At 35.8% G+C, this 72,089-nt stretch overlaps 4 protein-coding genes across 10 annotated transcripts in view; 1 reads left to right on the forward strand and 3 right to left on the reverse strand.

The window, feature by feature from the left end:
• Window positions 1-10,479: 10,479 nt before the first annotated feature.
• Window positions 10,480-15,340, reverse strand: LOC121992523. Of its 2 annotated transcripts, none has more exons than XM_042546972.1 (7): window positions 14,379-15,340; window positions 12,955-13,096; window positions 12,822-12,875; window positions 12,639-12,730; window positions 11,417-11,652; window positions 11,028-11,192; window positions 10,480-10,946 (listed from the first exon to the last, which is right to left on the reverse strand). In XM_042546972.1, exons 1-7 carry the CDS (start codon window positions 15,284-15,286, stop codon window positions 10,846-10,848), a joined length of 1,698 nt encoding a protein of 565 aa, XP_042402906.1. In that variant the 5' UTR covers window positions 15,287-15,340; the 3' UTR covers window positions 10,480-10,845. The 2 variants fall into 2 exon arrangements, with proteins under 2 accessions (XP_042402906.1, XP_042402905.1); XM_042546971.1 differs by having other exon boundaries at window positions 11,028-11,201.
• A 28,724-nt stretch (window positions 15,341-44,064) lies between these two features.
• On the reverse strand, window positions 44,065-46,059 carry LOC121992525 (WRKY transcription factor 6-like). 3 transcript variants are annotated; one of them, XM_042546977.1, is made up of 6 exons: window positions 45,810-46,059; window positions 45,629-45,697; window positions 45,370-45,531; window positions 45,045-45,293; window positions 44,819-44,932; window positions 44,065-44,726 (listed from the first exon to the last, which is right to left on the reverse strand). In XM_042546977.1, the coding sequence occupies exons 1-6, from the start codon at window positions 45,999-46,001 to the stop codon at window positions 44,211-44,213; spliced, it is 1,302 nt and encodes a 433-aa protein (XP_042402911.1). In that variant the 5' UTR covers window positions 46,002-46,059; the 3' UTR covers window positions 44,065-44,210. The 3 variants fall into 3 exon arrangements, with proteins under 3 accessions (XP_042402911.1, XP_042402910.1, XP_042402909.1); XM_042546976.1 differs by having other exon boundaries at window positions 45,045-45,272; window positions 45,780-46,059; XM_042546975.1 differs by having other exon boundaries at window positions 45,780-46,059.
• A 3,844-nt stretch (window positions 46,060-49,903) lies between these two features.
• Window positions 49,904-57,651, reverse strand: LOC121992524 (protein MEI2-like 2). Its single transcript, XM_042546974.1, has 13 exons — window positions 57,380-57,651; window positions 56,617-56,660; window positions 56,384-56,524; window positions 55,837-56,309; window positions 53,782-53,940; window positions 53,576-53,692; window positions 53,302-53,453; window positions 52,273-52,364; window positions 51,204-52,170; window positions 51,039-51,123; window positions 50,888-50,956; window positions 50,548-50,727; window positions 49,904-50,465 (listed from the first exon to the last, which is right to left on the reverse strand). The coding sequence occupies exons 2-13, from the start codon at window positions 56,648-56,650 to the stop codon at window positions 50,331-50,333; spliced, it is 2,604 nt and encodes an 867-aa protein (XP_042402908.1). The 5' UTR covers window positions 56,651-56,660; window positions 57,380-57,651; the 3' UTR covers window positions 49,904-50,330.
• Window positions 57,652-68,304: 10,653 nt separating this feature from the next.
• LOC121992526 (imidazoleglycerol-phosphate dehydratase 1, chloroplastic-like) overlaps window positions 68,305-72,089 on the forward strand; it is a 3,992-nt gene continuing 207 nt past the window's right edge. Inside the window, exons 1-8 of one of the 4 annotated variants that reach the window (XM_042546978.1) lie at window positions 68,306-68,590; window positions 68,695-68,819; window positions 69,224-69,328; window positions 69,429-69,521; window positions 70,417-70,491; window positions 71,406-71,468; window positions 71,732-71,841; window positions 72,052-72,089. The exon at window positions 72,052-72,089 is cut by the window's right edge and continues 207 nt beyond it. In XM_042546978.1, coding sequence (XP_042402912.1) covers window positions 68,371-68,590; window positions 68,695-68,819; window positions 69,224-69,328; window positions 69,429-69,521; window positions 70,417-70,491; window positions 71,406-71,468; window positions 71,732-71,841; window positions 72,052-72,079 — 819 coding nt within the window. In that variant the 5' untranslated portion in view covers window positions 68,306-68,370 and the 3' untranslated portion in view covers window positions 72,080-72,089. Of the gene's footprint in view, window positions 68,591-68,694; window positions 68,820-69,223; window positions 69,329-69,428; window positions 69,522-70,416; window positions 70,492-71,335; window positions 71,469-71,731; window positions 71,842-72,051 lie in introns of those variants that run through there. The other 3 variants (XM_042546979.1, XM_042546981.1, XM_042546980.1) reach the window with 3 other exon arrangements.

Raw genomic sequence — 72,089 nt, forward strand, 5'->3', positions numbered from 1 at the left:
TTCCATGGTTCTCTCTTTTTGTTGCTTGATCTTCCATGTTATGTGCAATGCTAATGTCCGGTTTAATATTGAAACTGCACAAGTATGTTTATTTTTATTGGTAGAATTGAATTATTTTTTTATATATCCTTTATGTTACGTAGTTTTACTGATTAATGTGTGTTCTTTTTTGTTTTCATGATTGGCAGGACATTGTTATGTCTTTTTTGGTGGACACGTTCAATGCATGGACAAATGACTTTTGGGAGATTAATGAAGTCAACCACATATTGTCATTTGTTGACTTTTTGTAAATGTATATATATAGTTGCCTTTTTTTGGGGATTCATGAAGGTATTAATTGTTTACTTTTGTATATTGCTTTAGTTGGCTATACACTTTTAGATGTAACTTTTGTAAAATTCTTAATTAGAATATAGTGTGGTACAACTTTTGCAATATAATAATCATATTTTGAATAATATATTTTGTACAAATGTGTTTAATTGGATAATAAAATTATATTATCAATACTATATGGGTGAAAAAATAAGTGTTACTATTAATGGGCAAAAGTGTTACATTTTAAAATAAAATACAAATCTAAGTGTTGCGTATGAATCAATAAGTGATGTGTTTAAGAGGTGAAAAATTTAATAAAAAGTGATGCATTTAATGGAAAAAGTGTTGCATTATTAGGTTAAAAAATTATAAAAAATGTTGCTATTAATAGTAAAAAGTGTTGCAATTGTTTAAGAGTAATAAAAAAAAAAGTGTTGCGTTGGAAAAAAAAAGTGTTGCATATAAAGAAGTGTTGCCTTTGTTATATATCACGACAGTTTGAGAAAGTGTTGCATAAAATGACAAAAGCGTTGCATTATATCTAACATGACAGGACTTGATAAGATATAATGAAAAGCGTTACCTTAGGTATAATGCAACATTTATATGGTCAGAAACAACACTTTAGGGGTGATGTCTTAGCCTCACTTTGTTGTAGTCACTTTGACATAGGGATTAAATAGAAACAAAACCTAACCTAACTTAGTTGATCACACCAAAAATAACCTTGGAGATCTAATAATCTCCCTCTTTTTTTGATGTGAGCAACCCAAGTTAAGTTAGGTAAAACAATAATAAAGTAAAGAAATATAATTGCAATACTAAGTAAAGTTGCAATTATGCAATAAGGTGCAAAGATTTCAAAATTTAAAATTTTGAACTATTTCCCCTAGACTTAATCTTACCTTCTCCCCCTTTGATCACACAAAAATTGGGGTACTCAATAAAATCTAAGGGTAAAAAAAAATAGTTTTAACAGGAGAATTATTTTTTAAATGAAACTTATAAAAAAACATTCTAAGTGAAATTTGAAAAAAAATTCTAAGTGAAGTTAGCAAGTTAAGTAAAAAAATATTTTAATAACTGTTGAATTATTGACAAAAATTGAAAGCATTTAATTTAATTAACTATTTTATGCTTATCAGTTTGTCAATTAAAAATTCAATTCAGAAATTGGCTTCCAAGCTGTGGCGAGGCACTAGGCCTTATTGGTTATTGGATCAACAACCACTTCTAGACAAAGCCACTTAATGAATTTACACATTTAATCTACTATCTGAAAGCTTAACGGAAATTTTAATTCAAATATTCTTTATGAACCCAATATAGGTTCCTTCCTACTGGGTTAATTAGAAATTTACGAGGTACATAACTTTTAGGAATTTTTCTAATTTAACCTCTATGAAATCTAAGATATCAGTTCAGATTTCTATATTTCCTAATATTTTCATTGTATGAACATGCACGATTTTTCAAATTTTCTATCTCTGTTTTCAATTTGTCATTTTCTATTTTTAGATTATCATATAAATCTAGTGGGCATGCTTTAGACAATTGTATTTTTAAATCTATATTTTATTTTTCTAACTTGCAACATTCTTTAGTTAATAATTTTACAAATTTAAGCAATTTGTCAGGTGGGACAGATCGTACCTTACTTACCCTATCGATCTCGTTGTCCGCAGCTCCCCCTGAATTGCTACCTTCTTCTGTTGATGCTCCCCCTTCATCGATGCTCTTGATGCTCATTTCAGACGAGCTTGCTTCGTGTTCGTCTTCTTGGTAACTTGTCATCAACGCAAGTCCGGAGAAAGCTTCGACCTCTGATTCAGACGACGTTTCGTCCCACGTCGCCTTTATGGTCTTGTGTTTGTTTGTTTGGACAGGCTTCTTGTCTTTGCCTTTGTCATTCTTCTTCAATTTAGGGCAGTTGTCTTTTACATGCCCTTCTTCAGCACAGTGGTAGAATTTTATTTTCCTTCTTCTACCTTGCATTTGGTTAAATTGTTTAGATTTAAATAATTTTTTAAATTTACGTACCATCAGCGTTGTTTCATCATCATTGAAGGAGGATTCTGACTCTTGTTCGTCCTTTTTTGCTTTAAGAGCAATATTGTGCTTTGGCTCCTTCTTTGAATCTGCACATCTTATTTCATGAACTTCAAAAGTAGAGAATAATTCATCTAAAGTAACAAATTCAAGGTCCTTAGAGATATAATAGACATCCACTAATGATGCCCATTTTTTATTTCTAGGGAAAGCATTAAGTGTGTACCTTATCGAATCTCGATTACTTACCTTTTCTCCGAGATTTGAAAGGAAAGTCCGGTGATTAGCTCCTTGATTCTCCAGTGAAGATGTGCTACAGTCTCGTCTTCTTCTAATCGAAGGTTGCTGATCTGGTTGCGAAGTAAGTCCCGTTTCGTAAGTTTTGCCTCCGAGGTTCCTTCGTGAAATTCCAGGAATTTTTCCCATAACTCCTTGGCGGACTCGTAAGCTCCGATTCGGTTGACTTCTTGTGGCGGTAGAACGCTCAACAGATGAAATTCTGCTTTGTCATTTGCCACAAAGTCGACTTGTTCCTTCTTTGTCCAGTGGAATTTATCTTTACCTTCGGGTGCTAAAAAATCAACCTCTATTATCAAAAATAAATCAAAATCAGTCTTGAAAAATACCTCCATCTTTTTTTTCCAGTTGGCGAAGTCTCCCTCAAACTTTGGTGGGTGAATGCTTGATCCGGTCATCTCGTGTGCTTCGTTCAATGGTTATTCCTCTTGAAGCGTCCTTGGCTCTGATACCAATTGTAGGTCCGGGTAAGCCGGCTAGAAGGGGAGTTGAATAGCCTGAAAAATAAATCAAGACCTTTCTCGAACTTTGGACTCAGGTTAGCAGCAATACTATAATAAAAATAAACAATAAAAGAACTGAAAGAAGAGACTCAGAATTTTACTTAGTTACAACTGGGGTGGTTGTTAATCCAAGACAATGATAACACTAGAAAAACTCCTTCGTGTAGGCGGAGAAGCCTCCTATAATCTTTGAACGCTCAGACTATTGCTAGGAAGTTGGTACAAGAGTTGATTGATTATTTCCTAGCTCCAGGGGTCTTTTTATAGCTCCTAAAAATTCTATCTACAGCTTGAGGGCTCCTCCAGCGAGGCGACATGGATAAAACTTTATCCGCTACAAACGACCACTTTGGCCAGGTCGAGGGTGCCCTCAAGGCTATGGAGGGCGCCCTCAATGCTATAGAGGGTGCCCTTTATATCAAATGGCGCCCTCTACATCATGGAGGGCGCCCTCTATATCATTGAGGGTGCCATTTACTTGCAGTGTATAAATAGCTCCAATTTTCCTTTGGATCTTCCGCTGCTCTGTTTACTTGGGTGATTGCGGCCAACTGAAATAGGGCTCACCCGAACCCAATTTCTAGTCTTCTCCTCGAGCAGGCTTCTGCTCCGACTTCTCGTCGCTCGAATGTCGTGTATGTTCTTCTCGTCCACCGGTGTACTCTTCCGCGACACCTCGCCCCTCAGACGCACCGAGCCCGTCGGCTCTCTCCCGTGTCGTCCTTCTCGCTAGCCGCATTTTCTGCTCAACTTCCTGTGCTCCTAAGTTCCTGCACACTTAGACATAGAGATTAAATCAAAATAGGACTTAACCTAACTTAGTTGATCACACCAAAAACAACTTTGGGGATCCAATAAGTCTACATGTTCTATTTTCTTGGCCTTCAGCAACATAACCTTCTAGTTATACCATATAGATTTCTTCGTCAAGATTACTATTAAGGAAAGTCATTTTTACATCCATCTGATGTAATTCCATGTCAAATTGTGCTACTATAGCTAGGATGACACATATTGACACAAACTATACAACTGGGGAGAATGTCTCTTCAAAGTCAATACCCTCCATTTGGGTATATCCTTTTGCAACTAATCGAGCTTTGTATCGATTAATCGATCCATCTTCTTTCCTCTTTATTTTGAGAATCCACTTATTCCCAATAGCCCTTCGGCCCTGAGGAAGATCGACTAAATCTCAAACTTGATTCTTTCTCATTGACTCCATTTTCTCATCCATTGTAATTTTCTATTTTTCTCTTACTGAGCATCTCAAAGCTTCCTCAACTGTTCGAGGTTTCTCATCATCAACTGGAAGAATCATCAATGTCTCATTCACAAGATCAAACCTTCTCCGAGGAATAATCTAACGACTACTTCTTCGTAAGTTAGACTATTGAGAAACTGACTCATTCAGTGGCAAATTACTCCCACTAGGTTAATTAGATTCAGGCATCTCCTGATTTGTTGATAAAGAAATATTATCCTCCTCCTCTATCTCATATAGAGAATTGTCTTATCAACTTTACCTCGTGTTGGAAACTCAGTTTCAAGAAAAGTAACATCTGTTGACTCTATTTCAGAGATGCTTTCATCTTGTCACTCACTAATAAAAACATAACCTTTAGAAGTCTCAGAATTCCTTATAAAGATACACTTCTTACCTCTGAATCCTAATTTTCCATGTTCGTGAGTCTTATCATGAACGAAGGTAGCTGACCCCTAAGGTCTCAGATTACTTAAATCCGACTTTCTGCCTATCCAACATTCATGTGGAGTAGATAAAACTGACTTTGAAGGCACTTTATTAAGTATATAGGTCGCAACTAATAATGCATCTCCCTAATAGGAGATTGGCAAATTAGCCTGTGTCATCATAGACCTAACCATTTCAAGAAGAGTCATATTTCTTCTTTCAGCAACCCCATTTTGCTATGGAGTTCCAGGGATAGTTAGCTGTCTAATAATCTCTTTCTTATTACATATTATCTTAAACTGATCAGACAAATATTCACCTCCACAGTCAGTGCGCAAGGTGTTAACCTTACATTCCAATTGATTCTCAACTTCGTTCAAGTAAGGAATAAAGTAATCTAATACTTCAGATTTGTGAAAATCAAATACATATGATCAAAACGTGTGAAGTCATCAATAAATGTAATGAAATAAGAACTCCCATTTCTAGCCTTTATATTCATTGGACCATAAATATCCGAATGAATTAATTACAATGGTGATTCAGCCCTAATAGCCCTATCAAATGGTTTCCTAGTCGTCTTTCAAGCAAGACAATGCTCACATATAGACAAGTTAATCTTAGCATGACTGCCTAAAAGACTCTCCTTAGCTAATCTATTCATTCGTTCTTGTCCTATATGTCCTAATCTAGCATGCCAAATTTCATCATTAACATCAGCATTACTAGTAAGAGCAATGTTTGAAAAACAACCATCATTATTATTTGGTTCTACATCAAGAACCATAAAACCATTTGTTACATAACCATGTCTAATTAACACGGAGTTAATTCGAAATTTCACACAACGACTATAAAAATTTATACAATAACCTAAATCAAGAAGACAAATGACGAAAACCAGATTCCGTCAAATCTCAGGAGCATACAGGATATCATGTAGAAATAGGGTGCGCCCACCACGTAGGTTAAGCTTGCAAGTGCCAGTTCCTTTGACTTCAATTCTTGCATTGTTTCCAACATATATCCATTTGTTGCCAGCTAGTACCCGACAGTACTCCACATATGTAGCTCGATCACATGCTACGTGGTTCGTTGCTCCTGAATCTATAATCCACAAAGGATACGAATCAGCTAACAATACTGTACTTGCAACATAATGCTCATGGAAAGAAGATAGAGATGGATCTACCTTTTTAGGCTCAGTACAATCCCAAGCAAAATGACCCTTCTTGCCACAGTTGAAGCAGGTCAACTTGCTCCAAGGTTTTTGTCCATATTTTTTTCCTTTCTTCTTGATTTGATTTTTAACAGCAACAGTACTAGCCTCCTTTCCTTTTCCCTTTCCTTTCTTAAACCATCTTTTCTTATTCTTGGAACCAGAACCTTCAGCTACAAAAGCTTGACCAGAAATCCTTGCGGATTTAATCCTCTCCGCCTCAAGTTCAACATGGCGTGAGACATCAGTGAAAGTCTTGATACTTTCACTATGAATCAGATTCTGTTTCATCATTTCCCAAGAATCAGGAAGGGAACAGATAACTGCTTGAATCTGTTGTTCATCGGTCAACACATGACCAGCAGTATTAAGCTCTCGAATCATGTTACCCATCTCCCTAAGATGTTGAGCTATGGTAACATTCGAGCGTTTTTATAGCTATCAAATTTAATTGTTAGCCGACAGAGCTTAATGAGACTTACTCCACTGTACTTTTCTCTAAGGGCTACCCAGACAGCATGAGTCGATGGTAATGGCTCATACTTAAATATCATGTCATCCACCATTGAACTAATCAATATTCCTTTAGCAATGAAGTTCTTCCTTTTCCATGCCTTATAGGCATCAAGGTCACGTCTGTATTGTGCTATAGAACCATCAGTTGGTTATTCCATGAATTGATTTACAGCCTCTAGAACTTCTTGTTTCTCAAGAAAATATTGTATCTTGAGGTGCCAGATTTTGTAGTTATCCCCATATAATTTCTCTCCCTTATTGAGTTCAGCTATGATATTTTTAGTTGTCATGATCTACATAAATAAACACATTATTTATTATTTCAGTATAATTCATATGTATGCAATTAATTATTGACTCAATGTAAATTAGAATTAGTTTATAAAATCAAGTGATAACTTTTTTTCCACTCATCATTTGTATGTTCTAATATAATCAACATTGATCAATTATATTACACACATCTCATCTAATGAACGAATCATTATTAAAATGAACTAATCATTTTTCATATGAACTAATCATATGAATATATGAACTAATCATGAGCAAGTTAGTTAACACATAACATAATTGTTTATTTATCATAACTCTGTTCGTACATAACAACAGAAATTATTATATGACTCAAAAACTAAATGAGCTAACACTGTTCGTACATAACGACTGTAAACAGAATACTAATAAATTAGATAGGCCAATACCGCACACACTAGGACAAATACTAATGTAGCGGCCAACATTATCCCTATTAACCTGGACTCATTTGGGATAATCTCAGATGGGGTAGCTTCAAGATTCTTCATCAAATCCATTTATGGATCTTCCTCGAACATTTCCTGGTCCTCTTTAGGCTCTTCTTCACCCATATAGTGAAGTAGTTCCTCACACAGTTCTGAATATGTGGCGCGTCCTTCATGACATTCTCATACATAGTCTGCTATTACCCTAGGATACTCTGCCAATGAATGCATCAATGCCCAGATCCTATAACTGTCCAGGACTGGAAACTCTTCTTGCTCAAGTTTCAAGAATAGTCTATCAAGCCTTCTAACATGTCCGTCGACTCCATAAACAGACTTATACTCTATCTCCTGAATCTCCTCCTGGAGCTGGTTTCACCGCACTTCGCGATGAGTCAATGTCGTAATCGTCCGTGCCATATGAAAAATTGAATTTAAATAAGTCAGTACAAAACTGACTAACTAGTACAAAACTAGTTTAATTCAATTTATACAGATATAGAACCATCATTATAAATCAAGAAAAACAAACCTTCTTGATTTTTAGGAGTTTAAGTCGACTAACCGATTGGACCGGTCGATCAAGAATCCGGATCCTAAGCTTAGTTTATTGTCCTCATTAAAACTGATCCAATTTGATAGGGATTTCTAACCTATGTTCTGTTATTGTTTAAGCTCATTTGAGTCAATTCAGACTTATTGATCAAATTCAGGTCCATTTGATCAATCCAATGTCCATTGGATTAAGTCCGATCCATTAGAACAGATCTAATCTTTTTGATCAATTCTGACATAATAGAACTAATCTGGTCATATTTGATTAGTCCAACTTATGTAATAAAAACGACCCCAATTAATTCAATAATAAACCGAACTGATTTAAACCAACAAATAATTTGAACCAGATCTAGGTATTATTGAATCAATCTGATCTGCTTAAATTAACTAATAATTTAAGTCAGACCTGAGTTTGATTGAACAAGTTAGTCTCGTTCAATTTTCAACTAATTGAACCTTAAATTAATTAAATATGTATTTATTAATTAATAAATATATTTAATTAAAATTTAAACCACTATTCATGCATGTTAAAAAAAACAAAGCAACAAATAGGTTTTTTTTCTTCACTATGTTTCATCAAAATACTATTCATCGCATTTTTAATCGATTAAGATATCATTCAATCGATTCAAAATACTGTTCATCGCATTTTTAATTGATTAAGATATCATTCAATCAATTCAAAACACTGTTCATCTCGTGTTTTTGTTTCTTTTAAATCGATTGATTAATCGATTAAAACTAATTCAATCGATTGATGAATCGATTAAGACTCACTGTTACGTTCATCTTCTTCTCGCGACAAACACGAGCTTTTTCTTGACAAACGTGAGGTATCCCGCGGCTGACTTTCACCGGTATTTAAACACAGTTGTCGGCGCTCCTTTGACACGACTTTATGCCGCCGAGGACTATACGATTCCCATGTAGCCGGGTGGAAATCGTGATTCGGGATGTGATTCTGGCAGTGATCACTGAAATCGCAATGTTGTGATTTCTTCGCTTTTTTTTTAAAAAAAAAATAACTCTAATACCATTGTTGCCTATTTGACAGCATGGATCAAACATAGGAAAAAGTTGTAACCACTCACAGTGATCTCTCGAAGAAATCGAAGAAGTTGTCGGACGTCGCTGCTATCGAAATCACGATCACAGGTAACCAGAAAGTACTTCAAGGTTCACGATCCAGATCCCTAGCCTCTCAGATGTTCTCATTTGCTCGACCAACACTGATAACCGTCGCCTCTCCCCTTATCCTTCTGTCGATCCCTTCTCATGGCTTGGACGCACCATTTATAAAAAGATTGAGGAAGATGAAGAGGAAAGGACACCCCTTTTTCTCCTTGGCGTTTGCAGCAAAGAGAGACGTTTGCAGCAATGAGAGAAATGAAGGGGAAACGGTGCCCCTTCGAATTCGTCTCCTCAACATCCAACATGTATATGTAAAATTATTAATCTATTTTAAACAAATGACTTTAGATTTTTTTTTTCTAATTATTAATCATGTATCATAAAATTTTAAAAAAATTTAGTAGAATTATATTTTTCTAATTATTAATCATGTATCATAAAATTTTAAAGATTTCTAATTATTAATCATGTATCATAAAATTTTAAAGATTTTTAGTAGGATCATGTAATTCTACGATCCAATCTAATCCCGACTCCAAATCGATTGTATGATCCATCGATTGTATGTAGGATCACACATTAAGGTAAAATATCCCCGTAATTTATTTATCTATATTTTATTTTGGTATGGATAATACTAAACCGCTTGGGATAAGTAATATTACCTTCTGCTCCAATAAATGAGAGATTAGGATGAGCGGTCACATATTTGTAATACAGTAGAAAATCACTTTAAGACATTTAGAGTATAATCACTTATTAGTGACCACTTAGAAATCATAAACTTTCATATAAATCTTCATCACTTGTATAAGGCTTCATCATTTATGTATTTTTTAGTTCTTTTCCTTTATGTATCCTATCCAAATAATCAGACCCTTAAACCATTACATAATAATTTTATAAAAAAAATCATCTTCTTTCAAAAATGACAAAGTTGACAGTTTAATATGCAATTGCACATTTTCTCCTATGTAGTGCTAATGTTAGTCTTTACATCACAAACAACTATCCTTTTTATAAATAACATAAAAAAAAAACAAATGTTTATTGTGTAATATGAAATTGCACACTTTCTGCTATTCAGTGTCATTGTCTAATATTAGTCTTGTACACTACAACCAACTATCCTTCTACAAAATAACACACGTGTAAGTCTTTACATTTTAAATAACTATCCTTGTACAAATAACACACAAAAAGTCGAGTTAACAGTTTAATATAAAGTTGCACATTACAAACATCTAACCTTTTACAAATAACACTGGCATACCCACACATAATTTTCCTTTGATAACGAGAAGCAATCAAACATAAGCAATTTCATAAAAATTGTTCATTCTCACTGTAAATCCAAAGTACACATTCGATGGGGAGGCTGAGATTGGACGACAAAAGGATTTGTCCTTGGGTGGGATCAACAAAAATGAAAAGGAGTCATGTTCATTGTGCTCGAATGAAAAATTATTTAAAATTCAATTGTAGACCAATGCAAATAATACATATATGCACAAGGAATAGTGTCCCAACCTATCAACAACCCAGCAAGGTAGATCTATTCCTAGGATCTCCTTTGAAATCACTCGCGCAATGCATCCAAATAATATACAGCTACAATAAACAACAAAAACTGACATAGAAACCATCAACATGGATCACATATGAAGTGGAGCTGGTTTTGTATTCCGAAATTCGCCATAAATCAAGAATCATGGTATCCATAGACGATACCAGCTTCTACACTCGCAAAAGGCCTTGTATGCATGCAGCTCCAAGAAGTATTTCAGTTCACTACCTTGGGGAGGCAACACATTATCCGTTAATCCTCCCTGATTGGTCGATCAGTATACCTACTTGGTCTCCACAAAATGCCTTTGACAGATTGCCTGGCTCTGATAAACTAAAGAGAATAACTGCAAATGGATCCATAATGGAAGCTAAGCTGCATAGTTATACCAAAAGAAAATGAGAAAAATGGCATGTGATCCACAAACCAGGAATGTTGTTGTCTTCGCAAAAATTTAGTGCAGCTATGTCTACTGCAGTAAACCCTCTTGACATGAATTCTCCGAAGGAAACGTGCTCAAATGAACTGCCACTGCTGTTTGTTGAATGAAAATTGTAGAACTCATCTGTAGGAATGCCTTTGAGGACGGCATCTGCATGAACTGTAGTATATTACAAGTTTTAGATTCCTAGTAAGATGTCCCAAACAAACAACATAATATTGGAAAGAAAACATGGGAATTTAATGATTATATATGGTCACAACAAAAAAACAAAAGGTAAAACTATGTGGTTCTAAATCAGTCAAGGAACAAACAGAAATTCCTTTTGGGTACGAATGGTAATTTACATCAAGATTGTGATTATGCAAACATACTCTCAGAGGCCTTCAAGACAGCTGCAGTATCAGTGCTAATGAGTGGATTTCCTGTCTCAGCACCAGCTCCTCCAAAAATAACAACTTTGCCTTTTTCAAGATGACGAATAGCACGTCGTCGTATATACGGTTCGGCAATATCTTGCATCATTAAGGTAGAATGTAAGCGTGCCTCGATACCAATCTTCTCTAGAGAAGCTTGGAGCATTATAGAATTCATCAATGATGCCATCATTCTGCCATACCACACAAAATATATTCAGCAAAACAGAATGACAAAGGAATAGATAAGCAGGCAACTTCATGTATATAGAAGACATGAGGACATTGAAAATGAATCTCAAATGAGGGATCAAGAGTTCAAGACAATTCTCCCTAGAACAATACTTTAATTTTAATTTAAATGAATCACATCAAAATCTAGTAAGATAATAGTTGATAGTTGGGACTAATATGGCTTGATGATGGTAGAGAGATTGTCCAAGTGAACCTTAAAGTAGATGCCTGAATAACTCAATATTAGAACATGGAAATAACTTAGATTCAATGATTGATTCTTAGAAGACCTATAAATCGGGTAATGAACAATGATAGATAAAACAAAAGGGTTTCTCTAAAAGAAAATTCACATTCTTAGGTATAAAGGGTTTTATGAAATTGATTAACACTAGTGAAATAGACAGACATTCACCACAAGAAGTTGTATAGATATAACTGTTGTGATTATGCAACCAACTCAGGCGTTGACCAATCTTCTTAAGGTGGACTTGAACTCTAAAGAGAAAAAATAAGGAACAACTTTAAACCAGACCCATCTTCATCTTCATCTTCATCTTCATCTTCATCTTCTAGTAACATATCAACCTTTGTTTTTTTTATCTAAAGATGATGTCATTAGTTGAGAAAACTCAAAGCTCAACTAATTTATGTGCTAGTCTGAACACAATGGCTAGTCTGAACACAATGGCTTGTATTATTGCATTTATTAAATGAAATACAAATTTTCATTTCAGCAGGTAGGCCTCCAATATTTGATTTAGCATTGGATTGGTTTCCAGGAGTTTACTCATTCAGACATATTTCCGCCGAGTGGAACTTCAGAATGATGTCAAACTTTTTAATTGCACAACCTTTCATAACCAATCACCCCTTCCAATCTTATTCTGTAATGTAATTCTGTTAAAAAAGAACTGAAAAAGCTTTTTCACAAACAAAGGGATACCTTATCTGAAAAGTTGTGGCCCTATCAACTCCAGTTGCAGCCATCCAAGTATCACCACAAAAGAAATTTCGACCTCCAACAACGACGGCCACCTGATAAGTGCCACAAGTTAGCACTCACTATTACTGGTGAAAGAAGATAAGACTCAATTTCCAAGAAGATAGGATATGAATTAATTAATACCTCCAAGCCAGAACCATTAGCAATTGCGATTTCCTTGGCGATTAGCATCACTATCTGAAAAATGCATATGCAGCACGCTGACAACATTAGGATACATTGTATGCTATGCAATATTGCTTACAATAAAGTCTACCTTAGGGTCGACATTCTGAGTACCTCCAGATAATGCCATGCCACTAATCTTTAAGATAACTCTCTTCCACCGTGGGCTTGGCAATACTTTCATCTTTGAATTGTTATTTACACTCACAGGTCCAGTTACAGAAACAGGACATCTGGAAATGTGATTATCATCTTCAGTAAGCATCAAAATTTACAAGCATCCAAAATCTCCTGCTTCTATAGAGTATCAATCAGTAAGAATCCATGACAATTAAATTATAGTTAGGAGAAACTCTCTGCCAAGGAGAAAGGTCATTCTCTTTACCATTTTTGCATCAAATTTGATGTGAAAAAAGAGATTTAAATGATATGCTGTTATCTTATCAGAAGTGGAGCTGGTTTCATATATCAATAAAATCATAAAGATAATAACAATTTATGGTGTGAAGAATGGTTACTAGAAGTTAGAAGTACAAAATAGGCATTGAATAGTAAGAAACAAGGAAATACAAATGTTGATAAGCAAAAAATAAAGGCATATTTATTAGCATTGAGAAAAAAGAATATCGGAGTTCATGCTTATGATTAAAACAAAAAGAAAGCTTAGAACATTAAAGCAAGACGATTTATAATGCCACTCCCATGATAAATAATGTTGTTCAGAAAGTGACCATCTAATCAGCCAACAGCATTCTTTTGGCTCAGAACACCAACATTAAGGGCATGGATAACATTTTATATACAATTTGAAACATAAAAGGTATATTGTGACCATGAATCAGCACCAAGTAGCTATTGTACATCTTTTGCAGAGTGAGACAGGTTTGTAAATTCTCAAAGGTATTGACTAGAAGAATTTGCAAACTGAACCAATTCTAATAGTATCAGCATATAGTGACGATGGTTGAATTTACTTTCTGTGGATCTTATTGACAAAGTTAGAGGGGAAAGTATAGGGTTGATGGCAGCAATACTTGCCAACCATACCTTGCATTCATTACATTTGTTAAACTCTAGTAATGATGAGCAACATAAGTTAAGCTGATAGGAAAAGGCCCACACCATCATAAATCAAGAACAACAAGATTCACTAGCTTATCTTCTTCAATGCTATACCATATTGTTAATTCCACTCTCCATGGTTATTTTACTCCAAAGATCCATCAGAACCTTAATCAAGTTTACATCTAATACAGACAATATATCTGGAAAAAAAACTTCTAACAAATACTAAACGGGTCAAAGAACCTACACCCCTTTTGGAATTAGACATCAGTCACTCAAACTAAGAACTGCACCTGATCATTTTGTAGAACAATTTAAGAAATCCCCAAAATCAAGATGCCTAACTACTAGAAGCAAGTTCAAACAAAGAGAAATGGTTCAGTCCTTGACAAACTATTTTGACGGAGGCATTTATGAAGGATGAAGTTCGCGCAAGAAAAAAAAAGAGACCTTTTCATGGGTTTCGAGACTGTTGCAGGACCACAAAGAGAAACGGATTTATCATCGTCGATAACAGCCTTTGACGAGGATGATGAGCCAACGAGCTGCTCCATCTTTTTAAACCATGTCCAGTGGCTACCAGGGAGGCCACTGCTGCTGAGCCGCTGACACTCGACCTTGTATCGCTTCTTGAGGTTGTCAATTTTGTTCTTGCATTGCTCCACGCTCTTTGCAGCCTTCTGCCTGTTGCAACGCTCGCTAACAATAGTGGCTACGTCTTCCCAGTCCCTTCCCCGCAGGTTACCCCGGCTGAGCTGCACGAACTTCTCCGCGTAGGCGTCGAGGAGGGAGCCGATGGCCGTGTCACTCCACTCCTCTCGATCCTTCCGGTAGTCTCCCGACGATGGCATTGACTTCGACTTCTTATTCGCAGCTGCGTTGATATTGTGGCAGTAAGGCGATTCGCCGTCGCTCAAGGCGTCGCGATCCTTACGCTTGGGCAGGATATGATGTGGCATCTGCTGCTGCTGGTGTAGATTGCGGCGGGAAGCAGATATCGAAGCCCCCTTGTTTTCTGGGTTATTCTCGGCTCCTCCATCCTCGTCGCCATCGACTTCCTCCGCGGCAGGATGCTGCTGAGGGGCGAACGGGTCGGTGGCGTTGTCGGGGAAGCAGTGGTGAGAGACGTCCGTCTGGGCGAAGGCCTCGCCGTATCCCTCATGTTCGTCGACGCTAGAGCCATCGACGACCGCCTGCTTGTCTATGGGGATCGGGATGGAAGCGAGGTGGTGGTGGTGGTGGTGGTGGGTGATAACCGGTGGCTTGGAGGAGACGTAGCGGTGGGTGGCGAACGGCGGCTGTGGCTGCGACTGGGCTTCGTCACTGAGGAGGGCGAAGTCATCGTCGCAATATGCCATCGAGGAGGCGGCAGCGGCGTTAGGGTTAGGGGTGTTCAGATCCGAACGGGACGGGAGGTAAACGACGTTAGGGAGGGAAAACTTAAGCGAGTAACGTTGGGGGCCATCCCGTGACATGTTACCAACGGAACAGTAACGGCTCGTCACGGCGACGTCAACTGAGTCGGTTGGATCAAGCCGCTAGAACAAAATTATTATTATTATTATTATTATTATTATTATTTAAAAACTAAAAACATTTTATAAAAACGATTTTAGCAAAAAAAAAAAAACTAAGAATTACTAAGGGGAGATTTTACTCAAAGTACATTTATTTCTAGAATATGTTCTTAATCTATTTTAGTTTAAATTAGAATAAAAACTAATTTTTATCTTATTTAAATCGATCTAAATCAAATCCGATCACATCAAGATAAAAACTTTCATACAAAGCCATTCATGACTTTAAAATTTTGAAATTATGTAAATTAATATTGTTCATTCTAAATAATCTTCTTAATTTATTTATTTTTTAATAAAAATAAGTTTTTTAGTTAATTAATGAATTTTAATCAAAATCATCTAATAATTTTAAAGAGCTCAATTTTTTTAAAAAATCTATATCATTAAACCCATAATAGTCAGTAAAGTTATCTGTATTTTTAGTTTTAGAGTTTTAATAAAAAATACAAAATTTAAAAATACAAACGAACGTTGATGAAAAGTAAAAAAAAAAAAAAAAAAAAAAAAAAAAGAACGTTAATAAAGTAAAAGAAAAAAATATTTTTTTTATATCTTTTTTAATAGCTAATTATAAGAGAGAGAAATTGAAACAAAACTAAAAAAAATTAAAAAAACTGCAAATATATAAAAAAAATCACTCTGGAATTACTTTTATGCTCCAAAGGTGGAAGATCAAAAAGATTTGATCTAATAGATTTTTTTTTCATTTCTCCGAGTCTATCAAAAAAACTCCTGACTTATGAAGAAATTATGTAATTTTTTTTTTTACTTTTTTACATTATTATATTCGGAGATAAACACATTTAATTCACTCTACTATAATACCAATAACTTCTTTTACGATCTTAGTCATGCTAAAATTTTAGGATTCCAAAAAAATTTCAATTTACCAAAAGTGATCTAAAAATATCATATTCAATACAAACCAAACATAATATGTTCATACCATTCTCCTGAATAAAAAAATAGCTCGATTTATAAATCTCTCATCATGCAAGGTCTAAGAGAATAATCTATTATACATAGTCTAATCTAATTTGGTTCGATTTAATTAAGTAAAATGAGTTTTTTACTTTTAAATTAGGATTGAAATAAGTGGGAAGGGTATTTTAGAAAAAAATTATGCCCCGGTGAAAAATAAGGTTTGGTGCGTCCTTTATAATTTCTCAAAAACTATGTCCGTTGGTAAAATGTCATAATCAAAATGGTCGTTGATTTGACTAGTGTATTGTGAGAAAGATATTTATTTTTCTTTCTAGTTATATTTTTGGAAAAATTGAAAGGACGTCCTTAATTATTAAAATTATCAAAAGACGTGCTATTTTTTTTAAAGGGCAGAATATTACTCTTTAATTTGAAAATATTTTTAATTTGTATAATTATTTTAATTCATATCATATATTCATTTTGGAGAGTTTGGTTCTGTCAATTGTGAAATATATAAAAATATCTTTATTTTAACGTTAATGCAGAAGTCAGAGTAATTATTACAAATTAAAGTATAAAAATTAAACAATTCAACTATATATTAAAAAAAAACCTGCATATAAACTTATTAAAATCATTTAAATTTAATCAAAATTATTATAGCAAACATTAACTAACTGCTAATAATGTAGCCTTCAAAGTGATTTTGATCTTTTTATAATAGTTTTGACATTTTAAAGATAATTTTAATCATGTAGAGTTATTCATTTTCAATTTGTTTTGTAATTATATAATTAATTCGCATTTTTCTTTTTATATATGGGACGTACTTGTTAGGATCCTTCGTATGCGGCTAGAGAGGGGGGTGTGAATAGCCGACCCCAAATTACTCGTTTCTTCCTACGATTAGGTTAGTGCAGCGGAAATACAAATAGAAACGAAAACAGGAGAAGAAATCAAACCTCAACGCAAGGATGTAACGAGGTTCGGAGATTAGGGCTCCTACTCCTCGGCGTGTCCGTAAGGTGGACGAGTCCAGTCAATCCGTCGGTGGATGAGTCCCCGGAGAACCGGCTAATACAATATACTCCTTGTGGGTGGAGAAACCTCGCCACAAACGTTTGCAACAGCAAACAAAGAGTACAAGTACAAAGAATAAGCAAGAAATACAAATAAGAATACTCAAGCACTCTACCAATCTTGCTTTCTCGTCGACTGGAGTCCGGATGAAGCAGCAGCTTCAAAAACTCTAACAGCAGCAGCTGTTCCAGTCGGGGAAGCTCACGCGAAGCTTTGGACGAGCTCAACAAGGCTCAAGCACAGCAGCACTTAGCAACAGGAAGGAGGAAGAAGTTCTCGCGCAGCAGCAGCCCTCGACCCCTTTATACCTGCGAAGAAGACAGCGAAGAAACTAGCCGTTGCGTCGCAACGGCTAGAACCCTGATCGGTCTGCAGACCGATCAGGTGTCGCGATCGAAGCCCTGATCGGTCTGTGGACCGATCAGGCAACATCCTGATCGGTCTGCAGACCAATCAGGAAAGAAGCCTATGCTTCTGTTCCGTCCCTGATCGGTCCATGGACCGATCAGGAAACCTCCTGATCGGTCCACAGACCGATCAGGGAACCTCCTGATCGGTCTACGGACCGATCAGGCTTCTTTCTCCGCTGCCACTGATCTCCTTCTGATCGGTCTCCAGACCGATCAGATAACCATCAGTAGCATACTGATCGGTCACTGATCGGTCACCAGACCGATCAGATGAGCCATGTATCATTGGATCGGTCTGCAGCCCGATCCAAACTTTTCAGCCCTAAACCTAAGGCTTCCACACCAACATCCGGTCAACCTTGACCTGTTGGTACATCATGCCTAGCATCCGGTCACTCCCTTGACCTGCTAGCACTCCCCGCTAAGTGTCCGGTCAATCCCTTTGACCCACTTAGACTTTTCAACACCAGAAGTCCGATCATCCCTGATCCATCTGGATTTTCCCTTGCCTGGTTTCACTCACCAGGACTTTCCACACTGCCTAACATCCCAGTTAGGACTTTCTCATTGCCTAACATCCCAGTTAGGACTTTTCCACTGCCTGGCTTCACTCACCAGGACTTTCCAACTGCCTAACATCCCAGTTAGGACTTTCTCACTGCCCGGCTTCACTCACCAGGACTTTTCCCGTGCCAAGTCTCCATACTTGGACTTTTCGCGTGCCAAGCTCCCTGCTTGGACTTTTCCAGTGCCAAGTCTCCATACTTGGACTTTTCCAATGCCAAGCTCCCTGCTTGGACTTTTCGCGTGCCAAGCTCCCTGCTTGGACTTTTCCAGTGCCAAGTCTCCATACTTGGACTTTTCCAATGCCAAGCTCCCTGCTTGGACTTTTCGCGTGCCAAGCTCCCTGCTTGGACTTTTCCAGTGCCAAGTCTCCATACTTGGACTTTTCCAATGCCAAGCTCCCTGCTTGGACTTTTCGCGTGCCAAGCTCCCTGCTTGGACTTTTCCCGAATCAGGTCAACCAGGTCAACCTTGACCTAAGGTTGCACCTACAATCTCCCGAACACCTATTCTTGTCAAACATCAAGAATACAACTCTCTTCTCGTCAAACATCGTCAAACATCAAAACACAACTCGAGTCAGGTCAACTCGAGTCAGGTCAACCAAGTCAACCTTGACCTAAGGTTGCACCAACAATCTCCCCCTTTTTGATGTTTGACAAAATCCAAAATCAAGTTAGGTTAACCCGATAACCTAACTTAGGTTTTCCAACCATCTTCCAATGTCCAATGTTCTTTTCTTGAACATTCTCCGGACATTCTCCCCTTAGGTTAACCCGATAACCTAACTTGGGTTCTCCAATAATTCTCCCCCTTTTTGACACACATCAAAAAGTATTCCAATGTTCTTCCTCGAACATTCCTTGACATTCTTCCCCTAGCTTAGGTTAACCCGATAACCTAACTTGGGTTCTCCAATAATTCTCCAATGAACGCTCTCCCCTTTTTGACACACATCAAAAAGAAAAGGAGGGTATCAAGGTCAAGAGTTTCTTCCTAATGAAAGTCCCATACCTTTCATTGAAACTCTTAATTTCCCCTTGATACTAAACTCAACAACCAACTTAGTGATAATCCCATATCACTAATCCTCAAGGAGTAAAAACTCCCCCTAAAAGTCAACTCCCCCTCGACCATTGCACCAACAATGTCTTGGAGAGTTTCAAACCTTTAGAAATCCCCAAAACCCAACTTCCAGCTGAAATTTCAGACCAACAGCTGAAAAATCAGAAATTCGGCACGCCCTGATCGGTCCCCAGACCGATCAGAAGCCCCCTGGATCGGTCCCCAGACCGATCCACGCTTCACCGATCGCACTGGATCGTCACTGATCGGTCACCAGACCGATCAGAACTTCCCTGGATCGGTCCGGTGACCGATCCACACTCTGAAATCAGAGATTTCTGATTTCCCTTCCCGGAAATTCAGAAACTCCTAATAAATTCCAGAAAATTCCAAAAATCGTAAAATTTTGAGGATACACTCCTCATACCATATACTATCACGGAAAAATAATTTTCTATGAAAATAGTTTCCATTTTTCAATCTTGATACAAAGTTCAAAAACTTTGAAATAGTTCAAGTTTAACTCAACTTTGTATCATAATGTTCAATGATGAATGCTATCAATAGGAAAGCTTCATCAAGGTTTTTCAAATCAATTTTAAAATGCTTTTAAAATCATTTGAATTTAGGACCATAATCTTAGGGCTAGATGTACATGACTTGTACACAAGCTTTCCCTATGATCCTCCATTTCTTGAATTAGGCTCATCTAGGTACAAGAACTATGCACCTTGATCCTAACTCATGATCCTAATATCTCACACACATCTAAGGTGTATCAAACCACATTCAAGTCAATTTGATGTGAGATATGGGTTAAGGTCAACTTAGGCTAAGTTCTCATGCATTTTCTAAACATCAATTTGATCTCAATATCAAATTATATGTTTGTCCTTAAATCAATTTTATTGATTATAATGCAAGAGATGATGACATGGCATATAATGATATCATAAGTAAAAACATGTGCCAATGTCATGATGTCATGGCATAAAGTTTGAAACTAAACTAACACATGACATATAATAACCTAAGCATTATCATGGCATTTCAAATGATCATAAATTAAATATGATGTCATGACATGGCATATGGCAAACAACCATGGTAAGTTAACACAAATAAAATACCTAGATTACCTATCTAAGTATCCTTAATCACTTAGCTAACTTAAATTCTAATCCTAGATTGCCCATATATCCCTAAGAGAAAACCAAAATCCCAATTATGGTATTTCTCTAGGTTTTCTTAAATTTTGCCAAATAAGATTAAAATCGATATTTTTCAAATATGGCACAATTTACTCTTCAAGGAGTAAACGATAATTCCTTTTCATTTTCAAAGGTTCACAAAACCTTGAAAATGCTCCTTGAGTGTCAATTTCCTCAAAGTTGGGTTAACTACCCTTCTTATTGGAGTTGACACTCTCTAACCCATCTATGGGATAGAGAAGATACTCCTAGGAACCCAATACCTACTTGAGCTCATTGGGTTCACTAAAAATTCACTAGGGATGACTTCCCTAGCAACCCTCCTAATGACCCTCTTAGGCTTTAAAGCCTTGGTCATTTGGGTCTCATCAAGGTCAACTATAGGGGTGACTCCCCTTGTGACCTTGGTAATGGTCTTCCTAGCCTTAGGTTTTGTTCCATAATCGAATGGAACATTATGATAGGTGGGCTTGACCATTTGGGACTTAGGTTTGTGACCCAAACCCTTTTTGTCCTTGGACATTGGTTTTTGACCCTTAAACCCTAGAGATGACTTCTCCAAGTTTTTAAGAGCCTTTTCCAAAGTATCAAGTCTTGACCTCAAGACTTGATTCTCCTTCTCTAATACCTCAATTTTTGATTTATCATTCTTTCTTGAGGTGTTCCTAGGCATATGTCTAGTTGTCTTGGGGTTTCTACCTAGGTTCTCCTTAGCCTTAGATGAGTTAATCCTAGGGTTGGCCTTCCTAGTATTGTTCTTATCTAAGCTAAGATGTTTAGCACCTAAGCACACATGTTGATTTCTATGATTATCATGCTTATCATTCTTGACAATTGCAATAAGACTACTAGCATGTATCTTATTAGAAGTGCAAGAATGAACCTTAGAGGATACCTTAGGGTTTGTCTTCGCTCCCCCTTTACACGTGCTTGGTCTTTTGTCCTTGTGAGATTGCCTCCCCCTTGGACATTGACTCCTATAGTGTCCCCGTTGCTTGCATTGGAAGCACACCACGTGCTCCTTGCCCTTGCGTTTTGGGACTCCGACTTCCTTGATCTTTGGCGCCGGTGGAGTCTTCTTAGTTTTCTTTGGACATTTACTCTTGTAATGTCCAAATTCCCTACACTCAAAACACATTATATGCAATTTACTTGAACTTAAAGTGTTTGAGTTACCTAGGGTTGAGGATGGATGGATGCTCTCTTCTTCATCCCTCCCGGAGGTAGAAGCTTCTTCTTCGTGCTCCGATCTTGAAGAAGAACTCTCCTCCTCTTCTTCCTTGGATGTTGAGTAGCCCTCAACTCTCAATTCGCTTCCTCCATGATGTGAGCTACTTGGCTCACTAGGCTCCTTTTCATGGAGTTTTGCCAAATTGTTCCATAATTCCTTGGCGTTGTTGTACCTATCTATCTTGCACAAAACATTATTAGGTAAAGCAAATTCAATAATTTTTGTTACCTCGTCATTGATTTCGGATTGTCGGATTTGCTCTTTCGTCCACTCCTTCTTCTTGATAGGTTTTCCTTCCTCATCCATCGGAGGGGAAAACCCTTCTTGTACACAAAACCAATTTAACATATTTGTCCTAAGAAAATACATCATCCTTACCTTCCAATATGTGAAGTTGTCGTGAGACTCGTAGAAGGGTTGAATCGTGACATCTTCTCCATAGAGATCCATTCTCTAGCTTTGCTCCCACGGGTGTTGATCCGTCGAAGAGCGGCCTCGCTCTGATACCACTTGTTAGGATCCTTCGTACGCGGCTAGAGAGGGGGGTGTGAATAGCCGACCCCAAATTACTCGTTTCTTCCTACGATTAGGTTAGTGCAGCGGAAATACAAATAGAAACGAAAACAGGAGAAGAAATCAAACCTCAACGCAAGGATGTAACGAGGTTCGGAGATTAGGGCTCCTACTCCTCGGCGTGTCCGTAAGGTGGACGAGTCCAGTCAATCCGTCGGTGGATGAGTCCCCGGAGAACCGGCTAATACAATATACTCCTTGTGGGTGGAGAAACCTCGCCACAAACGTTTGCAACAGCAAACAAAGAGTACAAGTACAAAGAATAAGCAAGAAATACAAATAAGAATACTCAAGCACTCTACCAATCTTGCTTTCTCGTCGACTGGAGTCCGGATGAAGCAGCAGCTTCAAAAACTCTAACAGCAGCAGCTGTTCCAGTCGGGGAAGCTCACGCGAAGCTTTGGACGAGCTCAACAAGGCTCAAGAGCAGCAGCCCTCGACCCCTTTATACCTGCGAAGAAGACAGCGAAGAAACTAGCCGTTGCGTCGCAACGGCTAGAACCCTGATCGGTCTGCAGACCGATCAGGTGTCGCGATCGAAGCCCTGATCGGTCTGTGGACCGATCAGGCAACATCCTGATCGGTCTGCAGACCAATCGGGAAAGAAGCCTATCATTGGTTCCCCGATCGGTCCATGGACCGATCAGAAACCTCTGATCGGTCCGCAGACCGATCAGAACCCCGATCGGTCTACGGACCGATCAGCTTCTTCTCCGCCGCCATCGATCTCCTTCGATCGGTCTCGCACCGATCGATAACCATCGATAGCATCGATCGATCACCGATCGGTCACCGCACCGATCGATGAGCTATATCATTGGATCGATCGGCCCGATCCAAACTTTTCACCCTAAACCTAAGGCTTCCACACCAACATCCGGTCAACCTTGACTGTTGGTACATCATGCCTAGCATCCGGTCACTCCTTGACCTGCTAGCACTCCCGCTAAGTGTCCGGTCAATCCTTTGACCCACTTAGACTTTTCAACACCGAAGTCCGATCATCCCCGATCCATCTGGATTTTCCTTGCCTGGTTTCACTCACCGGACTTTCCAACCGCCTAACATCCCGCTAGGACTTTCCCACCGCCTAACATCCCAGCTTAGGACTTTTCCACCGCCTGGCTTCACTCACGGGACTTTCCAACCGCCTAACATCCCGCTTAGGACTTTCCCACCGCGCTTCACTCACGACTTTCCCGTGCCAAGTCTCCATACTTGGACTTTTCGTGCCAAGCTCCTCGCTTGGACTTTTCCAAGTCTCCATACTTGGACTTTTCCAATGCCAAGCTCCTGCTTGGACTTTTCGCCAAGCTCCTCGCTTGGACTTTTCCGGCAAGTCTCCATACTTGGACTTTTCCAATGCCAAGCTCCCTGCTTGGACTTTTCGCGTGCCAAGCTCCCTGCTTGGACTTTTCCAGTGCCAAGTCTCCATACTTGGACTTTTCCAATGCCAAGCTCCCTGCTTGGACTTTTCGCGTGCCAAGCTCCCTGCTTGGACTTTTCCCGAATCAGGTCAACCAGGTCAACCTTGACCTAAGGTTGCACCTACAATCTCCCGAACACCTATTCTTGTCAAACATCAAGAATACAACTCTCTCCTCGTCAAACATCGTCAAACATCAAAACACAACTCGAGTCAGGTCAACTCGAGTCAGGTCAACCAAGTCAACCTTGACCTAAGGTTGCACCAACAGTACTCACCTTTTATTATTTTATAAAAAATAGATCCTTATTTTAACTACCTCCTAGTGTCGATCCCACTAATATAAAATAATTGACTTATTATTTAAATATTATGCACCGTACTTTTAAAATTTAGTATTTTACTAAACCACTAAAGATTTAAATTTTATTAATATTTAAATTATGCATCATACGTATATATGTATCAAATCACATAACTCTTTCCTAAAATATTCGTCTTTGTGTATCTATTTTCTTGAAATATCTCTCCTTATATACACATGCTTATCCGACCTACTTAACAAACAAAACACATTTAAAATCTCAAAAAACAAATAACATTTTATATGATTTTAAAAGTATTATTTCTTTCCTCAAAAAAACCAATTTTTTAAAACCTTGCAACATGGATGTGAAATCAAGATTATTAAGAGAGCATGTTACAATCCTGATTTAAATTGATTAGAATATGGTTAAGGACAAAAATTCATTGATGACTCATTAGTAAATTTTGATCAAAATTTACAAATGACTTTGGTATACAAATCAAAATTAACACACTTAATTATTAATAAAAATAAGGTGTATAATTCAATAAAATGTCGAATAGAACCACCACAAATTTAATTTTTTTTAAATGGTCAAACACCTTTTGACTAAAGGTACTCATCCAGAAAACTAGATGCACATATGGAAAGAAAAATGCATGTACGGTGCTGCAATATTGGAATAAAAGAAAATTGATATGCTAAAAAAAAATCACAAGTAAATATTTAAGAATAGATATATAAAATGATGGAATCCATAAAATATGAAATGATGATTATAAATTTATATATCTATCCTTGAATATTTCTTTAAAAAATTTTTTTATACATATCATTACTCCAGAAGAAAAATATACTAGCAAACAAGAGATTTACGAACATAGTCTGGGGTTTTGAAATATCCAAAAAATCTTTTGTATGAGGCTGCAACTTCACATATGTATCCTTTGGGAGGGTTGCATTCTTGACACGGACAGGATAATATCTCCCTCTTGCAGAAGTGAATTTTGCATCATGTGAAGGATACGAAGAAATGAACCATAATATGTTACACAGAGGATCATAAATCATATTCCTTAACAATTAAATAGAGAGATAAATATGCAAAAGAAATTCAAGGTCTAGCCTACCCAATATGGCATGTATATCATTCCTTCTTCTGCTATAAATTCTAGAACACTACAGTGAGAAACTCTTTCTGTTGCACCATTGTACAACTCAAATAACATCGGATAATCAATATGTAAAGAAGCTGTGAAGTACAAAATTCATCAAATGATAAAGTGAAATAAAGAAATTAATGACTATACAATAGACCAAGAAATTGAATTAATATAAGAGATTATAAATTTCAAGATAATGTTGCTATGAATGACAGTGGATATAGCTGAGAAAAATAACTATGAACTTATAGTGCAAACATTTCAACTTACCAAGACAGTCAAGAGCAGGTTGGCATTATGACTGAAAGAATAAAAGTAAATCAAGTTAAAGAGGGCTAAAATGTATATAAAATAAAACTAAAATAACAACTTAAGGATCAATGAATAACTTACTTTTATCTCCCCCCCAATCTCCAGTTGAGGCTGCATAGATAGGAGATTTTTTTTTTTTGTTAAAACAAACTTTAACAAATTAAATCAAAGCTTATTTGTTTTAAGCAAGGTCAATTAATTTTAAATGTACACTAGTATACTATGAAAAATACTAAGCTATGCAGTTAGCCGTGAGTATTTGATTGCATGATTGTTAAGATTGTAATCCTATTGTTAGGAGTTAGAATCTTATAATACAGTGGCCAAAATTGCCACTAAACAATCCAAATCACTTGGTTGGAATCTCAAGAAATTAAGATCCAATATTAATTAATTGTCCTTGATCCTCACAATTATAAACTCATGGAATATACTAACAAGCTCAAATAGAAACTTCATTATTGCTAGTCTCAAACAGAACATAAAAAAACATTATTGAAGTAAGAACTTTGCTAGTATCAAGAACAAAAATAGCATAGCCGAACTAAGAACTTTGCAATAGCATACTCTTTCATAAGGAATTGGATTGTACCTTTCCTTGTCCTTTAGAAAATGATGGATCCAGCTCAGTGCACTTCTCGGCATCTTTAAAACCTTCAAGCAAAGCACCTAACTGTGTGTAGCATGCTGGCTTAGTAGTAAACTTTTAAAAGCTTGAGTCATCAACTATAGAAATGTATGAAAAAGGCTGAGTAGGAATTAGAATTACTATTAACAAGTGGGTGTTTTTTATTGCACAAGATAATCGAGGCAAAATTACAATGAACACAAAAGGTTCTAGGCTAACAGATCATCTACTTGTTTGAGATATACAAAAAATTTCATACAATCTTTTGATTACATCAAGATAAAAATTCATCATTTGGAGAGCAGTTTCAATGCATAAAGCAACAAGGTCAGCCCCAACATAGTCATGTGCCTGCATTATATAACTCAAATTGCATAAAATCAACATGTACTGCCACATGTTTATTGAACAAGATAACAACAATTAGAAATGATCACTTACATCATTAGATAGCTTCAAGGTCAATTTAAATAAAATATAATATTTAAACATACCATTGTTTATCACCGGTGTTGTCGAAGAAGATGAGTCCATTATAATTTTTTGAGAATTCTGATTAAAAAAAATGCAAGTTGTCACAATACTCTTTATAAGTTTATAATTATAAATAAAAATATAATTATCTTTTTCTTAAAAAGAAAAACTTACCGCTTTCAAGTTTTTCCACATCTTCTAAAATTTCTTCGATGTTGAGTGGTTTCAAATTTAACCGAAGTCAATCCTGAGTACAAATAAGACTTTCTACCACCCTCGGAGTCAATAAACTCCTAAAACAATCAAGTACATGACCACTAGTATTGGATCGAAAAGCGCTAGAGGGGAGGGGGTGAATAGCGTTCGTGGCTTTCACTTTTGTTTCGGAAGACTTTCGAGTAAATGCAACGAAAAAGTAAATAATACAAACGCAAATACCAAATTACACAACTCCTAATGTAGGGAACTGTAGTGACTTCAGGTCTAAGGACTATTCATACTAATAGTCACATGAGAACATTTATGACATTCATATAATGATCCATGAAACATTCTCATGGCGGGTTATTCAGTACATATTCTCTAATATATACTCATGTGTCAACTTGATATCTCATATCCATGACTGGTGAAATAAAGTCATCCGTTGACCTACATGCTAGTCTCAACACATTAATATTATTTTTGTATATTAATGCTTGATTAGGAATAGTTAAGAGTAGTGTTCTATGTATATCTACAATATCTCACTATCAATTCAACTAATTGATATGCTGTAGATAAAAACCTACTAGCCAAGGACGTTATTATACTTATTCAATCGATATTAAACTGAAATAAATATAATAACCAACTTTGTCTTTTATTAATAATGAAATATGATACAAAAATGAGACATTTAGTACTAGGGCTATTACTAACAAGTTTAATTGTTCCTTAAGATGTTGGTTTTTCTTTAAGGAGTGAGTTATTTTGTTTTTTAGATTTTACTAATTTTTTATTCAGACATGCAATTATTCTAAAAAATTTAGTGGTTACGATAGAAGATATCTCGTTCAAACCTTCGTAAACGAGAGTGGGCTCGTGGCTTGATTCATCATCTTGTTCCGTCTAGCTTTTTGATTCCAATCCGGTCACCATCAGCGCGAGGTAGTTGTGATGCTTCCGATCTTTGACTTCCGACTCTACATCCCAAGTCACCTTATCTTCTTCTTACATTTCGATGTTAAGTAACTTATTCAGAGGTGAATTTATTATGGTTACCTTTGCATCGTTTGTTTCTTCGTGTAACTCGATGAGTTTTTTCCAAAGGTCCTTTGTATTTTCGTGCGGGTCAACTCGGTTCAGTTCTTCCTTCGTGAGTTTGCACTAGATCGTGTTCAATGCTTTTAAGTTGGTTTGTGCATTCTTTTTTATCTCTGGAGTCCAGTTTTCAAGGTCCATCGGAATCCTGGTGTTGTTGTCGATCGGAGGGTTGTATCCCTTGCAAATGTTGAACCACTGGTCAAGGTCTATCTTGAGATACACTTCCATCAGCTTCTTCCAATATGGAAAGTCGTCTCCATTGAAGAGTGGGGGATGAACGATGTTGCATCCTTGTTTTGGGCCATTTAAAGAACCTTGCATACAAAGAAGAAGAAAAAAAAAAATCCAAGACTAAGTCTTGGATTAGTAGTGTGGAAGATAATAAAAGTATAAAAACTCAATTGGTATTGCACCAATTCAGAATAGTTTGCAATAGAAAAATTTATCCAAAGAGATAATTGTACCAATTTGGATTATATTAAAAAAACTCAAAATCAAAAAAGAAATATTAAAAGTAAGTTTAAAAATCATCCCCATGCTTGATTGGTGGTTGCACCAATTCAGAGCGGTACCCGTTCTGATACCACTTGTTGGATCGTAGAGACGCTAGAGGGGGTGAATAACATTCGTCAAAAATTGCCAGTTAAAGCGAGTTACGCAGTGGGAAAAAAGAAAATAAAAAATAATGTTAACAAAGCCAAGTTTTACTTGATTCGGAGCTTGTGACAACTCCTATTCCAAGGCTTGCGATCGTTGATCGCTTTCGTTGGACAATCACTATTAGTTTAAATAATGTGTTACGAGTATTGAGTAAAATAAAATAAAATAATTGTTACTAACAAATAGAAAGGAAATTAAAATATTTCATTCTTCGAACTTTAGAGCAGTCTTTCGGTGTCGTCGGAACCTTTTCGGAGCAGTGTGCAAGAATGAAACTTGTAGCAGATAATGTTCTGAAGTTGTTGGTTGAAGGCCTTTATATAGGCCAATTCCGGGTGCTTAGAGCCCCTTTCAAGCGCCTGGACTATGCTGACATGGAGAGCTCTAGTCGAAACTTGATTCATCAAGTTTATCCACTTCCAAGTGCTTGAACCCCCTCCAGGCACCTGGACCATTGACGTGGATTCGTCCAGCAGTCGCGCTCCAACATAGGTTCTGAGTAACTTTTATGGTTCGGGTGGTTGGACCAACTTTGAGCACCCGGACCACCCAGGTGTCTGACCAGGCACCTGCAGGCTAAGCTGGTCCGGGTGCCCAGACCAACTCCAGGCGCTCGAACCCTCTTTTACAACCTTTACTTCTCTGCAAAAAAGAGATAGGTCGGGCATAAAATTTATCCTGCAAAACAAACTTAGCACATTAAAAATGTGATAGTGATAGTAATTAGATCCGGTCTCATCCAAACCAGGATCTAGTCAAGGTCTCAACTTAGGTTTTTCAAATAGACCTAAGTTAGACCGATGCCTACAGTTCCCTCAACTAGGAACGCGTCCTCACTGGATCTCTCCTCCAGTTACTTATCTCCACTTACCAACTGCAGTCGCTTGACTTTATCTTTGACCCACCAGGTCTTCCCGCCAATTGTCAGGTCCTGCTGACCTAACTAGACTTCGGCCGATTGTCAGGTCCCATGAACCCAACTAGACTTCCTGCCAGATATTAGGTCTCGCAGACATATCTGGACTTCGCACCAGCTATCGGGTCTCGCTTTCCTAGATGGATTTTAGCCTAGTGTCAGGTCCTTCAGACCTGTCAACTCTTGCACACTTAGTAAAGCAATTAAACGACAAAATACTCTAACTTGGCCTCAACCGTCGATATCATCCTCAACTCATCATCAGACATCGACATCATCTCTGATTTAGTCAAAGTCATTGTTGGTGCAGTTAGCACTAACGGTCTAACTCAGGTTTTGATGAATGACAAAGTAAGTTAAGTTAGGTTTGTTGTGATCTAACTGAGTGTGCAGGAGAAGTCCAGATAGGTCGACGAGCCGACCGGATATCTAACAAGAAATCCAGCTAGGTCGACGGGCTGACCAGATAGCTAGTACGAAGTCTAGATAGGTCGACGGGCCGACCGAATATCTGGCACGAAGTCTAGCTAGGTCAACGAGCCGACCGGATAGCTGGCACGGAGTCCAGACAGGTCGACGGGCTGACTGGATGTCTGGCAAAAGGTAAGTCACTGGAGGGGAGTGACTTGGTGAGGATGCATTCCTCGTTTGAGAGAACTATATGCGTTGATCCAACTTAGATCCATTTTGGAAATCTAAGTTGAGATCGTGACTAGATTCTGTTCTCGAGGAGACGGAATCTAATTACTACTCTGTTTATATATATATATATATATATATATATATATTTATATTTATATTTATATATTTGTGCTAACTTTTGTTTAGCAGGGTAGTATAATATTTATTGCCTCGGACTAATCTTTTTCTTGCAGGAAAAAACTTTTGCTGGAAAAAGGGGTTCGGGCGCTCGGAATGCAAAAGTTTATCTTGTCGCAATGTGGAGCGCGCTAATTGGCTAGGCCGACGTCACGCTCCAGGTGCCCGAAATGGATCCGAGCGCCCGGAGCTTCTTATATAAGGAGACCTCCACCTGGAGCAAAGTACAACAACTTCCTTCTACGATTACTCTGTTGCACACTGTTCCTATGACGCTACGAAGCTCCTCCGACAACCTGCAACTATGTTTTAATTTTCTTGTTGTCGGTAATTCAGTTTATAGTTCTTGTACTAATCTTGTAATTCTTTTTATGAACTATTAGTGGATTACCCAACGAAAGCACTCGACGAGTGCGGGCCTTGGAATAGGAGTCGACAAAGGCTCCGAACCTCAAGTAAAAAACTTGGTGTGTTAGCATTGTTCTTATTTTTCTGTTTCCGTTGTTTACTTAACTCAATTTATGATTTTCAATGATCACTATTCACCCCCCCCCCCCTCTAGTGAATTTTACAATTTAACAAGTGGTATCAGAGCAAGTACCACTTTAATTTAGTGTAACCACCAATCAGGCAAAGGGGATAAAAGTTTTTTTTTTCTTTTCTCATTTTTTGGTTTTATGTTTTTCGAAACAATCCAAATTGGTATCATTATCTCTTTAGAATTTTTTTTCATTGCAATTCAAACTGAACTTGTGCAACACCAATTCAGTCTTAAATTTTTACTTTTTCTCCCACATTGCTAAATCCAAGACCAAGTTTTGGGATCCTCTTCTTTGTTTTTTGCATGCAAGAATTATGGCTCAAATCGAGGGATTCAGCACCGTCCATCCTCCCCTGTTCAACAGTGACGACTTCCCATACTGGAAGAAACGAATGGAGGTATATATAAAGACCAACTTCCACCAGTGGTTCAGCGTCACCAGAGGCTACAAGGCTCCAATCGACAACCCCGGAAATCCAATGGACCCGGAACATTGGAATTCGGAGATGAAGAAGAAAGCCCAGATGGACTTCAAAGCCCTCAACACACTATAATGTGGGCTAACAAAGGAAAAGCTGAACCGAGTGGGCCCACATGAAAATACAAAGGAACTGTGGGACAAGCTCATCGAACTTCACGAAGGAACCAGCGATGCTAAGGTAACTAAACGAGATCTTTATTTAAATGAATTATTTAATATAAAACTGCAAGAAGGAGAATCGGTGAGTCAACTCGACGCGAGGATAAAGGACATCCTCAACGGGCTTCACACCATCTACCACCAAATGGAGAACCGCGATCTAATAAAGTATGTCTTAAACGCATTTCCTCATAATACATTGTGGGCATCCATCGTGGATGCCTACAAAATTTCAAAGAATATTTCAAAAGTAAAGTTAGATGAATTATTTTGCGAACTTGAGCTACACAAACAAACTAATGCCAGAACCGAGAAAGGTGTTGCTCTTTTTGCAGGTTCCTCTAAGGAAAAGTCAAGAACGAGCCTAAATCTGAAGGTGAGTCTAACCAAGACGAAGAACACTTGGTGAACTTGGTAAGAAAAATGTTCACCAGGAAAAAGAAGAACTTCAGCAAAAATGACCTGCAGAAGATCAGCTCCACTATTGAACCAAAGAATATGACTTGCTTCAAATGCAACAAGAAGGGTTATTACAAGAATGAGTGCACAAAGCTGAAGAATGACAAAACCAAGACAACCAAAAAGAAGGTGCTTAAAGCAACATGGGACAACTCATCTTCAGAGGAATCGGAAGCCGAAGAGTAGAAACACCGAAGCTACCTTGCGTTGATGGTCCGCAATAGAACTAAATCAACTAAACCAAAATTAAATCATAAAAATAACTATAGAACAAACTCAAACTCAAACTATCATCAAGTCTATTATAATTATAAAAGTAATCGACATAAACCCAGAACTAAAATTTAATCCAGATCAATAATTCAGGGGGAGACTCCAAACTAGTTAGCACCTTCAAAAATAACATACCCGACAGGGTAATTAGGATTAGCTTAAAAAGGAACAAAGGTTTAACTTGATCTACTGTACTGGTACAGTTTTGGATGATAGTAGGTTAGGGAAGCTCTATCTATACATGTCTAGGAAGATATGGCTTCAACCTGGTGCATTTGACTTAATGGAACTAACTAAAGCTACCCCTTATGGATTCTAACTAGTTAGACCAAGAATTTGTACTAAGTTCAGCGGATATGACTATTTGGAAAATCTCGAAACCATGATTACTCTAATGATATCCAGGTGACTCACCATAGCCCAGAAGTTTATCCAAAGAATATCTGTTTGTTGAGCTCAAAGCTAAACCTGAATCTAACAAAAATTTAAATCAAACCGTGAAATTTAACTTAACTCATCTCACAAAAATTAAAGGATTCCCTGATTGAAAATATAGATCGGGTGAGATAACTAAGGATTAAAATTCAAATTAAATTACTTTAAAATTAAATTCAAATTAAATTAATTTTAAAATTAAATCAAATTTAAATTCAAATTAAATTAGCATTAAAAATTAAATAAAATTCAAATTCAAATTAAATTAACTTTAAAATTAAATCAAATTTAAATTCAAATTAAATTAACTTTAAATTCAAATTAAATTAAATTTAAAATTAAATTAAATTTAAATTCAAATTAAATTAACTTTAAATCAAATTTAAATTCAAATTAAATTAAATTTAAAATTAAATCAAATTTAAATTTAAATTCAAATTCAAATTAAATTAACTTTAAAATTAAATCAAATTAAATTAAAATTAAATTAACTTTAAATCAAATTTAAATTCAAATTAAATTAACTTTAAAATTAAATCAAATTAAAATTCAAATTAAATTAACTTTAAAATTAAATTAAATTAAAAAGTAAACTTAAAAATTAAATTAAAAACTAAACTTAAAAATTAAACTTAAAAATTAAATTAAAAACTAAACTTAAAAATTAAATTAACAATTAAATTAAAAATTAAACTTAAAAATTAAACTTAATTTAAAATTAAAAATTAACTTAACTAAAACTTAACTTTAATGAAAACTTAACTTAAATTAAAATTAAAAATTAACTTAAATTAAATTAAAATTAAAAATTAACTTAACTAAAAATTAACTTAAAAGTTAAAATTAAACTTTAAATTAAATTAAAATTAAAATTAAAATCAAAACTAAAACTAAATTTAAAATAAATTAAAACTAAAACTAAATCAAATTAAAACTAAATTTAAAATAAGTTAATAAAATTAAAACTAAATCAAAATTCAAATTCAAATTAAATTCAAATTCAAAATAACTTAAAATTTAACTTCTAAATTAAATCAACTTAAATTAATATTAAAATTTAAAATAATAATAAAAGTCAGAAACCAGGAGTCAGAAACCAGGGTGCCCGCCCCTGGTATTCAACTCCGAGCATCCGGAACATGCTCCGGGAGCCCCGCCTCGCCACCCTACTCATGGCACCCGGACCCTGTCCGAGCGCCCGGATCGCCCTATATAAGGGGCAGCAGAGGCGCCCCTAATAGCTGCATCTTCCCCTTCTCTTTTGTAAAGGCCTTCACCAGGCTTTAACGTAAAAGAAATCAAATTTTAAATTTTCTTTTCTTCCTCCGGTTATTATGCCGCATCAGAACAACCGAGGTCATCAATTCTATTATCCTTATTAACAATGTCTCGGTAAGTTTTCATTCCTTTCTTAAATTTTGTTTATTTATTGTTTTAGTATTTTATGCTTAGTCTAGTTTTCTTTGATAAATTAGGAAACGTTCTAGACTTGGTGTTGGGCCCTCTACTACTAGTACTGACCTTAGGTTTCCTACTGAAGAACTTAGGATTAAGTCTGCTAGTACTATCTACAGACCTATATGGACTAGGTGTTTAGATAGACAGTTTTTTATGCGTTCATGCATTCCTGTAGTAGAAGTCATCGACTATTACAGCTTGCATCATCTAGTTTATTGTACCAGTTCAGTTAACATAGGTTTATGTGCTGAACTGTACACTAACCTAGTTAGAGTAGATAACCTTATATACACCACTAGGGTAGCTAGTATTGATATCACGCTATCCCCTGCTGTCATCCGTACTTTTCTAGGTTTACATCCATCTGCATGCACTTTTCAGTGTTATCCCCTAGGGATCCACCATTTGGTGATCCTTACTCACACATCACACTTGATACGATTTACTCATATTTTTTTGAGGAAGTGCGAGTACCTACAGTTATCCTATTTAGGTCAGTCTCCCTTAGAGTTCAGGACTATGTCCTTTATAGAGTTTTAGTCTCTTGCATTTTGTCGTTGACCACTCATGACATCGCGATGATGCATCCTTTTCACTCATTTTTACTATATGCCCTATGTCATAGACTAGATATAAATATTAGTTTACATATTTTTCATTGTTGGTTGCTACTCGGAAAACCTATAGGTTCCACTGTACAAAATTTTTGTACAAAGGTCTGAACCTTTTCCTAGCTACCATGTGTTCTTTTAAATTAAATTTTGGATCGCCTGCGGAACTTTACACGTTTGATCCAAAACTTAATCTATTTGTTCTTTTAGGTTTTGACTTGGATCTCCTGCGGAACTTAACACGTTTGACCCAAGTCTCCTTAAGTTATTAATTCCATTAAATATTAATTTCCATAAAAGGTTCCCAGTACTGACGTGGCGAGGCACATGGCCTTCTTGGATATGGGAGCAACCACCACCGACTAGACAAAACCTTTAATAGAAAGCTAATATTTAATTTCCTAAAATAACTTTAGGTTAACCAAAGAGAACAATCAAATCACAAGGAAAAGAAAGAAACAAGAGAACACAACTTCGAAAAACCATATTCGAAACACTAGAACGTAAGCCTCTTGTATTTGGTATTATTTCCATAAATAACTAGCATGATGCGGAAATAGAAATTACTAGTTATACCTTGTAGAAAAACCTCTTGATCTTCTACCGTATTCCTCTTCTTATCCCGGACGTCGTGTGGGCGACGATCTTCCGAGACGAGAACCACCACGCACCTTCTTCTTCTCCAAGCAAGGTTCGGCCACAAGAAGAACCACCTCCAAGGAAGAAGAACTTGATCACCACCAATACTCCAAGGGATCTTCAAGATGAGGCTTCCTCCTTTTCTTCTTCTCCTTCCTAGGTCCGGCCACCAACAAGAGCTCCAAGAGATGTATGGTTCGGCCACCAAAAGAGAAGAAGGGAGAAAGGCTAGGGCCGGCCACAAGAAGAAGAAAAGAGGGAGAGAAAAATAGAATAGATTCGTTAGCTTTGAAGCCTCCTCTACCCCCTCTTTTATAATCCTTGGTCTTGGCAAATAAGGAAAATTTAATAAAAACTTCCTTAATTCTTTTGCCATGAAAAGGAAAAAAAAAATTATTTAATAATTTTCCTTCTCCAATTTATTTGGCCGGCCACACCATAGAATTTCCAAGCAAATAAAATTTTAAACATCAATTAAAACTTCCTTATTTGCTTCCGGAAATTTATAAAAATTTCTCAATAATTTTTATCCCTTCATGATTGGTTTATAAAAAGGAAATTTAATAAATTAAAATCTTTCTTTTAAACATGTGGATAAAAAGAAAGTTATCTCTAAAAATTAAAATCTCTTTAATCTACAAATAAGGAAAGATATCAAATCTTTTCTTAATCTCTTGTAGAAACTTATAAAAGAGAATATTTAATTTTAAACTTTCTTTAAATCATGAACATGATTTAAAAGGAAAGTTTTCTTAAAATTTAAAATCCTCCTTTAATCAACAAATAAGGAAAGATTTCAAATTTTAAACTCTCTTTTAAACATGTAGATGATTTACAAATAAGGAAAGTTTTTACCAAAAATTAAAACCATCCTTTTAAACTACAAATAAGGAAAGAGATTAATCTCTTCTCTTAATCTTTTGTAGAAAGCTATAAAAGGAAATTTTTAATTTTTAAACTCTCTTTTAAAAACATGATATCCACATAAGAAATCATTTTAATAAAAATCCTTTTTAATATTCTAGTGGCCGGCCACCTAAGCTTGGGACCCAAGCTTTGGCCGGCCACCAACTTAACTCATCCACTTGGTCTTGGCCGGCCCTAGCTTGGGTTCCAAGCTAGCTTGGCCGGCCCCTTTGGATGGGTAAGAAGGTGGGTATGCGGTGGGTATAAATCTCTATATGCTAGAGGCTACGATAGGGACCGAGAGGAGGAATTGGTTTTGGTCTCCCGATAAAATTAAGCATCCCGTGTTCGCCCCGAACACATAACTTAATTTTATCAATAATAATTCATTCCACTAGAGAACTATTATTGAACTACCGCACCAATCCCAAATTACATTTTGGGCTCCTTCTTATTATGAGTGTGTTAGTCTCCCTGTGTTTAAGATAACAAATGTCCACTAATTAAGTAAGTTACTGACAACTTACTTAATTAATATCTAGCTCCAAGAGTAGTACCACTCAACTTCATCGTCATGTCGGACTAAGTCCACCTGCAGGGTTTAACATGACAATCCTTATGAGCTCCTCTTGGGGACATTCTCAACCTAGATTACTAGGACACAGTTTCCTTCTATAATCAACAACACACACTATAAGTGATATCATTTCCCAACTTATCAGGCTTATTGATTCATCGAACTAAATCTCACCCATTGATAAATTAAAGAAATAAATATCAAATATATGTGCTTGTTATTATATTAGGATTAAGAGTACATACTTCCATAATAACCGAGGTCTTTGTTTCTTTATAAAATCAGTATAAAAGAAACGACCTCAAATGGTCCTACTCAATACACTCTAAGTGTACTAGTGTAATTATACAGTCAAGATAAACAGATACCTAATTACACTACGACCTTCTAATGGTTTGTTCCTTTCCATTTTGGTCGTGAGCTACTGTTTATAATTTATAAGGTACTGATAACATGATCTTCTGTGTGTGACACCACACACCATGTTATCTACAATATAAATTAATTGAACAACTACTTTTATCATAAATGTAGTTATTTGACCAATGTGATTCTTATTTCTAGATAAATGTTTATACCAAAAGCTAGACTTTTAGTATACACTCTAACATTCATGTCATTATTTACTCAGCTGGACTCATCACCAGCAGACGGGTTCACATGCCCTATTGCCACATCTTGACCGCATACCTTGCATCCTTAGATATTGATGTCACCAGAGGTGATGTCAGAACCCTAACTGAGTTTGACATGGTAAGCTCTAGGAACTTTTCTTTAGGTGGTATACATACAGATGATGTGAGTGTCTTGTCTTGGTGGAGGGGGGGCCCATCACCAGCTTGACCCGGACGTCGAGCCACAGTCAAATACCGAGGGGGAGGAGGCAGGGGTGGATGAGTTCATGGATGCGCTTTTTAGTGATCCCCCTATCTAGCACCGCCTCCAGCTCGAGAACCACGTCCCGCCCCTCGCACTCAAGCCGATCTAGTTACCGACCTTGAGACAACTATGATTTTTGACAGAGGTCTCTGATTTTTGGCGGGGCATGCGGCAGGAGATTTCCGATCTTGAACGAGTCATGCGGCAGGATGTCTCCGATCTTCGATGGGACATATCCATCTCTCGAGAGGATGACCGGACTCATCACGCTGAGTTGATAGAGATGTTGCGATCTTTAGGTTCCGGACCACCCTCATCATCATCACAGTAGACTATGTTGCTATTATCTCCATGTATTTTGTCTTGATCGTCGTCCTTGTATATTGACTTATTTTAACTTCAGATATTGACTTGTCACGTTGTGCTTAATAGACTAGGATCTTACTTTCAAAATTAATTTCAAAAAAATTATTTAAAATTTTAGGGTAAAATTTTTTCTCTTATTTTTAGAATTTTCAAAATTACTTATAGCCTTAGTCTAGATCAAACCCTTAGAAAGAATACTCCTATAGGTCTAGAACTTGAGCATCTCACTAACACACTAGGACTACCTTGTTTGTGCATTGCTAAACTTAGAAAGGGGTGAGATACATAGGCAGATTGTCTGGACTTAAGATGTTTATATCAGTGCATCAATACAAGTCTGGGCGTTAAAAACCAAACTAACAGTAATCAGGTTATATTTTTCAACTTAGTCAAACACTAACTGGATAAATTAACTTAACCTGACTAATCAAGTGAAAACTGCTATTTTTTGATAGTTAGTAAGTAACAAATGGTTAGACAGTTAAGGATATTATTTAGTTGCTTATTTTGAATTAATGTCAGATTCAGGGGGAGGATTAATAACTTTAAGTAGTTACAATATTTTCAAAAACTACTTCATTTTTTTTGGCATTAAAAATTTTTCAAAAGTGTTTTAAAAAATAACTTGTAAAAATCAGTTTTACAACTATTTAAGTTTTGAAAATATTACTTTCATATTTTTTAAAATAACTTGGCACAGTTTTCAAAAAAATTCAAAATCTTAATTCAGTTTTACCATTCCTTATATCTTTTTCAAAATTCTATTTCTTAAAAAAGTTTTTTCAAAGTTTTCAAAAGTTATCTATTTTCAAAATATTTTTTTTACTATTTTTGTAAAAACTTTTCTTTTGGAAACCTTATTAAAGAATTAGTAGTTTTTGAAAAATAATTTTAAATCTTTTAAGTTATGTTTGTAAACATTTTTGACTTATCATATTTTTTTAAAAAAAACTAAGTAGATCTTGAAAACAATCATTTTATTAACTTAGTTTCTTCAAATTAATTAACTTTTTACCTTTGAAAGATACTTTACTTATTTTCTAAGTTAAAACTCCCCAAATAATCCTGACTATTTTCTACTGTCAAGTTTTTTTATTATTTTACTTAGTCAATTTTTCCTAACTTATCTATGCTTATTTTTCGATGAATATCAAAGGAGAGGATTAGGTGGATTAAGTTAGCAAAAAATTGTGAATTAAGTTAGCAAAAATCTAGACAAAACACAAAAAAAAAAAAAAAAAATCAAAAATCTAGGCAAAACACCAAAAATAGTCTAAACCCATATCATCTGTCTAGTTATTTTTGCATATCTTTTCACTAACTTAACCTAGATTGCCATTGCATCAAAAATGGGGAGATTGTCAGTGCGGTTAACACTAACGGTCTAACTCAGGTTTTGATGAATGACAAAGTAAATTAAGTCATGTTTATTGTGATCTAACGATCTAACTGAGTGTGTAGGAGAAGTCCAGATAAGTCGACGGACCGACCGGATATCTGGCAAAAAATCCAACTAGGTCGACGGGTTGACCGGATAGCTGGTACGAAGTCCAGATAGGTCGACGGACCGACCGGATATCTGGCACGAAGTCCAGCTAAGTCAATAGGCCGATCGGATAGTTGACACAAAGTCCAAATAGGTCGATAGGCTGACCGGATGTCTGGCAAAAGGTAAGTAACGGTAAATCACTGAAGGGGAGTGACTTGGTGAGGGCGCATTCCTCGTTTGAGGGAACTATAGGCATCGATCCAACTTAGATCCATTTTGAAAATCTAAGTTGAGATCGTGACTAGATCCATTCAGCATGAATCAATCACAAAATAAAGTTGTAACCACTCATAGTGATCTTCGTCCCCTCTTCTATTTTTTGTCTACTCCCTCCCTCAATTGTTCTTGGACGTCATTTTAAATAGGAAGTAAAACATCGGTTACTAACCGATATTTTGATGACTTTCAATGAAGAAAAATAAAGATGAATGGACACCTCTTCATTTTCCTGACGTTGCAACTGATGCAACGTCTAACAACTAGTCTCACATCTTTGAGTTTAAATGCAGTTCCTCTTCTTAAAAATTATTTTTTATTTATTTAGTTGATAATTTTAAATTACACATATTCAATTATTTTTTTATAAATTTATACACATTAGGATCATATTCATAAAATAACTTATTACCAATTTAATTACTCGTCATCCATTAAAAAAATTATTTAGTTTAGTTATCATTTATTAAATAAAATATTTATATTTTATTTAATCATCAACCCTCAAATGAAATATTTCATATTTAATTTGTCCTTCATACATAAAAAATAATACCATCATCAATTTAGTTCCTCTAATTGCATATTAGTCCTTTATCATATTTTCTGTCTCAAATAATTTATCATATTATTTTATTTTATATTTATCATTACTCGTCCATATTTAAATTAATTTGACTAGAAAAAATATTGTACCTACCACTAAATATGGGTGAGATTTATATTTTAGCAATGTGAAATATTAACAAATTATATTTGTGTGAATAATAAACTTAATAATTATAAGGGCGGTGCATTTCGTGTAAATTATTTTGTGTAAATTATTTTGTATAATATTGATTATGTGATTACTAAATAATCATTAACCAATGTTATAATGAATAAACCATAACTTTATATTGTTTGATTTAATCTTAAATAATACAATCAAAGTTTATTTATTCAAAATTTTAATGTATAACATAATTTAAATTTAATGTATTATCTTTGGTTCAATACTCCCCTTAATTATTTCTCAAAATGTTTTGATTAATCCTCAGTTAGAATGTGGACCATTATTTTCATTGCAATAAAATGTTATAATAAACAAAAGATAGTAGACCATGTGATATACTAATATATATATATATATATGTGCTAACTTTTGTTTTACACGGTAGTATAATATTTATTACCTCGGATTAATATTTTTCTTGCAGGAAAAAACTTTTGCTGGAAAAAAGGTATCCGGGCGCTCGGAAGGGATCCGAGCACACGAAATGCAAAAGTTTATCTCGTCTCAACGAGCGCGCTGATTGGCTGGGCCAACGTCACGCTCCAAGCGCCCGAAAGGGATCCGGGAGCCCGGAGCTTCCTATATAAGGAGGTCTCCACCTAGAGCAAAGTACAACAACTTCCTTCTACGATTGCTCTATTGCGCACTGTTCCTGCGACGCTATGAAGCTCCTCCGACAACCTGCGACTACGTTTTAATTTTCTTGTTGTCGGTAATTCATTTTTATAGTTCTTGTTCTAATCTTGTAATTCTTTTTATGAACTATTAGTAGATTGCCCAACGAAAGCACTCGATGAGTGCGGGCTTTGGAGTAGGAGTCAACAAAGGCTCTGAATCAAGTAGGGTTGTAACTGAACCAAGCGTTCGTGAACAAACTTGGTGTTCGGCTTGGTAAAGTTTCTTTATGTTCATTCAATATACATAAGATTAATTAAACAAACAAACTTGAATAGCACGTTAAGCTAAATAAACAAGCTTGAACACATATATGTGCAGCTCATTAACGTTCGTGAACAACGTTCGTGAACAACGTTCATGAACAATGTTCACGAATCATATTTATTAATAAAACTCTTTTCAATATGCTAAATAAACAATAAAATAAAATAAATAAATAAATTTAAATTATCAAGCTCAATAACCAATCAAACAATTAAAAGTTTCAAACAATCAAACCAGCTTGAATTGAGAGTTTAATAATATCTAAACGAACCAAGCTCGAACCAAGATCAAGTCAAGCTTGAATTGCACATCTTGGATAAATGGAAATGCACATCTTGGATAAACGATGTAACTGTCTCATTTATGCAAACTGTTTGTCCTAAAACATGTGATAAATGGAAATGCACATCTTGGATAACATGCACATTTCTAGCTCTTTAAAAGATCTTCCGCAGGAACGCGCACCCATGCTAAACTGGTCCGAGCGCCTAGACCAACTCTGGGTGCTAGGACCCCGAGAGCTCGGATCTTCTTTGGGCACTCGGACCCTCTTTTACAACCTTTACTTCTATGTAAAAAAAAGAGTTACTCCAAACATAAAATTTATCCTGCAAAACAGAGGCAGCACATTAAAAATTTCAATTTAGTAATAATTAGATCCTGTCTCATAGAGACCAGGATCTAGTCAAGGTCTCAGCTTAGGTTTTCCAAATAGACCTAAGTTGGATCGACGCCTACAATTCCCTCAATCGGGATTACGTCCTCACTGGATCTCTCCTCCAATTGCTTACCTCTACTTACCAACTGCAGTCACTTGACTTTGTTTTTGACCTACCAAGTTTTCTCGCAAATTGTCAGGTCCCGCGGATCCAACTATAGTTTGGCCGATTGTCATGTCCCGCGAACCCAACCGGACTTCTCGCCAAATATCGGGTCCCACATACTTATCTGCACTTTGCACCAGCTATCGGGTCTCACGGTCCTAGATGGATTTCAGCCTGGTGTTAGGTCCTTCAGACTTGTCAACTTTTGCACACTTGCTAAAGTAATTAGATCATAAAACACTCTAACTTTAAACCACTTATCATTTATCAAAACCTAAGTTAGATCATTAGTGCAAATTGCACCAACAACATCTATTACGACAATTGGTCTCAACCGTCGATATCATCCTCGACTCAGCATCAAACACCGACACCATCTCTGATTTAGTCAAAGTCACCGAGCTCGTCTCCGACTCAACATCAACTGTCGATATCATCCTTGACTCGGCATCAAACGCGGACCTCATCTCTAACTCGGTTAAAGTTGCTGAGCTTGTCTCTAACATAGCCTTAATCATCGATATCATTCTCAACTTGGCCTCAGACGCCAACCTCGCCCCCAACTGAGTCTCAATTGCTAACTTTGCCTCCGACTTAGTCATCGGCTTAGTCTATACTTAGGGCCACTCAACATCAACCTCCTCTCTTCATCGGTCCCTAGATTGGGCCCACATCCTATGTGGGGGGGGATATGGAAATGTACATCTCAGAGAACATGCACATTTCTAACTCTTTAAAAGATCATCTACAGGAACACACATACAAAAACCTTACTTATTCTTGGATAATTCATCCTCGTAAAAAAAAATCTAACTTGAGCGTTGAAATGACATGTTAGGATACATCCCGATGCCATTCTAATCCTCTTTTGGAATGATTTTAAGGTCCTCTGATGATCTCCAAAAAAAAAAAAAAAAATATGCACGTCAACCCATTCGTTGACCCGTAGTTACTGTCCATGGTATTTGATAGAAAGAACGACCAAAGAATGAGATCAATCCTACGAGTATGGTCCCAGTCCAATTCATTTTCTTTTAAAATAAATAATTAATTAAATCCTTTAAATATTTTTTTTTACTAAATTTTATTAGAAAATATCTGTATGAACAGTAGACAACTATAAAATTTTCATATACAAATAACGATCCACAGGCGGTACCAAACAAGATAAAACCGGTCAAGGACGCTAGTCTCAACCGCCAGGTATATTCCATTTTTGGTCGGCTCATCGAATTTTACAAGTATATCTCCCTCCACGTTTATCACGCGCGCCGACGCAAATCGCAATCCTTGACCCACAGTGCCGTGTGGAATCGAAAATTTTGGAAAAAAAAAAAAAGGGAATTAATTAAATTGACCAAAAAACCTTTAATTTCAAACAGAGAAAAGAAAAAGTAAAGAAGAGAAAAACATTATTTCCGTATGGTTTTTAATTTCGTCCATAATTTTAGTTTACGGATCGATCGACGACTCGTCGTGTACAACATTCAAAACAATAAATGAAAAAAAAAAAAAAAGTAATCAACACGTAATTGTATTGATTAATGATTGTCGTCGGCGATCTTGGTACCGCCGGTGATGATGGACTTGATGGCGGCGTTCAGCACGGCGGCGAAGTTAGGGTCCGCCGTGATCGCCGCGGTGGCGGCCGTCACCTCTTCCGGAGACATTTGGAGCCCCGAGAACATCGTCCGGTTACCGAACACCGACGGCGGAGGCTGAGGCAGAGCGGCGGAGTAGGCCGCCGAAGGGAATTGGACGGGCGGTAAATTCACCCCCGGCTGCCGGTGAGGATTCTTCGGCGGCTGAGTGAGGTCCAACGTGATGGTGGGGAACGGGGCCGACGCCGAGATGGTGGCCAGACTCGACGAGCAGTGGAGCATTGTCGAGGGGCCGCCGCCGACGGATGCAGGGGACGTCGTCGGGCCGGAGAGGAGCATGGAGGCGGCGGCGGAGGTGGTCGACGCCATGGCGGCCGCCGCCGCCGGTAGGGGGTGGTTGTGGATGCCTTCGTAGGTGGTTATCAAAATCGAACGGTCCTCAGCGCACCTTTGCACCTAGTTAATTAATACATCAAACAAATTAATTAATTGATTAATTATCATGATTAGTTAAAAGAGTAGAAGTTTAAGTAGCTAATTAAAATTACTTGTTTGCGGACCGGACAACCGGCTGCCATGGTGCACCGGTAGTAAGCTCGAGGGCAAGGGTTGCCCTTCGCCATCTTCTGACCGTACTTCCTCCATTGGCATCCATCGGAGATCTAAAATAATTCGTTAGTTAACTTAAACCCTACAAATAATATATATATAAACAATTAATGTGATAATCATATGCAATTAATGAGTTTCTTCATGGAACTTAATTAAACTCACCATGGGCGCTTCCGACCGAGCTCGTACGGAGACCCTAGTTTTCCTCATCGTGGCTTCCCGCTCATCCCTGATGGTGGCCGCCTTCAAAGCAAGCCCTTTGTCGGGGTTTCTTCTCGTGTCGTCGTCGTCGCTAGTTTGTAGACGGTAACCCGTCCACCCTACTCCAGCATTCTCCGACGGCAAAGACGACCGTTCAAGATCACTCCCCGACGACGACGAGGAGTTTGACTGTGGGTCGACAGTAATTACCTGAGTTAATTAATCTAATTAATTGTTTTTTCTTCTAATTAATCTGTTTTAGTTAATTAATTAATTAATTAATTACCTGCCGAGGTTGTGGGGAATGAGCAGTACTGTAATTTCTCTGCATGAGGGTGGTGAGATGAAGCTGGAGAGCTTCGTAGTCTTTTTCCACTTGGCTTATGATGCCTCTCAATCTCGCGTTCTCATCCTTCATTCCCGCCAACTCCATTTGGATTGCCGCCAGCTGATTAATAAATTCGATTAGTTCGATCAATAATTAATCATTTATTTTTTTTGTAAATAAAAAAAAATAAACTAATATTGATTCATAGATCTGAAACCTCGGTTTTTCCTCTGCCATCATCGACCACCGAGAGATCACTCCCCGTTTTGCCAAGATTCAACTCAGTCTATTTTTTTTTTTCAAAATTAAGAAAAAACACATAAATAAGTAAATATTCAGATTGAATTAATTAATTGATGAATAATAACCTGAATTATAAGATCTTGTTCCTTCTTCACCTCTGGAGAATTTGTGGCCTTTTTCTCGTTGGCGAAGAAATCGAGCTCGCTCGGCGTCGAGAACTCTGCCGCCGCCGGCAGTTTGCGCTTCAAAACCCCCCGGGCGTGGCCCGGAGGAGGAGGAACGGCGAGGACGAGAGGGGCCGAGGTGTCGAGAGTGAGCACTCCGGCGCAGCTTCTTGTTTGGTCCATAAAATCACCGAACCACCGCGCTCGACCGGCTCGCCGGAGAGAACGACGACGAATTGTTGAAACTGTTAATGTGAAATGGAGCCGGGGAATAAATAGAAGAAATCGATGGTGACGTCAGATGCTGCGTCAGCAGGGGAAAGGATGGGAGAGCGGTGGAGAGGAAGAAAAACGGGTCATCGGTACCCGTTTTCCCATTGGACGATGGTGACTTTGGGAGGCTTTAGGGGTTGACGACGTGGGTTCGGAGATGGCTGTAGAGTCAACGCTCGATCTGACCGCATTATTTGATAGAGTCGGTAGGTTCCACGTGGGAGACAGAATTAAAGATCTCACTTGCCGTCGTCAACTCTTTGACTTTGACTCGCATAAATATCTCCCGATTCTGTGTCAACGTCGAGACAGGGAACACTTTTTCACACCATTTAGAGTTGCGGAACACGTGTTCAATAACTTTCGCATAAGGGCAAATACTAGATGGGAATATAACAAAGAAAAATAATTATATAAACTCCCACACATTAGTGGATTTTTTTAGAATTATTATTAATATATAATTGTAAAATGAGTAATTAAGTTATGAAACGATAAGTGTATTAAATAATTTAATTTAAAGTTTGTCAAAAAATACTCCTATTTTAATTAACATTAGTAATATTGCATAACTCTAATTATAAAGATATCAATAACAAATTAATTACAAATTTCAAATATCAAAAGGTCTTATTAATTAAGCTAAACAATTAAGGCTAAATTTAAATATATATGTAAATCAGCAATTTCTATATGATATTTAAAAAAAATAAACAAAATACACTCACATATATAATTGCATTGATCTACAAGATAGCACAAAATGAAGAAGTAACGTGAGGATAGTGTGAGCAATAAATAAATGATGTCCATATGTTATAATTATTTATATTATCACCTTCATGAATGATACAAATCAGCATTAAATATATTCCTTAATATATTTTTTTAGGAAAAACTCAAGAAACGATGCAAAATTCAATTTCTTTTCCTTGAAGCTAACTAGCAAATCATCAAAAGTCAACTTTTAATTAAAATTGAGTTGACTACCATTTCCTTGACCCCTTATTTTCTTTTGCTTTCTCTACACTTTTCTCCATGTTTTCAAACTCCCCCCTTCTCAATTCAAATAAAGTTGGGTTTCTCCACATCCACTTGAAACACTTTTCATACTTGTATTCAATGTACCAAAACTTGATTATTAATTATATAATAATTCATTTGACTTTAAGATTAATTATTTTTTGAGTACCTTTCAAGGTTTTTAAACCATCAAAAGGTATTTCTAAACAAGAGATTAAAAGGCTGTGTTTAAAAATTCTCTAGTAAGTAATTTGTGGTTTATGATTGTTGTCTTTGTGATGGGACACACTATCAACTTCATTACTTGTTCCCTTACACATTTGAGAAATGCTTTTATTTCACTTTTAATAATCTCATCCTAAAGGTTTAGGTACTTTGATGACTTCATTTTTATTTTTATTTTTAATGTATAATTTAGACTTTTTTTACCTATACTTCCTTAAGACACTTTGTTTAAATTGATTGAGACTAGAAAAGTGTAGTAGGTGCCTTCTTCTAATGGGTTTTGACTAAGCAAATGGTATTGATTCATATCTTTATATATCAAGTTTCTTCACGCAAGATTCAATCCATTTTTCTTTGTTTCATATTTATTTCCTCGCTTCAATAGTCAATTGTCTATAACAAAGTCATCCTAAGAGGCGAGGTGAGAAGATGAATCTTGTTAAGCTCTCTTTCAATAATAAAATACTACTACTAATGATGATGTCTTATGCTAATTGAAAAATCATGTAAGAAATTTATTTGCTTAAACATAATTTTATATAATGTAAACTAAGCTAAATTGAACATTCTCCTCGGTCAACTTAACTAATTATCTTCCTTATTTCTAGACTATATATAATTATCATTTTATCAATGGATTATGTTGGTTTATGTCTTAGTAATTAATCAACCTCATCCAAAGATTGACTTTTTGAGATGGTTCTTTGTCAAACAAAAATCAATCTCGGAAATTTCCTTTTGAATCTTCCTCACAATTTTAAGTATTTTCTATAGAAAGATGATATGGTGCATGGCATTATGAAAATAAATCCAGTTATTTATTGTATCCCTTGTCATTACATTAGTGTCCAAGGGGGAAAGCATATTAAAAGCAAAGTAAGCGCCTTGTCGTGGTAAACCATCTTGTGAATAATTAAGTAGTTGGAAGAATTTGATTAATTATTGGTACGGATGAGAGTTAATTGGTGTGTACTTTAGTTTAGTTATCAACTCACACCAATATATTATGAGTCAACAAAAGGACAAAAAATAGTAATACATTTCAATGACACCACTTTGGAGGTCGATCCTTAGATGTGAATATATATATATATATATATATATATATATATAGTTATCAACTCACACCAATATATTATGAGTCAACAAAAGGACAAAAAATAGTAATACATTTCAATGACACCACTTTGGAGGTCGATCCTTAGATGTGAATATATATATATATATATATATATATACTATTGGTAATCGATCTCTCGTCAAATTTGATAAGGTTGATCAAATTTAAATTGATTCAAGTTAAATTTTAATATTTTATTAATATGTTTATTGATTAGAATGACGGGTCAAGTAGATTAAGATTGATCAATTATTTAATGGTAGAGTTGGCAAGATAAAAGTTCAAATGAGTCATCGTTGAACAAACACTTGACGAGCGGAAGTTCAGCAGGGAGTGATAAGAAAAAAGTCTAAATGAATTACAGTTGACCAGATATTTGACAGTCGGAAATCCAACATCGAGTTAGCATGAGACGGAAAGTTTCGACATGTCAAGGTTGATCGGATGCTAAGCAACGATAAAATTTCGGTAGGTCCAGGTTGGCCAGATGCTAAGCAACGATGAAGCCCCAATAGGTCAAAGCTGACCGGATGCTACGCAACGAGAAGTCTCAACAGATCAAGGTTGAACAAATATCGGGGAAAGGAAATCTCAGTAGGTTGAGGTCAACAAGATACTAAGTACGGTGAGAATTAAGCTTTAGTAAGGTTGAATCAATAGTATCAGTTGATTAATACACGATTAGTTGATTGATAGAGTGTATCAATCTTATGGACGCTAAACCTTGAAAATAGAGTTTGCTATAATAATTAGGGTTTGCTAATTTTTTGCGTGGATTTTCTATAATAATTAGGGTTTGCTATAGTATTTTTTTTGGATTTGGTACAATAATTAGGGTTTGCTATAGTACCAATTGACAGATGAAAAGTAACAGTCAATTGTTATGATAGCAAATAGAAAGTTGATTAGAAATTCAGTTGTTCAACTCGACTGATCGTAATCAATTGATTGATGTCATTGTTCGAGTGAACAGAAAATTTAGAACTCAACTGTAGAATTTTTTTTATTAGGCAACAGTCGAATGATGGTAATAGACAATCGACTGATATTGAGATGGATGGAATCAGAGCAACGTTCGAATCTATTGTAAAATAATCGATTGATGGATAATATCAATCGACTGATAGACGAAAATTAATCCAACAATAACCCTAAAAAGTAGGGTTTTGACGAAGATTGAAATAACCAATTATTGAATGATTAGAAACCTATTATTGCATTTTCTACCGTCAAGAGACAAATCCCAATAAAAAAACATTCAAAATAAAATTTTCATTTGTAAAGTTATTTTCGCTGCCATCTATATTTGCATTCTTTTTTCTCACTGTATTATTATGAAAACAATGGTAAGAGACTTCTCTCTAAAAGATTTTCAAAATTAAGCACTTAACAAAAACTTCATTGACTTCTAAAGCATTGAATACTTAACAAAAACACATTCAGATTGCGCACATCTTCCATCCACATAACATACAAAAGTACATTGGAAGTTCAATAAATTCAAGTCCATACTGTACAGTTTGTTTAGTACTTTAAGAGCATATCCCTTCCCCTTACATTTTACCTTGAAACCACATAAATTGGAGTCTCACAAAAGGTTGGGAGGGAAAAGGATCAATGGCATGCCCTAGATTGCCTTCAACTTGCATGTACAGTTCATCATTATTTCTTTACACCACATTAACAACTAGTATATGTACAGGGGATGCAGTCCCTCTGTTTCACTTGATAGGAAGATGATGGATGTGGCTTCAAAAGTGTCACACCATTTGATGCAAATTGCATTGGCAGCTTTCGGCCTCGGAGGAATTTACAATTAAATACGGATGGATATGTTAGTACTCATAGATACATGGTTAAGGTGAAGAGTGCTAGCTTTCTGAACCAGGAATGCTAATAGGTAAAGCGCTTCTCTCTAACTTCTCGTTTGAACTGCTACCTGGTGGTAGACTTCCAGAGTCCTGTGTTGGAATGGTCCCGTCTTGTATGTGCATGATAAAGAGTTCCTGTGAAAACCGTCAAGTGATAGTTTAATATATGTCAAGTGAAACTAGTCTTCCAAATAACTGAGGAAATATGTCTTTTTACCTGATCACCAGCCTCAGCTCCCTCAGAATCAAAAAGAATGGGCCGGCATCTCTTATCTTCATTCATCAAGCTCGAGTTCTGGAAGTGAGCAACAAGGGCTGGTCTACCCTGGATTCTAGCATAAGCCAGAGAAGCAACTTTCTCGCTATTAAACTTCTCCCACCTCTTTCCGTTGAATGCCTGTGCATGAACAAAAAGATGATTTAAGCTTCCCAACTTAAAAGATTTTGTTGGTCAGCAAGCTGAGTTATGCTTCCACAATCTCATTGACTAACAATCACTTCAAAAAGTAGCCACAACTAGAAAGTAGAAAGTAGTCAAATGGGGAACCAAAACAAACCTCATAAAAGGAGACAATGGGTGCAGGGGACACCATGTTTATAAATGCATAACCCACATTGCATTTATTCTGCATGAATCAACAGTTATTTTAGCTAAAGAAGGTATTCTTACAATCAATTAGCTATAAAAAGAATTCCAGGCTTAATTACCTTAAAATCAATTGGCAAGTATAGAAAGTCATAAGTGCCTTTATGAGTTTCATCAATTGCAGCTAAAAGCATCTTTGAGGTGTACCTAAAGAGCAAGTAAATATCAAACTTAGAGTTCAAGTGGTTGATTGATAAAGAACATAAGATTGATAACTTCAAATTTACTTGTTTGGAATGTTTTTTATCATTATTGTTGTTCGAGTGTCTTCCCCCATGATAATCTTTTCCAAATCAAGCTGATACAGCTTCTTGTTATCTGCCAGGCTCCCTTGATTGTCAACTCGACGACTGCGGCTCCTATCAACTAGACCATCAATGCCCATGGAATTTAATCCAGAAAATGAAGCATTACTGAAAACCATAGGCCCGAATCTCTGAGCAGGCATCATTCTCACATTTGGTTCTACTATGTTTCCAGATATGATACCTTGATTCATCATGGCTTGAGGATTCATACCCATAAGTGAAGTCCCACCATTATGCTTAATCAAATTGTTTCTATACCCAAACTGACCCATGAAGGATGTCTCTGGAGACTCAGAGACATATCCATACTGTCTTTCGAAAGGAACAACAGATGGAGCTGATCCGACATGATGGAGATGTTGGCCAAGCGATGAACCAAGGAAGGAGCCATGAGAATTTGAATAGAGGAAGTTTTGCCCGTGCCCTTGCCCTTGCCCTTGCCCATTCGACATCATCGAACCTCCAGTACCACGAGGTTGCCAAGAAGACTGCATATTCTCCGTGTATGCAGTCGAATTACCCCATAGGAACTGTGGGCCACTTAGAGTTCCAACATCAGATGCGTTTGGAATTGAACTGAGAGAAGCAGAGTTTCCTGGAGAGGGGATTACTACTCCCTGACTATGATCAGGAAACGAATGAGAAAGATGATATCCACTTCCATGTAAAGCACTGCTACTAGAGATTACTTGGTCGGCATGACTGCTCCTATTCTGGTCCTTGCCAATTGGTGCAATCTTAACAGAATTTGACATCATTGAAGGAAATGCAGAACTTAATCCAGGTAAATGGTTACTCCCAATAGGGCTTATTGGTCCCCCATTAGGAGACCTACTGAGAAATAAGGAATTCTTATCATTTGGGCTACCAAATTGTGTCCATGGACCTGTCATTCAAATGAAACCCATTAAACTTATGAAGTATTTGACAGAGTTAGTAAAAATTTAAACAGCCATATCTAAAGTCAGGACTGCATTAGTAACTATACCTGGAGGTGAATTCCCAATTGGGGAGCCTCCATGATGCCGAAAAACTCTAGATTCATCTTGTTCCAATTCATTAGTCAATTGCTGTATCATGCTGTTCGACAGATTGAACTTTTAGCAAGAAAAAAATAAGCAATTGCTTGCCAACATTTACCATCACAATGTGCAAATTGAAATTATGAAGGAAAAAAAGTCATTAAGAGAGAAACAAAATCATGAAGAAGTTAAATTGATTGGTCTATTCTAGCCAATAGGTTTACAAGTTGAACTCTGGAATCGTAGACACCCCCACACTTCCTAGTTCAACTAATAAATTTTTCACTTGCCATAGACTCCACGAATTCACACTTAGTGTAGGAGATCGGGTTCTTTGATATATAAGAATCCTTGATTTTCTTTCAGGTCCCAACATTACTAAGAATCTAATGCTGTTAATTTGTAGAAACCTAAACATAACAGACAATGAAATGTCAATCATCATGTCTGAATAAAGACAAAAAAAACACTAAACCAATATCCTTGGAAGAGAATGCTAAAATGTAAAATTCAGTTAGTCAATGCATCAGCTATTTTTCAATGACATGGAGAAGATTTTCAGAACTTAAGTGTGCTTTAAACAGAAATGCAACTACATGGATTTCTCTAGATAAGAGTAGAATTTTTAACTGTTTGAGAAAGTTACAATGGTTACTGGAAGCTCGCAACTTTTTGGAAAGAGAAAAAAAAACATTGTTGAAAAAGAGACATGTAGCTAAAACAGCAAACACAAATTAAATTTTTTCCATCATTCTATGAAAGTAATAAAGAGAATTTATGAAAGATTTTTTGGTTGTTGGATGAAAGCAATCATGAGGATCGAGATACTGAAAACATCAAATCATGATTGCGGCTCTCCCTAATGCATGCAAATAGAATAAAACAATAAGACTAGTTCACATTCATAGAAACACATAAATAATCCAATCACTAAAGAGGATATAATATTTATCCCTGAAGTACAATAAATGCAAGTATTAAAATCATATGCATACTTCCTACGAGCTCCACCAGGGCGGCTAGGTTCTAGCTTTATTCTTTTGCCAGCTATATCACACTTATTCAATGACCGGAGGGCATTTTCGGCTGCTCTGACATCATAGAATTCAATAAATTTGTGGTGCCTCTTGTGAGGAGTTTCCCTAATCTGCTCCATATTAAAGGAAAAACAAGAAAAGAACAGTTTTTCATAAGCCCCAGGAACTACCAGTCTCATGGAACAAGAAACTGGATATACTCCGTATAAAAGAAAAGAAAAAAAAAAAAAACCTCTTTAACTTCTCCGTATGCTCCAAATATTTGCCTGAGTTCATCATTAGAAACTGAAGAATCCAAATTAAATATCACAAGTGTACCTTGGTTCATATCTTTGTCGGATGGATTATCCTGAAAGTTAAAGAGAATAATCAACAAGATACAGAAAATATAATGTCATATATAAATGAAAACAAGATGAGAAAATATATACTGCAGACCTTTGGAATAGAGAAATGAATATCAAGCTTTCTACGTCTTAATGGCTTGTTTTGTAACGCGCGCATGGCAGTTCTAGCAGCTCGTATGTCATAGTAAGATATCATGACAAACCCCCTATGTTTGCATGCAGTATAAAGATTTCGAATATCCCCAAATTGCTGAAAGAACCACATGAACAATCTCATATCAGGGAGGGGGGAAAATGCAATCACAGTTCAAGAACTGGAAAAAAAAATAGCAAGAAAGAGGTTTCACAATATTTTTTAATAAAAAAAAGGTAATTGAACTATCATGTTAGAAGATCTGTCAAACTACTGTCACATTTATAAGGGTATACAACCACGCAGGAACAGTAAAAAGGCAGTATAATCATAGCTTAATCTTTGTGATTTTCATATCAGTCTACATGATATTTCAGAAACATAATTTAACTAATCTATGATATCATATTGAAATCAAAGATCTAGTATTTAGTTTCTATGTCATTATTCTTGCAGATTAAAAAACACACACTTTCAAGCTAGAAATGCCTTGCCTACGAGCTGTTCATATGTCAATTTATAGTGTTCCCATTAGGTTTGAAGTCATAACTTCTTAACAAGATTTTTTTTTTCCTTTTTTGTATTTCCTTGCTTCCTACTCTTGGATCGTGTTGTAATCATGTAGTATGATCAATGTTGTGTAAATCAATTTTAAACTAAAAATAAATTCTGATGACAACAATGATGAAGACAAACATGATAATGAAGAGGACAGTTATAATCTACATCGTATCACTAGGCACACTGCATTTCCACCAAGGGCAGCACATTTAAATTGATGCATGGGAATCAGGAAGGGTAGGGACTAGACAAAAAGTAATTAAATTTTAAACCTTTTAAAGAATGTACCATATAACAGAATTGTTTGAATAATTAAACTAAACATTACAAGAACAAAGAACCACCAATTATATATAATGTCTAAAAAGTCGATACTAGCTAGCAACATAAAATACTTGCCAAAATTGTAGCCTAACCTCTCACAGGACAGTGAATTGCAGTTTTCACAGACACTTTATTTACCTGAACACATTACCTTAATATAACTTAACACATTAATTTATGCTTCAAACAACTTTCTACTTAGATAAGAATCATAGACATGCCTATTCTGGTTCTATTTTTTTAGCTTTTCAGTTAATTTCTTTATTCATTAACTTTCGAGGTGTTAGCATAATAGTTTGATAAATCCATTCATTGGCATTTGCTTGAAAGTCAACGCTAGCTGCAACCTAACACACAACCCTCACCCTTTTGAATATAACCAACCCCACCTAGTGGGATAGGCTTGGTTATTATTGTTGTTTTGGCATGGTATATGACTAACATGTATTAGGCGCATATGCCAATTGTTTTCTACTAGAATACTTCATTCCAATTTTATAGGCTTATTTCCTAGACATAGAACCCCACCACCACCACCACACACACACACAGCATTCTTCCACATCATGAAGCATCACAAGATTTCAAACCAAACGTTTCACGTCAATCTCCAAAGGGACCTGTAATCACTCAGCCAAATCTTTTTTTTTCATTAATCTGTTTTTCTCATCATTAGACATTCACAGAGAATTGAAAACATTATAGCTTGGAAGTTTTCTTAGAACTAATTGACCATGTAAACCAACTCGAACTCCTCTATTATAATTCTTTTAAGATAACTAAGCATTCGGTTTAATTGCATAAACTTTGGGAAAATGTAGACAACACACGCAGCAAACACAGAAGCTGCTATGGTTGAGTCAATTTCGTTTTTTATCTTGTATCTCAAAAAATATCTGAAGTTTGATATCACTAAACAAGATATTGATCAAGTTTCATCACTATCCCACAAGAGTTTATACTAGGACAATCATACAACTTAGAAAGAAGATGAAAATAAATAACATTCTCCAAAAAAAAAGTGTAACTTCCGATATAATAAAAATCAAAATACTTTCAACTAATAATCAAACGGCACATAATCTTAATTAGATTGGCAAGTTATAAAACAACAGAAAAGATGGTTACCTCAAAGAGTGCTCGAAGTTCAGAGTCTTCCACATTACTGTTAATGTTCCTCACAAATAAAGTCCTTGAAGGATGTTCACCATATGGGTGCTCACCAGAAATAGTCCCAACGCCATTGGGAATACTATACTGATTAATCCCATTACCTAGAAAACCATCAGAGATGCTTGCCTTTGCTGCACCAACTTTAGTATTCTCCATAGGATCAGAATCCAATTCCAAACCTCCTAAACTGCCAAAAAGATCATAGTCTTCCAACTCATCTATTTGACTAGGCAACCCACTCAGGTCGAGATCATCCATAAAACCAGACAAAAGTGTTTCTTCATCATTAGGTAAGAAGACCCCACTTCCTTGAACGTCAAGATCATCTACAGCAACCTTACCTTCTTCTACATCTTTGCTAGGAATTTTTAACTCGTTGGATGCATCAACAATTACTTGATCATGGCCAAGTGCATCTGAAACATTTACTGTATACAACACCGCAGCATTTAGAAAGTGATGAATCACATAGAAACAAAAAAGCAAATCTATAAAAACATACATTTGTCATGACGAATAACTGGCAGTGAACTTGAGAAGAGACTAACATCACTAGAACCATAAAGTCCTCTGTAGCTAGATGGAATTTCCCAGACATTTTTTGCCTTCTTTAGAGTCTCCACTGAAGTAAAATATGAGGAATCTGTTGCATAGGAATACAGATGTAAAATCTCAGCTATTAATGTGAGACGCTCAAGTCCCTAAGTTGAATAATCATGATGGAAATTAACTTACGGATTGGATCCAAATTCTCCCAATTTTCCTCCATTGTATTTCCCCTGCAACATTAAAAGGGAAGCACCTAGTAAGAGAAACAGAGCAAGAAAGGAAAAACGTGTGCAAATAGAGGATTATTTTATCAATAGTACTACATACCTAAAAAAATTTTGGTAATTTCAGTAAAACAAAGGATAAAAAGTGACTCCTCGTGGTTTTCATTTTCGTTGAGAATTGAAAACATAAAGAAAATGCAAATTTAATTGCTCCTTCATGGTCTCACTTTAAAAAATCTGCTTATAAGTGTTTGAATTTAAAATCCAAAATAACACAAAACAATATGCCAACTATGTAACCTATGCAACAACATGAAATCTCACATCGGACACCGGGTGCTTGTCTCCCTAACTTCCTAATGGCAAGGCAGCACAACATTAAATTCCAACATTCTATAGACAGCATTGGCGACTTAAAAAAATACACCATAAACACAGTTGTCCAAAAGCCGGAAAAGTGGAAAAGAAAAAAGGAAAAAAAAGAAAGAAAAAATAACTTTGATAATAAATCCAACATTTGTCTACTAAACCGCCCAAAATAGTGTAATCTTAACCAACCAGCTACTGATGAGAACGCATGGCGGGCAGAATCCAAATTATAACCAGATTGGACCATAACCACGCCTCGATTTCACCTCCCAAGCGCCAAAGGAAGCAACTTTACAGCATATCCAACACAAAAATCGCCGAGAAAGTGAGAAAAAACCATAGATACAAACGCGTACCAGGGAGAGAACTCAGAATCGGACAAGGAACGCCTTGAGCTCCACCAAACTAGACGCGCAGCAGACTTCCGCGAAGCTGAAACCAGAAACCCCACCGCGAGATCACTGCGTCCACTTTCGACCGAGCAAAATCACGACTCTTCTCGCTTCCTTGCGGCCACCATCATTGATCAGCGGCGCTGGAGAAGAGCACCTTCCCCTTCTGGCTCCTGCCCTCGTCGCACAACAAGTAAAGGTGCGATGATTGGAGAAGCAAATGAAAGAGAGCGAACGAATGAGAGAAAGAGGAGGATTTTTTTTTTTTTTTAATGATTTTCCATTTCTTTAAAAAAAAATTGTTTAATGTTCGGGATTTAACTGGATTTAAATTGTTCTTGGCGTCCGCCGTCTCTTTGCTTCTCTCTTTCTCTCAATGTTATTAATTTAGCAATTTCCTTAATAATGGATTCCTATTTTATTTTAAATATTAGATTAAATATGGTAAATTTCATTTTGCCCCACACGTGGCCTTTTTTCAAAATACTCTTGAGAGGTTTGAAATTGTCTAAATGCCCCTCTATGATTTTGAAATTGTTAATCAAAATAACCTTTTAAAAATAATTATATTGTTTGGCAGTGTCAGATCCTTGATTTTTTATATTTTTCTAATTTTTAAATACTATTTTCTAAAAAAAATAAATATTAAATAGTTTGTGGAATTGGAAGGTGATTATTGTGGGTGTGCAATACAATTTGTCGTAGATTGATTTTTATAATGTAAAATTCTTTTATATAATTACACAAGCAACCTTGTAGACGACGTCATACGCCAATACGGAAACTACATGAATGCCAGCTAAATTTTCTTATTTTAAATAATTATTAAAATAATAAAATATTATTTAGATTTTTTAAAACATTTATAATATTATTTTATTAATAATATTTACCTCCCATCTAAGTTCCGTGCTAAAAAGAACTTTTAAAATATATATATATTTTTTTTTATTTTAAGTGATTTACATGGAAAATTAAAATAATTTTTTTGAATCTTTAAGTTGAATATAAATATTTAGTGTAAAGTATTAAAATTTAATTATACACGTAATAAAATTATCCATTCAGTAATTAATAGGTATAAATGCTCAGGAAGATTTTATACACTAATAAATTAAAATAATATCTGCGCCAGTAATTAATTAATAGGAGTGATTTACGCGTGTAATTTTATGCTATAATAAATTATTAAAAATGAATCCTTCTGTGATTATTATATTCATGAAAAAATTCAAGTACAAGTGAATAGAAGAATAACTCCATCAAATAAATTTTATGTTCCAATAAATTATAATAGTATATATCAATAAAAGAGTATTATCAAAAATTCCTTTAAATAGCCTTTTTAAAAATTCCTTCGAAATTTTATTAATATCAAAATGCCCACTAGGCAATTTGTTTTATTATCAAAATGTCTTTATCAATGAAAAGCAGATAGATATTTTTGATATTTTAATAGTGTAATAGCAATCTTAGAAAATATTTTAATATTAATAAATATAAAGAATATTTTAAAAAATATTAAATATTGAGGGACATCAATTATATATATATATTTGTGATATTGTATTATGATTCATTCATATTTTATGATTATCTGGATGATCGATTAAAAAAATTTATATGACCGAATTGATTATTTTCAGAATTAATTAAATTAATTTAATAAATTAAATATATGAATTAAAAAAAAAGGGTTAGGAAATTTAATACGGAAGATAGTCGACAAGGAGGTAATTACCACCCAAACACTTAAAATTTATTATATTATTTGTGTTGCTTTCCTTTTATTAATTAGTTTTTTTTTGTCGTTCAAGTGTGTGGGAATGGAAGATATAGATATTGTACGTTATCCATTATAAAGTTTGTCCCAATTAAGCGAATCCATTTCTATCATGTTCCATTTTATAATCCATAATTATTAAAATACATAAGCATATTTGAAAAAATTGTGATCTCACGTCAAAGCCTAGATCTCGGCGAAGGGAGTCAACGTGCTGAGGTGGCATGACTCAGTTCATTGTCTTATCCCAATTTGTTTTTAGAGTTATGATACTCATCTAGAATTTTCATCTAGAAAATTCATCTAGATAGACACATAAATGATGGGACCCATCATTTCACTTTTTGTGGGTCCATCATTTATGTGTCTATCTAGATGAATTTTCTAGATGAAAATTTTAGATGAATATCATTTCTCTTGTTTTTATCATGCTACAGTTCATCTCAACTTGGTTACTTGAGCAAGTTTAACTCCTTAATATTCAAAGGGTTGAATGGAAGTATGCACATGAGTTGTCAAATGGCTTGAATCCTAAGAGACCAATTGGCGAGTTTATAACTCTAAAAAAAACACATTAGGTCATGTTTGGTTTGGTAGGATGGAATTATATTCGAGGTGGAATTATCACTCTAAGTAACCTCTAATGTTTTCGTACTTGGAGAGGTGTTTGATTGCTTCTAATGCTAATTAAAGGAATTCACTCAAGTCACTATTTTGATCTTGATTTGTTACTTAAAAAAAAATGCAATTATGATCACCAGTTTAGGAGATTAAGAAAGTCATTTTTGTTATTTATAAATGAACTGAATTCTTATTCATTTCTAATCCAGTTGATTTTGTAATTTAGGAGTCCATATTTTATCGGATTAATCTTGAAGATTGACATTTTCCCTCTTGATTTATTTATCAGGTAAATTTAGAATACAACTTATATATATATATTTAAAAGTGAATATTCATCTTTATTGAAATTCCAACTAGGATCCTTTTATTTTTTTTTCCTGATTGTTTTATGACTGCATCACACTTGCAGGATAGATGAATAAATTGAAGAGTTGGGATAAGAAAGAAGAATATGTTGGACCCCGTGGTTATTTTGATTTGATCAATCAAGTTGGTTAGGTTCTGTTTTGTGTTTGATCCCTGTGTCTGAGTGTGGAGGAGCTTAGGAGCGCAGGAAGTCGAGTGGAAGACGCAACTAGCTAGAAGGACGGCACGGGAAGGGAGTCGACGGGCTCGGTGCGTCCGAAGGACAAGAGAGCTGCGGAAAAGTACACCGGTGAGCGAGAAGAACGTGCGCAGCGTTCGAGGAACGTTAAGCCGGGGAGGAAGGCTGGTTGAGGAGAAGGCCGGGAATTGGGTTTAGATGAGCCCTATTCCGGTTGACCGCAATCACCCAAAAGAACGGAGCTTCGGAAGTCAAAGCGAAGGAAACAGCGAGCTGGAAGTCAAGCTCAAGGCGCCTTGAACAAAGCATAGAGGCGCCTTGAGCTGGTCAAACTGACCGTTTGCGCTACAGATAAAGTTTTATCCGTCTACTCGATGGAGGCGCCTTGGACCTTAGTTGGAGGCGCCTTGGACCTCCGAGATAGGATTTCCAGAGGCTATATAAAGGCCCTAGAGCTAGGAATTAGGAATCAACTCAGTAATCAACTCTGTATTCATTCCTAACAACTAGCGAGCGCTCTAAGTGTGTAAAAAAGACTTCTCCGCCTACAATGAAGGAGACTCTGCTAGTGCGATTTTCGACCGCCTTGGATTAACAACCCCCTGGGTTGTAACCAAGTTAAAAGTCTGTCTCTCTTCTATTTCTGCTTTTTATTTTTATTATTGTTGCTATCTATTTGAGTTGAAAGACGAGGAGGGTATACTTTTATTTTTTCAGGCAATTCACCTCTCTCTTGCCAGCCTCCGCTGCACCAACAATTGGTATCAGAGCCAGACCGCCTCAGAAGGACTAACCGCCGACTGAAGCATAACGATCAAGACCGGAGTGAATATTCATCCCCCGAAGTTCGACGGAGACTTCGCGACGTGGAAACGCGGAATGGAGGTATTTTTCAAGACAGAATTTGATATTTGTTTAATCATGAAATATGACTATGTAGTTCCAAAAGACAAAGAAGAATTCAACTGAGCAAAGAAGAAGCAGGCAGAATTCGTGGCCAACGGAAAGGCGGAATTCCACCTACTAAGCGTGTTGCCACCCCAGGAGGTAAGTCGGATCGGAAGCTACAATTCCGCTAAAGACCTCTGGGACAAATTCTAGAGTTTCACGAAGGTACCTCGGAAGCTAAGCTAGCGAGGCGCGACATCCTCCGGACCCAGTTAACGAACCTTCGGATGAACAGTGGCGAGAAGGTAGCGCAACTCCAAGCAAGGATTAAGGAGCTAATAACTCAACTAAGCAATCTTGGAGAAGAAGTATCGAACCGGAACTCGATTCGGTACGTGCTCAACACCTTCCCAAGAACTCCAGAATGAGCGTCCTTAGTAGATGCATACTACATCTCTAAGGACTTCGAGGTAAATACTTTAGAAAATTTATTTTCAACTTTTGAACTTCACGAATCTCGAGTTTCAGAGCCCAATGAAGTAGAGAAGACTAGTTAGAACATTGCCTTAAATGCAAGAATAAACAATCTCACTCCGAAACCTCGAATGACCAAACGGAAGCGGCATTACTGGTAAAGCATTTCAATAAGTTTTTTAATTCTAATAAATTTAGATCGCAGACAAAGAGGCATAAGCGAAAGAGAAGAATGGTTCGTTGCTACAACTACAACGAAGAAGGGCATATCAAGGATGACTGCCCAAAATTAAAGAAAAATGAGAAAGAGAAGGAAAAGACAAAATACAAGAAACCAGAATCCTCCAAGCACAAGAATCTGAAAGTCACTTGGTTAGATTCATCTTCTTCTTAATTAGACATCGAAGCCTTCTCCGGATTAGCGCTGATGGCCAACCATCTTCCCGAAGATGACTCAAGCTCAAAAATGAGCATAGATGAAGGGGGAGGAACTTCAGACGAAGAAAGCGACGATGAAGGGGGAGCATCACCGAGTCAGGTAAGTCAGGTACGTAATCTAACCCCTACTCAATCATTTCAGTTTATTAAATCTCTTTCTAAATAATTGTTCAAATTAGAAAAAAAAAATGCTGAATTGAAATTAAACCTAGCAAAAGCATGACCACTAGAAATGTATGTTAATCTAAAATTAGAAAATGAAAAATTAGCAGTTGAAATTGAAAAATTGAAATATGATGCATGTTTAAAACAAATATTTTTCATAAATCAAAACTTAAAATTTATGAAAAATTAAACTGGTATGTTAAACATCATCAAGGTCAACTTAGGAAAATTCTCAAGAATCATATACCCCCTAAGTTTTTGACTAATCCAATAAGAAGGAACCTCTATTGGATTCCAAAATCTGTCCTAAATTAAATTTTTTGGGCTTTCGGCAAGAAAATTAAACGTTAAAATTTCTTTATAAAGTTTTGTCTAAAGAAGTGGTTGTTGCTCCAATAACCAAGAAGACATAGTGCCTCGCAACGACCTGGAAGCTGAAATATTGAAATACAATGTTTAATTAACTTTCTGAAAAAACATTAAACTATAATTAAATAATACTTTGAAAGTTTTTTTTTTAAATATTGTCTTTGGTGTAGTGTTAAATAGGCAAGAGTTCTCACACCATAGGTTAGATAAGAACAAATATGATAGGAAAACTAATAATCTAAGATTTGGAACATGGAATATAGGAACTCTCACTGGTAAATCAATGGAGGTAGTAGATATGATGATTAGGAGAAAAATTAATATTTTATGTGTACAAGAGACAAAATGGACAGGTGAGAAGACAAAGATGATAGAGAACTCGAGTTTTAAGTTATGGTACACTGGAAAAAGTAAAACAAGAAATGGAGTGGGTATTATTGTAGATAGTTTGTTAAAGGATGAAGTTGTAGGAGTAGTTAGAAAAGGGGATAGAATTATAACTCTTAAGATAATAGTGGCGAAAGAAACTATGAACATAATTAGCGTATATGCACCACAAGTAGGATTAGATGAAGCTATCAAATTAAGGTTTTGGGAGGACTTAGATGAAATATTACAAAATATTTCACCAAATGAAATGATTTTAATAGGAGGTGATCTAAATGGGCATGTCGGAGTGAAAAATGAGGAATATGAGAGAGTACATGGGAGTTATGGATTTGGAATGAGGAATAAGGAAGAGAAAACTATATTAGATTTTGCAATAACATATGACCTTATATTAGCTAATACGTTTTTTAAGAAAAGAGAAGAACACTTAGTCACATTCAAAAGTGGGAATAATAAATCTCAAATTGACTTTCTTATAGTTAGGAAAAAGGATAGAAAGATTTGTAAAGATTGCAAAGTCATCCCTGGAGAAAGCTTAACTACCCAACATAGGGTAGTAGTGTTGGATAAAGGCCTCAAACATAGTATCAATAGAAAGAAAATATATACAATTCCTAGAATTAAGTGATGGAAGTTAAAGGATGGGAAGCAACATATATATAAGGAGAAGGTAGAAGTACAAGCATTAGGTGAGATATACGATGACTAATATAACATGGGATAAGATGGTATCAAAGTTGAAAATAGTAGCTAAGAGTGTACTCGGTGAGTCAAAAGGGACATGCACCACTAAGTAAAGAATCTTGGTGGTGGAATGAGAAAGTACAAGAGAGTGTAGGAAAAAACGAATAGCTTATAAGAAATTATATATTTGTAAGAACGAGGAAAACTTAAAAAAAATATACAATAACCAAGAAAGAAGCTAATAAAGTAGTGAGTGAAGCAAAAAATGAAACTTTTAAACGGTTATATCAAAAATTGGATACAAAAGAAGGGGAAAGAGACATTTATAGAATAGCTAAAGTGAGAGAAAGAAAAACAAGAGATCTTAGCCAAATAAAATGTATTAAAGATAAATGCAATAGGGTATTAGTAAACGATGGAGAAAAAAAAGAGCGGTGGAAGCGGTATTTTCATCAACTTTTTAATGAAGGTTTAGGTGACCAACTTAACTTAGGTAATTTAATTAGGTCAAATGAGCATAGAAATTTTAATTTTTATCGTAAAATTCAAACTTCAGAAGTAAAACAAACTTTAAATGAGATGCACAATGGAAAAGCCGTTGGACCAGATAATATTCCAATAGAGGTATGGAAGTGCTTAGGGAAACAAGGTATTGAATGGCTTATAAAATTATTTAACATGATATTGAAAACGAAAAGAATGTCTGATCAATGGAGGATAAGTACTCTAGTTCCCTTATATAAGAACAAGGGAGACATACAAAATTGTGCAAACTATAGGTGTATTAAACTAATGAGTCATACTATGAAACTTTGGAAAAAAGTAATAGAAAAAATTTTAAAGAAAGAGACCACAGTGACAGAAAATCAATTTGGGTTCATGCCTAGAAGGTCGACAATAGAAGCTATACATCTCCTTAGACAATTAATTGAAAAATATCGAGAGCAAAAACAAGATCTACACATGGGATTCATTAACTTAGAAAAAGCTTATGATAGAGTCCCAAGAGAACTTATATGGAGAATTTTAGAAAAGAGAGGTATTAACGTAACATATATTGAACTAATTAAGGATATGTATGAGGATGTAACGACCAGAGTAAAGACTTCAGGCGGAGTAACTGAAGCATTTCTAATAAAGATAGAGTTACATCAAGGATTAGCCCTAAGTCCTTATCTTTTTACACTAATTATAGACGAACTCACTGTGCACATTCAAGACACAGTACCGTGGTGCATGTTATTTGCAGATGATATTATTTTGGTAGATGAGACACGTGAAGGAGTAAATGTTAAGCTAGAATCTTGGAGGGAAACACTAGAAGGGAAAGGTTTTAAGCTTAGTAGATTAAAGACGGAATATATGGAATTTAAGTTTAGCAATATTAGAAGTAATGAAACAATTGTTAAGATAGGAGAGGACGAGTTGCCTGGAACCGAGAGATTTAAATATTTAGGATCATTTTTACAAAATGATGGAGGGATTGAGAGAAATGTCTTTCATAGAATACAAGCAGGATGGGTGAAATGGAGGGGAGCGTCGAGTGTTTTATGTGACCGTAAAGTACCTCTTAAACTTAAAGGTAAGTTCTATAAAACCGCAGTTAGACCTGCTATGTTATATGGAGCTGAATGTTGGGCTATGACTCGAGCACATGAGCAGAAGATGAGAGTTGCAGAGATGAGGATGTTAAGGTGGATGTGTGGACATACGAGGATGGACAAAATAAGAAATGAGAGCATTAGAGAGAAAGTAGGAGTTGCATCTATTGAGGAAAAACTCAGAGAGACACGTTTAAGATGGTACGGACATGTACTTAGACGACCAATAAATGCTCCAGTTAGGCGATGTGAAACTATGATAAACATGCATATAAAACGAGGAAGAGGAAGACCAAAAAAGACTTGGTTAGCAACAATAAAACAAGATAAAATTTATTTAAATATAGATGATGATATAATAGGAGATAGAGTTCAATGGCGTAAAAGGATTCATATAGCCGACCCCACCTAGTGGGAAAAGGCTTGGTTGTTGTTGTTGTTGTTGTTGTATTGTCTTTGAAAATCTTCAAATTTTTTTTACTTAGATTTTTTTAAAGTCATTTTACTTAGAATTTTTTTTTCAAAATTCTGAAAAGTCATTTAACTCTGAGTTAGAAATATTTTACTTGGAAAATACTAAAAATTTGCTAAATATCATATTATCTTATTATTACCCTATTTTTGCTGTGATCAAAGGGGAAGAGAAAGGTACAAGTTTATGGGGAGAGATTTTTTTTTGAAAAACTCTGAGTTTTAAAAATATTTTTGAAAAATTTTGTTTAAACTCTTAATTAAATGGTTACAATTTTATTTATTACAAATTTATGCTTAACATGTTAGTTTAGTAATTTCCTTTAAAATTTCTGTTTGTTTACTTATACCCTAACTTGAACTTAGGTTGATGCACATCAAAAAGGGGGAGATTGTTGAACCCCGTGGTTGTTTTGATGTGATCAACCAAGTTGGTTAGGTCATGCTTTGTGTTTGATCTCTGTGTCTGAGTGTGCAGGAGCTTAGGAGTGCAGGAAGTCGAGCAGAAGACGCGGCTAGTGAGAAGGACGATACGGGAAGGGAGCCAACATGCTTGGTGCGTCCGAAGGACGAGAGAGCTGCGGAAGAGTACTCCGGTGGGCGAGAAGAACGTGTGCGACGTTCGAGGGACGTTAAGCCGGGGAGGAAGGCTGCTCGAGGAGAAGGCCGGGAATTGGGTTCAGGTGAGTCCTATTCCGGTTGGCCGCAATCACCTAAAAGAACGGAGCTTCGGATGTCAAAGCGAAGGAAACAGCGAGCTGGAAGTCAAGCTCAAGGCGCCTTGAACAAAGCATGGAGGCCCCTTCATGGGCTCGTTGAAGGCACCTTCATGACTCATTGAAGGCACCTTCATGACTCATTGAAGGCGCCTTGAGTTGGTCAAACTGATCGTTTGCGCTGCGGATAAAGTTTTATCCACCTACTCGATGGAGGCACTTTGGACCTCAGTTGGAGGCGCCTTGGACCTCCGAGATAAGATTTCCAAAGGCTATATAAAAACCCCTGGAGCTAGGAATTAGGAATCAACTCAGTAATCAACTCTGTATTCATTCCTAGCAACTAGTGAGCGCTCTAAGTGTGTAAAAAAGGCTTCTCCGCCTACAGTGAAGGAGACTCTGCTAGTGTGATTTCCGACCGCTTTGGATTAACAACCCCCTGGGTTATAACCAAGTTAAAAGTTTGTCTCTCTTCTATTTCTACTTTTTATTTTTATTATTGTTGCTATCTGTTTGAGTTGAAAGACGAGGAGGGTATACTTTTATTCTTTCAAATAATTTATCCCCTTCTTGTCGATCTCCGCTGCACCAACAGAATATGAACCTTATATTCATAATTATTCAAGGGGTAATTATTCAAAGGGTTAGTTACTTTATTTATTTATATCTATCAATAGCAGAGGCATGACGTGGTTCTAGCCCAATCTAAGGGAAAGACCAAGCCTAACCTAACGTGGCTTTGTTGACCACAATCCATATTGTACTGAGTTGGGCCGGGCTGTGCCTACACTGTTTTGACATCCTCTTTCTAAGAGTAAATTATTTTTCTATATTTATGGTACCATATCCACATTATCTTCCACAATTAAATATCCACAGATCAAATATTTATATAGCCAACCTATTAAATATCTCATAATATCCTCTTACAATAGGGATATTTGAGATGTAAGATAGGAAAATATCCCTCCAAATATTCTCTGCTCTAAGAATATACAGTATTTTTTCTCAAATATTTATGTTCCTCATATTAATATCATCAATTAAATATCTCATTTTTTGAATATCCTAAATTTAATAATCAAATATTCCACAAATTAAATATTTATGGGTCACTTATTAAATATTTCACTATTAAATATTTCAAATTCTACATTAAATATATTTTTTATTTTATTTTTAAAAATAAATAAAAAGGAGAGAAATCACAGTGTATAATTAACTCTATACCCGTAGATCTTCTCCTTAATATATTTAGAAAAATATCTCTACAATCATCCGAGTAAAATCCTATGGCCCCGTTTGGTAGGAGTGGTAGGATTAACATTATGTTTTCAAAAAGTAAATAATATGTTGTTTGGTAGGATGAGTTAGGAGTAGGATTAGGATGGATTGGGAGTGGGATTCATAATCCCTAGACATGAGAAGTGATTATTAATTCTACCTCTAATCCTATTCTATCAACTCATTTCTAATCCTATCACCTCTACTATTAAACAGAGCCATATACCTATAATTTCAAATCTTCTCCATGATATCTCTTTTAAAAATATTTATAAAAATATCTCCTCTAATATCGTCTCCTATGAACGCTCTAAGAGCATTCTCAGTATTTCTCACGAATATTTATATTTATAATTTCACATCCACATTATCAATTAAATACCTCAGTTTTTTAAAATATCCCAAATTTTACTATCAAACTCCGTGGATTCGCTTCCTGGGGATATTATCCTCCAAATATACCCACCCTACTGGATGCTAATAAATCGAACAGTCAGCCGCAGTTGTTCCAGCCGACGCAGGCCATGCCTCTGCTGAGCCCTAATTCCCTTCTCTCGTCCCCTCTCATCCCAACCATAAATAGCGTTAGGTTTTTTCCCACACGCCGGTCGGGGCTTCTCAATCCGACGACACTTCATCGATTCTACTCTTCGCGTCTCTCCTGGCGGGCATCGTCTCCGATGGCTACTCCCTCATCGCAACACAACGGCGGCGTTCCTGGCGTGGCGGCCTCAAAATCATCTGGTTTTATTATATCTCAGAACGGCGTTCCTGGATCGAGCATGGAGTCAATTTTTTTTTTTCATGTGTGATTTTGTTTTTACTCAATAAGTGGTCGGCATTTGCAGCAGATCGGATTGGGGAAATCAAAAGAATTACCAAGGAGACTAACGTACATGTAAATATAAACTTGGATGGCTCAGGTGTCAGTGAATGTAGTACTGGGATTCCTTTTTTGGATCACATGTTGGATGTAAGCATTTCTTACTGTCTAATGTTAATGTGATATATTAACATAAGATAACCAATGCAAAAATTTCTGATCATTTAGTATATACGCATAGTAAGAGGAGCATTTATTTGTGAGTTGTATAAAACCTGTTTGTGATAGACTACACAAAAATATTGATATGACTATACACATGTTAAACCAAGATTCATTGGAGATTTTATACTTAGTTTTGACCTGTTTCTGATGTTGTGGCAAACAATAGATGTATTAAAAGGGCAATGCTAATTCTGTTTCATGAACTTGTCAATCTTCATTATCATTCTTATAATAATATCTCACTGTTCAGTAATGTAAAGTAGATTTGAAGATCACTTTGATTAGCTCGGTTCCCCTTTTTGTTCACCACGTATACAAATTAATTGCAGCAACTAGCATCACATGGATTATTCGATGTGCATGTAAGGGCTACAGGTGACATCCATATTGATGACCACCATACAAACGAAGATGTTGCTCTTGCAATTGGAACGGTTAGAATGATGAACAAATTTTTATCACTAAATTCTTAGAGCTCTACAATTTTCTTCTATATCATTCTCGAGTGATTGAATATGCATATTGTTGTCATAGGCGCTACTTCAGGCACTTGGAGACAGGAAGGGAATTTGTAGATTTGGGCATATTGCTGTACCGCTTGATGAAGCTGCTGTCGAAGTGATATTGGTATATTCTTGCACATTGACTTATTTATTTTACAGGTTATTCAAGATCAATGAGATTTTATGTGTATTAGAGTACTGCTTTGCAAAATAGGGTATTTGAATCATGGTTTAAAATTTAGTAGTGTGCTAGGGGAAACGGGCTGAATTTGTTGTTCCATCATACCAAGCAGAGGCTGCCGTGATCCCGCGACGACCTCCGTGGGGTCACGGGGGTGTTGCAATCCAATTTTTTTTTTTTTTAAAAAAATATTTTTTTAAAAAAAATATTTAGGTTAAAAATTGTATTCTTAATTAATATATTATATATTTAAAAATATCAAAATCATATTGTCACAATACCGAAAATGGATCATAAATCGAAACATCGATACAACTCGAAATTTTAAACTGTGATTGGAATATACTTTATTTCATGGTTTGGTAATGCCTTAAAAATAAGCTTTATCGCAAGGTATTATTATAATTGAGGTAGATGGTAGTTTGCATGATTCTCTAATTTATGGTGTAAAATTTTGACACCATTATAGTTAAATAAGTATATGCAATATAGTTATTCAATGTATTGCTATTTAGTATTTAATAGACTATTAGTTCTGCAGCATAGTCATCTTAGAAAGATTTTTATTCTAGTTTCAAGATAAATAAATTGTGCTGACTATTAGTTTCGCAGCACAGTCATGTCTGTTATGAATTCTCTTTTCCTTTTTCTATGATCCAAGCCAAATATTTCTTTGTTCTCTTCTATATGGACCACTATTGTACCTTTGAATCTTTTGGTGTTTTTTTATCTATTAAGAACCCACACACAGTATATTTTTTTTTATTACATTGATATGAATAAAAAATATAATGTTTCCTGCTTTTAATTGTTGATCTATCCATGGTTGGTCAATCAGGATTTATCCGGTCGTCCTCACTTGAGTTGTGATTTAACCATCCCAACTGAAAGAGTTGGAACATATGACACACAGGTATTTTTAATATACTTTTTCAACTAATAATTGTTTGTTTTTCAAAGTTTTCTTGCTTATTAAACTCAACCATTCTCAACTTTTGTAGAAATGATTTTTCATTGTGCTACCATTTGACATAGCACGAAGGAGGAAAAACCCATTATTAAATTCAGATAATCTAAGATGAAAGGGTCTGGTTTCTTTTATAGGCCCAACAAAAATCATATCTCCTAAAACAAGGTATAAAACAATCTGTTCTCTTAAAAATAAAGCACAATCTAATTGATCTAATTGTTGGACTTGTAAAAACATAATAATAAAGTATTACAAGATCTACACACTTAAAATTTGAAACCCTAATTTTCCTTAACTTTTTTTTGTCAAAAATTTGTTTAAGATTGAAGAGGATCCGGAGAAAATAGATCTAAAGGTTCATTTTATTCTGTTCGTTTTTACCAGATATTCTGATTGAAAGGTTCACATGAGCAACATAACCTGATTTTATGTTGCTCATGTGATAAAATGTCTGCTTGTCCAATCAAATCTACTACCCTGTCTCATGAATTGGAATTTTTCAGAAATTCCCACTTGCTTGAATTTCCAGTGATACATAGATTATGACTGCATCAATATAACAGCTGAGACCAATGCTTGTTTCCAAATGACACATATTAGCCTATGAAACTTATTTATCAAAAACCCCTGTCAAATTTATACTTCTTTTGCAAGTTAAGATGTTTTTTCAGGTGGAAGCATTGTAGTAGATATTGTTGCTTTTATATTTTTTATTTCATATAATACTTGGTTTATTCATGTCAGTTTGTTTATTTTGCCAAAACTAAGTTTGTTTACTTCAATATAGTACAGCGAAACGATCTTCTTGTTCTATTCAATGCTCTAATCGGTTAACATGCAATTGGAAATTCAATTAGCTAGTGGAGCACTTCTTTCAATCACTCGTGAACACTTCTGGGATGACCCTCCATATTCGTCAGGTATCACAAATTATCATTTAACTCTCTTCTTAATATCTATTTAGATAAGTTATTTATTTATTTTATTTGTCATAAATGTTTCAAATTTGGGATAACAATAATAGTATGACTATTATTTATGCTTCTGTTAATTTATCTCCAATTTTTTTCTTAGTATGTATTTTATTTATCATAAATGTTTTAAATTTGGATATGCATTAATGGTTTGATTTTTATCAGTATTTGTACTTATTTTATGCACTTAATATAATTTGTTTTTGCAGCTTGCTGGTAAAAATTCTCACCATATTATTGAAGCTACTTTTAAGGCTTTTGCAAGAGCTCTTCGTCAAGCAGTAGAATATGACTTGCGTCGAGGAGGGAGTGTCCCGAGGTTAGTTCTTAAATAAGAATTATATAATTATATGTTTGGATGGAAATAGACTAATTACTCCTATGTTTCATTACAAAAAGGAACGTAGAATATCTTTTAAATTGTGATCTCATAATCTTAAAAGAATATTTGTTTTACTCTATGGCTTTGAACAAACTCTTCTTCTATAATTAATTTGTTGGTTTGTCCTTTCAAATTTTATGTTTACAGCTCCAAAGGGGTCCTTTCACGTTCCTAAGGCATAAGTT

The sequence above is a fragment of the Zingiber officinale genome, chromosome 6B, assembly GCF_018446385.1.
Source record: "Zingiber officinale cultivar Zhangliang chromosome 6B, Zo_v1.1, whole genome shotgun sequence".
Lineage (NCBI taxonomy): Eukaryota > Viridiplantae > Streptophyta > Magnoliopsida > Zingiberales > Zingiberaceae > Zingiber > Zingiber officinale.

Excerpts from the sequence above, each read along its gene's own strand:
- LOC121992524 (XM_042546974.1), bottom strand. The coding sequence starts at position 56,650 with ATGGAGGAAAATTGGGAGAATTTGGATCCAATCC. Across the intron at positions 56,310-56,383 it reads AGTTATTCGTCATGACAAAT|TAAATGTTTCAGATGCACTT; the intron begins GTATGTTTTTAT and ends TGTTGTATACAG. Across the intron at positions 52,171-52,272 it reads AATTGGGAATTCACCTCCAG|GTCCATGGACACAATTTGGT; the intron begins GTATAGTTACTA and ends TTTGAATGACAG.
- LOC121992523 (XM_042546971.1), bottom strand. The coding sequence starts at position 15,286 with ATGGCATATTGCGACGATGACTTCGCCCTCCTCAGTGACGAAGCCCAG. Across the intron at positions 12,731-12,821 it reads CTAATGGTTCTGGCTTGGAG|GTGGCCGTCGTTGTTGGAGG; the intron begins GTATTAATTAAT and ends GGCACTTATCAG. Across the intron at positions 11,653-12,638 it reads GCCACAACTTTTCAGATAAG|AATGATGGCATCATTGATGA; the intron begins GTATCCCTTTGT and ends GTGGTATGGCAG.
- LOC121992525 (XM_042546975.1), bottom strand. The coding sequence starts at position 46,001 with ATGGACCAAACAAGAAGCTGCGCCGGAGTGCTCACTCTCGACACCTCG. Across the intron at positions 45,532-45,628 it reads ATGGCAGAGGAAAAACCGAG|CTGGCGGCAATCCAAATGGA; the intron begins GTTTCAGATCTA and ends TTTATTAATCAG. Across the intron at positions 44,727-44,818 it reads GTTGTCCGGTCCGCAAACAA|GTGCAAAGGTGCGCTGAGGA; the intron begins GTAATTTTAATT and ends TTAATTAACTAG.